The sequence below is a fragment of the Ruditapes philippinarum genome, unplaced genomic scaffold (genome assembly GCF_026571515.1).
Source record: "Ruditapes philippinarum isolate M1 unplaced genomic scaffold, ASM2657151v2 ctg645_1_1_1_1, whole genome shotgun sequence".
NCBI classification, from domain to species: domain Eukaryota; kingdom Metazoa; phylum Mollusca; class Bivalvia; order Venerida; family Veneridae; genus Ruditapes; species Ruditapes philippinarum.
The window spans coordinates 464,284-517,503 of record NW_026861731.1 but is presented as its reverse complement, the minus strand read 5'-3'; the positions used below and the strand labels follow the sequence as shown (position 1 = coordinate 517,503).

Below are 53,220 nucleotides of genomic sequence, written 5' to 3'. Positions count from 1 at the left end.
TGTTTTAATGTTCAATATCTCTACAACCTTATGTACGATACTACATATATACTGAAAGTTACTCAAGCATGATAAATAAAAGCGCAAAATCACGACTCATTTGTAACAAATTTGTTTTGTCGTCATATTTACCGTCCGCCAAAGTCTTTACATCATTTTCAAGTTTTGTAACGGTTGCTACTATGTCTTTTTTATCCAAATGTAACAAATAGTTTCTCTACACTTTTTTATCTGCATCTATTGTAAAATAAAAATAAAAGGTGTATAAATAATTCCTTTTTTAAACTGCGAACTAATAAAGGAAAGATGTAGATGTAGCGCATAGAACTCTTAATACGGAAGTAATTGGTTCAGATACCACCTGTAATGGGATTCTCTTGATCTGTTCACTCTACTTTTTTGCGATTATTGGTTTTGGCTGTAAGGCTTTCAACGTGCATTAGTAAAAGCGCATGTCTTTGTACTCATGATAGGAATTGATATTGTATGAATAAAACTTTTATAAATAATTAGAAAAAAGAAATCTATATGAATATGTTGTATTTATATTTAAAGAAATAAGTCAAATATAAATATATTTGACACCAATATTTGTTTGCATTTGCATGACTTTTATTTGCAAAGATATAAAAATACTTTACAAAAGAAATCAACGAAATATGTGTTACTCTAGTTATTGCAAATAAACAACAAATAAGATGACAAGTTGATAAGATATGTTTATAATTTGTGGAAATTGCTTGTTTTCTGAATTAAAAATAGTTTGTGTCTAACGCGTAGTATTTGGTAATACTTCCAATGATTGTGAAAGAAAATTTAAATAAATGCAAATTGCATGTAACCAAAGTGGACATAGTACATGTAGTATAATAATGTATAACTGGCAGGTCTTAAAAATCTTGACAAAACAACTACATACCCTTTACCATATATTTTTTTAATAAAATCGAGAAATAATTTCATGTAGCTTAGAAAGACACGTATGACACAGTTTAACTTGTTTCCGACTAGCACTTTATGGCAGTGTTTATAAGTGTGTCGCAAATTTAAAGTTATAAAATTTCATATACAGGACCATATGCCTGCCTGACAGTTTTAATACAATAATCGATACCTCCGCAAGATTACAGTAAGCCTACCTGTTATATTTTATAACAAAAAACTGGACCTCAAATATTACCTGATGGTCTAACTGTCATTGTTACCATTATATGCATGAAAGCGTTATAATAGTTTACGACTAGCTGCGTGTTTAATAGTCACTATAATTAAGTGTGTGTGTGACTAGATGCGTGTTTAATAAACACTATAATTCAAGTGACTAGGGCTCGAACCAATTATCTCTGGGTTGAGATGCAGACACCTTAACAACCAGGCCATCGCTCCCATTTCTTACAACACCGGGTGGGGACTCTCAGTTTTCTGATGCCTTAACCATGACCAAAGGCAAACTGTATTGATATTGATGTATATGTAGTATCTAGATTTCAAAATTACATTGCTACGCTGTAAATAAAATGTTGTTGTTATTATTCTATAAGATTATTCATGTGCTCAATAGACTGCCATATGTAATTTGTTTGATTATAGATTATTTATTTGGACGAAGGGGATGGTGGAATTTAAGTTTTAATGAGATAATGACAGTCCAAATTTAAATATTCAAAACAAATAATGAAGATGCTTTGAGCTTTGATCCTACTAAGTAAAGGAGATGTGATTGAAAAGAGTTTCAATAAAAAGTAGTCATCGGACAAATCGAAACAGCACTCATGCTCATTCATACACGTACATGATCTATAATCATTTGAAAATGATGCCCTAAACCGTAACTGAGCTCTTAGAAAAATGAAATCTGCCCAAAAGCGCCGAGCAGATGAATATTTATTCTGCCATCACATGATTGTCTTACAAATATATATATAATGAGCATATTTGAAAGTTTATTTTATATTTGTTTGCAATAGATAGTGAAAAAAGAACCTTTCCGAACAAATATTTCGTCGATTTGTTTTGTTAAGTATTTGAATATCTTTGCAAATAAAAGTTATGTAAATGCAAACAAATGTGAGTGTCAACAAATTAAATATATTTCAAAAGATTTGATATCCATAGTTATAAATCTTTATACAATACTTCATTAAGGACTTGTCTCTGAATATAAGATATCTAAAAGTAAGTATTCTTAATTTCCTAAGAATAATTAAATGGGGAATTACTACGAAATTAGTAAGTTTGCATTTTGACAAAAAGGATATCAGTAACTGATTACATGCATGCATAATTTAAAGCTTTTGCTGCTTATGAATAGTTTTTAAGGACGTTCTAAAATAGTGTGAGACAAACAAACTAGTGTCATTATGTAAAAAACATTTAAGTATGTTATGTTATGTTAGGGTTTGTTGACTTTGTTCTTGACATGTTTTAACCGTAATTTCTTTATCGCATGAAATCTATGTCAAAAACCTAACACGACAACGTTTCAAAAAACGATGTAATTTGGAACATATACATGAATATTTTATCTAATCATCACTATTAGGTCGTCAAAATTGACACAATTCAGCTCTATTTGAAAACATTCTTTAATAAGCAAAATTTTGACTATAATTTAAAACTGTTCTGTTCACAATAAAAAATGAATGCAATAGGAATCTTTTTTATTTTGGTTTCGCTGGATTTCAAGGTTGTTTGCAACGAAAATGAGGAACCTACATGCCAGAATTTGAAAGAAAGTGTTCGTGAGTTACAAAACGAACTTGAATCTCTTAAGAAGGAATTTCGTGTAATGCAGACAGGTATATTTTGTAGTTTTAACTATTACAGACTACTCAATAATAAGATTCATGCAAATTTTGAAATTTGGATTAATTATGCCTGTTAGAAATCACTGTTTGATCATTATTATATTTGGATTGTTTTAATATAAAAACAACATATTCGTGTAGTTTTTTTTGAAGTCATATTTATAAACTGAACGTTTGATTTGGTTCTCTTTTGCTTTGTTTTCCGTCCAATATTAAATCCCATCGAGGGGGGGAGGGTTTAGTCATGCGTTGACTCTGCTTAAGAATAACAATAATGAAAACTTAGAGTTAGGTCAAGAGAATCCCATTACAAGAGGTATCTCCGAGTTAGGAGTTTTATACGCTACACCTATATATTTCCTCAGTTGTTTGACATTTTCTAAAAGAATTATTTATACAGTCATTTTGTTTTTCTTTTTTCTTTTCCATTTCGCCTAAGACGGAGCTACCAGAAGTGTAGAGAAAAGATTTGTTGCAGATGGAGAAAGAGATATTGATGCAACTGTAACAAAGCTTGAAAAAGATGTCAAGAGTCTGGTTGAAGGTAAATATAACGATAAAAACATATTTATGATGAATACGTCGTGATATTGCATTTAACTTATCATATCTGAGTTACTTCGGATATTTGCTTTACCGTGTTATAGTATCGTGCAAATGGTTGTAGAGCTATTAAAATTTGTGGTATCTTAAAACAATAAAACCATTGTGACGTGTTTGCTGAGTTTTTATTTCTAAACTGTTCTTAAATAAAATAAAATTTCTATTTAAAATAAATAACATAGATAGAAATATTCTATTTCCAGGCATAGGGAGTACTTACGTCAGATGGGGTAGAACAACATGCCCTGGTAATACAACGGTAGTTTACAAAGGTAATGAAAATATAACCTAGGAAAAAATAAACTTTTCATTTCAATGAAAAATATCTATAAGTGAGAAAAGTGATATGCAAATGTTTTTTTATAATATAAAAGGAAGCTTTTAATAGGAATTTAAAGATATATATGATTAAAATATAGCTGCAAACTTATTGGTCAAAACGGTTATTACGGAACAATTTATAAAATCATATTAACTGTGTGTAATATCATATTTAATAAATAAATTGGATTTTCCCAATCTAAAATAGATTGAAACTCAAATTCAATGACCATACATTCATTACGCGTTCGCATTAAAATCAATTGTTGCGTGGCATATTTCTTTATTAAAATATCATTACTTTACTATAATAGTTTAAAGTTGCATAGCAAAATAATTAGTAATTTGAATCTTGTTAGTCGTTGAACGTCGCCTTGCCTTGTTTATTCATGTAATAAATTATTATTGACTAGTGAGGTTTGGTATCGCCTCGAAGAATATATCATCTGACGGTGAATTCTACACCATATTCAATTGCTCACTTGTCTTTAATTAAATAATAATAAACGATGCTTTAATTAAAGGATATATGGGAGGTAATGTCTACTCAAATACCGGAGGTCCCGCAAATTTTCTTTGCTTACCTGAAGATCCTACCTGGGGAAAATATCAAGATGGAATTCAAGGTAAGTTAAATCCACATTTCAAATAATAATATTCAAATGCAGATTTTTCATTTTATCGTTTTTATGAGGTACAATTAGTTTTGATAAAATCCAAAATGTCGAGTATATATAAAATAAAGTATTGATTTGGTGCTATGAAAATTAAACGATTGTGAAAGAAACTTAAAAAACTTCAAACATATTCAAACGAGTATTTACAAAACCTTTAACATCTTAAAAAAGTCAAGTAGTTATTGTACGAATAACATTTGTGATATTTTAACATCACGAATTTTGATTTCATCCTTATAAATTCTGAAACTGAAAGCTATAATTCATAAATTAACTATGTTGGAATCTTAAATACGTCAATAAAAAACTAATGTACTGGTCTTTTGTATTTTGTATACGATTTTTTATGGATTATTATCATTTCATTTTTGACCATTCAATATCGATTATAAAAGATACAATAGGTATAAGAAAGTTTTGATGATGTTTTGAAAAAAGAAAATGTCAAACTGCTGCAACTACGGCAACTAATTATTGGTCTTAAAACGTAGCAAATTGAAACAGCTGTTGAAGGTTATGCTCGCTTCAGTCAATTCAGTGATTAATGCAATCTATATTTCATGTACCATGGCACCGGCTGATTTATTCTCCTCCAGTAAAGCTGGAAATATTCAATATTAAAACGTCGATGTGAATTAAAATCCGACAAAAGAAGTAAAAATAAATAATGTATGTCATCATTATCATACAGAAATAAAGTAGACCTTATGTATTTCTTCGTGCTTATGCCTAGCATGAGCAGGAACCTGAAAAGATCCATCGATATTCTGTAATATACATCCGGACGAAACATTATTACAATTTGCTGGTTATTTGTTCACATCATCAAGTCTAACATTAATTCATTTGTTTAAACGAAAACTTTTTTTCTATGCCATTTAGGCGAAGGAAACAAAATATTTGGATCAGAGTACCAAATCATCAAGACAAACTTTAATCCCTTTTCTCAGAATATGAATGATCAAGATATTCCATGTGTTGTTTGTAGTACAAAAAGACCACTGAATATTATGGTTCCTGCAAGGACTAGCTGTTACACTGGTATATTTTAAAAATGTTTATGTCAATCAATTTCTTGTTGCAAATGTAGATGAGAACGTTTTTATTTTTTCTGTTGTCACTGTTGCATTGCTCCACATCTTTAAACTACTACCAATTAAACTATTACCAATAGTTGTCTATTACACAGTTTTTAAAACAAGTTCTATTGCTACTGAAACTTTTGCAACTACTGATTTGATGCTTGTAACTATTACTTTTACTGCTTTAGTTTCATCCGCTAATGCGGTTACTTCTGCTGCTTTAGCTATTTTTGCTCATTTTGTCGTTTCTGTCGCCATTCCTTTCCCTTGTTTTACTATTTTCATTTTTTGTATCACTACCAAAACAGAAACTGCAGCCCGTACTGCTTCTGTTCATTATACATTGCACTATTTTTCTGTACTCGTTCTATTACTACTAATTCTACTTCTAAAAGTATTGTATTGCTTCTTATATTTCTACTATAATTCTTGTTTATTTTATCATTTTTTCTTCTTCTGCTACAACATCTAGTACTACTATTACTATTGCAATTATTGCTACTACTAACCTACCGCCACCATCATTACCCTTTTCTTACTACAATTTCATCTACGACTACTAAAAATTGTCGCCTATTGATTTGCATAACTAGTTTATTATGTCTATGTAATACATAACATAACATGTATAACCTTTAATAACTTCAGGATGGCATTTAGAATATACAGGATACCTCATGACAACCATGTCAATTCACAATGATGCATCAGAGTACGTTTGTATTGACGGAAATCCTGAAGCAATGATACACGGAAGTGCAAACACAGACGGAAACACTTTGCATCTGGTTGAGGCAGTCTGTGGAACTCTACCTTGTCTACCTTATGTTGATGGTCGTGAACTTGCTTGTTCTGTTTGTAGCAAATAAAATTATTAAATTAAGAGACATTGTGATTATTGTGACAAGCCTTTATTACTAAAGAATTATTATCGTAATATATATGTTTTAGGTCAGTTTTGCTTTATTGTTTTATTTATTAATACACTACAAATAAAAACTAAAATATTTTAACATTGTGCTTACACTATTTTGGAAGTAAGTACGGATATAATCATGTGTGAAAAAGTACGTATGAGCCATATTTTTGCAGTAAGTGGATTAGTAAGTTGAGAATTGAGTACCGCTCAAGCCGGTGCTAGGGGGCTAGAGGGATTCTGCACTTTTTTATTATCCTTCATGCACAGACTCAATCAAACCGAGTCTGCAATTCTCTTGTAATTTTGTTGTGATTAATGCTTCCGAGGGATCACTTTGTTTTCAGATTTTTGTAAAAAAATTTGTTTAACTTGTGACGAAAATGTGACTACGGAGTACAGGCACTGAATGACACTTGTCAGTTTATTATTTAAAGCATTTGGAACATGTAATAAATCATCGACACTTTTTTAAAATCAAAAGAATATATTGTTCCAGAATACTTCATTTTCTTATCTTATGCTTTCTTTACAATATGATAAACAAGATCAACAAGGAAAGGCGGCGTTCAATGAACGCAACCCCCATATGACCCAGCAACAAGAACCAATGGCAAGGAGCCCAGGCGGACCCCAAACACAAAAAGGACAGGGCAAAGCCAGGTTAATCATTAAATGATAAATAATTTGTAACTGATTAGGAATTCAAAGAAAATAATAATAGGCCCACAAAGGGGAAAGGGACAGGAGACCGGGGGAAGGGGGGTAATCAAAGAAATAAAAAATAGAGGCAATGGGGAAGATACTTACCATAGACGAGAAAACAACAAGGGACACAAGCAAAAGTGTCACCAATTATTAATAATTGTCACTAATTCCTTATTTACAACTGTTTATTAAACCGCTGAAATCCTGTGCATGCGCAATGATGAAATGAACTGTTGTCCGGTCAACATTTTGAGCTTTTACGCCCCTGTCGTTAACGCCGCCCGCCACTAATCTGTTATCAAATGTCGCTCAGATAAATATATGGTAGTGATTTTTTTAGAAAATCAAACTTAGGATTTACTTGTCAACAATTAAAACACTTAAAAGTGCTATAAGTATATATTACATTAATTACAAATTGTTAGATAATAAATCAGTTATTTCATTGGTGTTTGTGGAATAGGAAACTGTTGTCCCTCGGTATAAGTGATGGCATTTGGAACTGAGGCACTCGGCCTTCGACTTCTGTCAACAGTTCCAAATGTGATAACTCTGGCGACAGTTTTGACTGTTCCACAAACAGCCATGACATACCTGTATACTGTTTACCTACACTATTTATGTTTGTTAAATAGCATAGATATTCTATGTTTCAAACCTTCAAAAATTACCATAAATGAAACAAAAGAATTGTACTGTCTTTTTTAATGTTTGTAAATAAAAACAGTAAGTGTCGATTGACTGTCTGTTGTAAAGCGATATTGCACATGTAATTACATAAACATATACGACACTGTGTACAAAAAATGTGTTGATTAAGATGTATTTGCAGTGTTAAAAACATTATCATATGTAATGCCGGTAGTTTTAATACTTGAAAAGCTTTGTTTGAAAATTGTTTTAAGACAGTCATCGAGCAAACAAAATCAGTCTTGCACAAAATAATAATAATAATAATAATAATAATGATAATAATAATAATAATAATAATAATAATCATGCTAGATTTAAAATCATACTTTCATTTTCAAAACCTTGAATGTTTATCGAATAAAATGCTGCCCGACGCACCTAGCATTATCATTAAATTAAATGATGATGTTATCATGGTAAAGTCTTGTCTACAAAAATGGATAATAGAAATCTGAAGAGTGTCAAAACATTTGATAGTTCATACTAGGTTTGTGAGTTTCTTGTGCGTAAATTGTGTTCAACATTATATTTATAACACTTTTGTCAAAAATAATAACAAGGCACAGAAGCAAAACTAATTATCATTTTTTGACATTTGTATGCATCTTTTAAATTATTACTACATATCTGTGCATTTGTTGTTGTTGTTGTTTTTTTTTTTTGTTGTTTTTTTTTTGGGGGGAGGGGGTATAATTATATATCGCTACAAATAAATCTTGTTTAAAAGCAAACAAATTTTATTTTCAACAATAAATAACGCTACAGGTGATTGAATATTTGTATTTATGTAACTTTATAAAATTATTGTACATTATTTTTTAACAAAGGATACATTTCGCTACAAAATTCGATGATAAATGACAGACTATTATCTGCAAATTTTACTCTCTTTACGTAAAAATATCGTTTATAAAACATTGAACTTTCAATATTTATATTTTATGAATTGAGTTTTAACAAAAGGATGTCCGTAACTAATTGCATAAAATCTCTACTAAAGTGTAATTTAAAGAACGTTTCAGTGTATGCTAAATTATGGCTTTTCAAATATGTTGTCATAGCTTCTCCAGTTCTTTATCGCATACAATCTATATCGAAATACCTATACAAATTATTAACAAAATGTTGTAATTTTGAACATGTACATGAACATCATATCTATCTTATCACCACCAGTAGGTCATCATACGAAATTGGGATATTTCAGCTCTATTTGATAACTTGTCTTTAACCTAAATTTTGACAATTTAATTTTTTTACGTTCGAAATTAAAAATGAATGTAATAAGATTCTACTTACTGGTTCCAATATTGGTTGTGTTGTTATCTTATGCTCACTGCAATGAAAACGAGGAATTGTCTTGTCAGAATTTGAAGGAAGGTTTTCATGCGTTACAAAAAGAATTTGAAATTCTTAAGGAGGAAGTTCGTGAACTTAAGTCAGGTACAATTTTTACTCCTAAACTTAGCAGACTACTCAATCATTAATTATAACGAATGATTTTTAGAAGTTTGAACATGTTTGATATTCCATTTGAATTTTGTCCTTAAACATAAATACAATGTATATCCATATAGTCTTATTTTCGCTGAGTATATAATTAAACTCAATGTTTGTCGTTTGATTTGATGTCTTTAATGACAAATTTCATTGAGGGAACATGCGCTTTAAGTCATAATCACGCAAATTGACCACTCACTAGATGTCATAACCAGGAATAACAGCAATGTTGAGTGAAGATTTCGAAAGAGAATCCATTAGCTCGTTAACAAATAATTTCCGAATTAAGTGTTAGATGCACTTCTCCTAAATCTCTCTCCCACAGTTGTATTGCATCTCATGTATGAAACTATTTAAGCACGTTTATTTTATTTTCCATTTCACCTAAGACGGAGCTTCCAGAAGTGTAGAGAAAAGATTTGTTGCAGATGGAGAAAGAGATATTGAAGCAACTGTAACAAAACTTGAAAAAGATGTTAAGACTTTGGTTGAAGGTAAATACATTTATAAAGACAAAAAATTATTATGATAAATATTTTTGATGGTTTACATTAAAAACGTTATAACTTCATATTAATTATTGGTTCCAATATTACGAAGTTAATTGAATCACCCTTAAGATATGGTGTCTGCTTTTTGAAGTTGTCCTTTGATGTCTTATCTGTGATATGCAGGCTTCAACAGCAGGTGTCAAGTGCTGTGTGGCAGCTGTAAAAAGTTGCCCCGTACTTCACTTCAGTGTTGTTATATTTTTCTGGTCCTTCGGGATCATTGATGCCAGCACTATTAAGTGTTGAGAATTGAGTACCGCTCAAGCCGGTGCTAGGGGGCGTGAGGGATGTTGCACTTATTCATTATCCTTCATGTACAGACTCAATCAAACCGAGTCTGCAATTCTCTTGTAATTTTGTTGTGATTAATGCTTCCGAGGGATCACTTTGTTTCCAGATTTTGATACCCTCCAATCCTCTTTCAATTTCCAATTTGTTTAGCTCCACCCATTGTTTTCTAGTTTATGGCACACGCATCATTTTACTTGGGGACAATACTCCGCTTTTCATGGAATGGCTCGGAAGTGAAAAATGATAGTCGCCGTATGAACACATCTGCGGATGTTTCTAAATTCAAAATGTCACCATATTCATGTTTAAATGTTGCGTCCTGCTTAGAGATGTTGTAATTGAGGTTGTTTCCACACTGAAGTGAAATTTTATATATGTATATAATTATTCTTATAAAACAACTTTCAAACATAGAAGATTATGTAAAATAAGTACTGCAAAATATTTATGCACATGATAATTTTATGTAATCAATTAAATATATGCATTTATATCTTATTGAAAAAAATACTTAGTCTTTATAGAAAATATAGTTCTCATTACTTCACATTATTTGCATGAAATGTTGAATTCGCTAATACGTGTATCTTTATAGATAAGGCTTTTTTGGAACTTACAATAATGATAAATTTAATTTGAGCATCATATTTAATACATAAAACCATAAAATAAATGTGTTACAGGATCTTTAAGCAGGTGAAAATTTGTGATGACATCATAATGCAGTAAATGTTTCAGATTCCTAATCATGAACATAAGCTGATATTTGTTATGCTAAAAAAATCTTAAATAAAATGTACCGTCCATTTATTTTGATAAAACTGATCTTTTCTAGGCATAGGAAGTACTTATGTAAGATGGGGAAGAACAACATGTCCTGGCAATACAACAGAAGTTTACAAAGGTAATGGAATGTTACTTATGCGTCAGTCACAAATTACTGTTTCAAACAAAGTCCGTTTTTCAGACCCGTTGAATCGGGCGGCGCTGTTTTATGTGTGACTTTGGCATTATGCAAACACTTGTTATAATAATAAAAAAGATTTGCAATTGATTTATGAATGAATGAATGTTTAAGATTAAAATTACAATAAAACGCCAATATTATCCTGTGATAATTAAAGGATTTATGGGAGGAAACGTATATACAGATAACGGAGGCCCTGCCAACTATCTCTGCTTACCTGAAGACCCTACCTGGGCAAAATATCAAGATGGATTTCAAGGTTAGTTTAAATAGAGAGAAATAAAAAGTCACTAAAGAATTTAAAAAACGATAAAATTTCAAATTTTGCAGTCACGATTTCATTGAGCCTGTTTATTGACGGTATTGGTATCAACACTTTTTCATTTCAAAAATTCCATTTCGTATTTTGTACAAAAAATCTTTATAAACTAAACTGTTTGATTAAATGCGTTCTTTAAATTCATCTTTAACATTTTTGTTTAACATTTAACACAAACTTAATATTCAAACATAATATGATATTATTTTTAAATAATGGCAAATGAAATTTTTAGCCAAATGTAAATAATTGTCATTTGCAGATTTGATTAAGTTCAGCTAGTTTATTTACGGCAGTTGATAATACAATCTACAGTCCATGATACTGCCTTTGAATCCAAAACGATCATTATGAGAAAGTAAAATATGGTTTCTTATTTTGATACGATGAGAATATTGCTTCGCTTGTAACTTAAAAAATTTATTATATCTGAAACATCATATGATATTACTTCATATGATTTTTGTTTACCTCTTTGTTGATATAAAGGAGAAGGAAACAAAATCTATGGCTCAGAGTACCAAATTATTAGGACGAACTTTAATCCATTTCACCAGGACATGAATGACGAAGATATTCCGTGTGTTGTATGTAGCACTAAAAGACCACTAAATATCATGGTTCCTGCGAGAACTAGCTGTTACACTGGTATGTTACAAAAACGTTTATATTTATTGATGAGCTATTAAGTTGAGATGTACGTCAACCTGCTAGGCGTGAGATGTTCAGTAAATTAGCCTATTAAGGCAAATCCGGTCTAATTCTTACTTTCGTGTTATGCTTCCATCATTTGTTTCGTTATATGATGATTAGCGGTCTCATAGCTTAGATTGTGTCCGTCAATCATCATCGAACTTTGTCAGGATGCTTGTCTAGGTAATTCGTCGGATGAGTTCGAACATAGGTCATCTCGGATGAAAAACTAGGTCACAGGAGCTAAAAATAGATAAATATTGATAACACTCTAGTGGCTACTGTTTTGATCTAAATATTCTTGAAACTGGTCTGAAAAATTATTTGATGATTTCTAAATCAAGTTTGAATTAGGGACACCTGGGGTCCAAATCTAGGTCATACTACCCTAATGTGGAAAAACCTTGTTAACACTCTTGTGATCACAGTTTTGACTCAATTGTCATCAAACTTGGTCAGGATGCTTGTCTATGTATTTGCTTAGATGAATGTGAATATGGGTCATCTCAGATGAAAAACTATATCACATGATCTAAAACTAGAAAGTAAATGTTAACACTCTAGTCATTACTGTTTTGATCCAAATATACTGAGTTTGCTTTGATGATTTCTATGTCAAGTTTGAATATGGGTCACCTAAGTCACACTGCTCAAATATAGAAAAAATTGTTAAAACTCTAGTGCCCACATTTTTGACTCACCTGTCATGATGAAACTTGGTCAGGAGGCTTGTCTAAGTAATCGCTTGGAGGGTTCGATGGGTCAGGTGAGCGATCTAGGGCTATCTTGCCCCTCTTGTTTCATGTTAATTTCGATCGTGGTGTTTTGCTTCTGTTGTCTCTATGGCATGAAACGCAAATACAAGTACGTTGAACTCCTTCAGCTACCTCACATATAACTAAATTTTCATAATAAAACAATTATTTTTTACAATTAAAGTAGTTTTGCTGTTAGCCTGCTACATTAATTTATGATTCTACTAATTTCATTCTTGCTACACATTTTGCTATTTAATCTGCTTTTTTAAGTTGCTTCTACTTTGGTGACATAGTGTTTTTCATTTTTGTTTTCTTCTTCCTGTTACTGCAGCGATTTCTTCTGATTCGACTCGAAAAGCTACAGTCCAATTTTTCACTCTCACTTCTCTTACAGATTTTGCTTTTATTACGTCTACTTCTTGTATCACTTCCAATACTTATACAAGTGGTGTATATATGCAAAAAAAACAGCCCTTACTGCGTTAGTAACGCAGTAAAACGGTAGAAAAATGGTGATTAAATACTGCAAAATCATCTTAAACCGCACATAACATGTAAAATTTAACTTGGATATTGAATGTTTTTTTCCTTTTTGAAAATATTAGTACGTATTCCTCAAGCTCCATACTGATTTTCTTGAATTATTTTTGCCAATCTGGAGGCGTGCAGCTTTAAGTTGTTGATTAAAGCAGATTATCAAAATGTTTTTTGAATGTACAATATCCAACAAATTATTTTCACTAACTTCAGGATGGCATTTAGAGTATACCGGTTATCTCATGACAATCTGGTCTGGTCACCCTGCTGCAGGAGAATACGTGTGTGTAGACAGTCATCCTGAACTAATTCCACACGGAAGTGCAAACACGAACGGAAACGTTCTGTACCTTGTTGAGGCTGCTTGCGGTACTTTACCTTGTCTGCCTTATGTTGATGGTCGTGAACTTGCTTGTTCAGTTTGCAGCAAATAAAACATGGAAAATTTTAATATGAAAAAATATCTACCATAAATGCTACAATAGATTTCTGCAATCTTTATTTGATTATAGTTGTTCATGAGAAATATATTTTCTTAATTTATAGATGTTTAAAATGTTTTGTTTTTGTTTGTTTGTTTTTTGTTGTTGTTTTTTTTGTTGTTGTTGTTTTTTTTGTTTTGTTGTTTTTTTTTGGGGGGCGTCGAACTTATTCTTCACTTCCTTAACTTAGTACATGCAAATGAAATTGACAACTGACAAATATTAATATATTGCTTAAAAATTTACACAAGTTGCTTTATTTGTCATAGCTCTATTAACTTGAAATTCTTACGAACCAAATAAAATGATGTACGAATAATAATTAATTGATGCAATTTTCTGAAAATATCACAATATCCATAAACGAATAATTGTTACTTTAGTTAGGAAATAGGATTTTTTAGTAAAAATGAAGTTAGCAAAACATATTATTAAGATATACCACACAAATCATTCTTGTGTGCGTCATAGGAGATTTATAACAATTTGTGTTAAATAAATATGGAATCGTTTCGGAGCTTGGAACTGCCTTCCCTCAGTCTAAAGTATAAAGAGCCTCACTGATATAGGATAGATCATTATTGTAATATAACAGTTCATCATATCTTCTGTTTATGTTATCGATGATTGATTCCGTACATGTCATCAAAATTTTTGATATGAAACATAAAGCATGCCCAAGTATACTCTCCAGCGCATCGACTGAATGTTTCACTATCTCTCACGTACTTACAAGCAACGTGAGTGTATTCACTAAGCTGCGAAGGGGGTGTGGATCCAACACTATCTAGTCCATATTACAAAAACTGTATAAATATGTCATGTATCTTTTTAACAAAAACAAATTATACCAATTAAACGAATTATGATCACCACATTCAGATCTAAACAAACACAACAATACAAAAACGGCGCAGTCCGTAAGTTGTGACGTCGTTATTGTGAACGTCAAGAACTCTAAGCATGCAGTATGTATTAAAATAGAAGGGTCATAACCTTTTTTCATAAAGCGTATAATGATTTTAGTAAAAACAGCAGAAAAAATACCATGACTCAAGATTTTGTAAAAATTTTCCGTAATTCATGATAGCGATAGACTTGTTTTAGAATCTTGTTAGTAATGAAGGCTTGCTCATTGACATCCTTTACGTTGCTACAAGCTATAGCGAATCTAATTAACTGAGAAACATATACCCCGTAGGATGTTGCATGGTGTAACTTTCCATCCAAAATTGGATAATAAAGTACACAAAATCAAAGTCATCTCTTTTGTAAGAATAGAATTGTAGTTGACAGTAATATGAAGATCCATAAATGATGTACTAAAATTTCAAGAATTTGTTTATTCAGTTGTTGTTCGTGGGGATAAAACTCAAATGCCAGTTGATCAAAATAAGAATTAAACAAGATATGTTTGTAAAACATGTATGCCCCCTATCGGCAGCCAATTTGTCATGTGATCAGGTTATTATGCATGACTTCTGATTCAGTGAACAAGCAATTAATAAGGGTTATCTAGTATCTACTGGTCATGACTAGTCACAAGGTAATAATTATTGTGACCCCATAGGTTGTGTGCAGCAACTAAAGTTATTATAAATCTTACCAAATAATATATACATAAATTTTATGAATCACATAGGCCTCATTAATGACAGCCAAGTTGTTATATTACATAAGACCTTCAAAAGTGTATACCAAAAGCACATAAAAATATCAACCAAGGCAACTTCAGTTGTTGAGTTATTGGTCAGAAACGGTCATTAAGTACAAGGTCACTATGACATTGACCCTTTGACACCAAAATCAATAGGGGTCATCTACTGGTCATGACCAATCATCTTACCAAGTTTGAAGTTCCTAGGCCTAAGGGTTCTTTAGTTATTGATCGGAAACCGTTTTACCTACAAGGTCAATGTGACCTTGACCTTTGACCCCTTGACCCCAAAATCAATAGGGGTCATCTGCTGGTCATGACCAATCATCATACCAAGTTTGAAGTACCTAGGCCTAAGCCTTTTCTAGTTATTGATCGGAAACCGTTTTTACCTAAAAGGTCTAAGTGTCCTTGACCTTTGACCCCAAAATCAATAGGGGTCATATGCTGGTCATGAGCAATCATCATACCAAGTTTGAAATTCCTAGGCCTAAGCGTTCTTTAGTTATTGATCAGAAACCGTTTTTACCTACAAGGTCAATGTGATCTTGACCTTTGACCCCTTGACCGCAATATCAATAAGGGTCATCTGCTGGTCATGACCAATCATCTTACCAAGTCTGAAGTCTCTAGGCCTAAAGGTTCTTTAGTTATTGATCGGAAACCGTTTTTACCTACAAGGTCAATGTGACTTTGAAATTTTGACCCCTTGACCCCAAAATCAATAGGGGTCATCTGCTGGTCATGACCAATCACCATACCAAGTTTGAAGTTCCTAGGCCTGAGGGTTCTTTACTTATTGATCGGAAACCGTTTTTACCTACAAGGTCAATGTAACCTTTACCTTTGACTCCTTGACCCCAATATTAATAGGGGTCATCTGCTGATCATGACCAATCACCATATCAAGTTTGAAGATCCTAGGCCTAAGCGTTCTTTAGTTATTGATCGGAAACCGTTTTAAATACAAGGTCAATGTGACCTTGACCTTTGACCCCTTGACCCCAAAATCAATAGGGGTCATCTGCTGGTCATGACCAATCACCATACCAAGTTTGAAGTTCCTAGGCCTAAGGGTTCTTTAGTTATCACTCGGAAACCATTTGGTCTACGGACCGACTGACCGGACGGACCGACGGACCGTCAAGTGCAAAGCAATATACCCCCTCTTCTTCGAAGTGGGGGCATAATTAAAAAAATCATCAAGGTATCTGGAGGTATTATTAAATGCAACTATAACATCTTGTTGTGTATCTTCAGAGAGACTGAAACATAAAGTCTCTTTCAGAGCAGTATAAAAACAAATCAGCGACCAGGGGTGCACAATTGCCCTAGGAATTCCTTTGATCTGTTTAAAAAAGGTATAACCAAACCTGACATAAATGTTGTCTACAAGAAACAGAGTGCTCTAAAAACTTCGTCACAGGTCCACATAGTATACAAGTAGTAGAAATGCCAGAATTACATGGAAGAAAGGTAACTTTTTACCGTACAAATTTCTTTGAATAAGGGTAATTAGTTTATAATTTATTAATTTATGTGACAATAATGTATAAAGTGTAGAAAAAAATCGTATGTACTGACAGATGAAGGTTGATAGTTCTTTATTTTATATTTATCCAAAATAATTTCACAAGTATTTTTAATAGACCAAAACAGATGTTTGCCTGTTTCGTAGACTCTATCACAATATCTAATTAAATGTATTTTAATGGCAGCCAAACAAGACGTCAATAAAATATAAAGTTGACTTGTACTGCAAGAGGTATACTTAGCAATGAAATTGGCTTTGTAAGGTTTTTTATGTAATTTAGGAATCCAATTCATAATAGGAAGTTTGAAAAATTCATGATTTGATTGTTTACAATTTTAAGAAGACGCATTAGTACTATTAAGTTCATTTTGCAAAACGTTAAATATCAATACGTGAATCAATAATTTTACAGGTGTAACTAGAGTATTACTATCCGCATTTTCAAGGCGACACCATTCGATCCTCAATCCTCAATAAATTTAGCAATCTGCCTACGACAAGCAATATAATCAATAACAGAAGGAATTCTGTATTTAGGTTCTTTCAAGAATAAGTTACGAATTCCTTTGCTTGCAAATATATCAACATTACTAGTGATAATATGGCCAAAATCTGAATTCCAGAATCTAGAAAGCTGTAAAACAATGATGAAATATTTCAAACAATGACTGACCCACTGTCATCAGGAGATATTTCCTTTTTATCAAATGACTGGCCTTCTTCAGATAACATACTGCTTTGTACAGCAGCTGTAGCTTGCTGTTCGTTCTTTAATTATTATTAAGTCACCTTGAACCATACAAACAGTGGGGGCCACAACTCCAGAATTACTTAATTACTTAAAAACCGTGCAGCAAAGCACACAATTTGTATTAAAGACTCAGCTTGATACAGAAAATTTGTTTTGGGCTTGATTAAGTGGTAAATAACAACAGTGTTCGCAATGCAAACAAATTGCTACAGAAATTTATTGCCAGTTTATTTGCGATTTATATTGTACAACAGTGCTAACAGGACATAAGTAACTTTAATATCAAAGACATTTGTACAAAGACAAAAAGACAGAACAGACAAAACATCCAAGGGTTACATAAATAAGAATAATTAGGAACTGAACTAAATAAGGAGATATCGTGTATACGAAAGAGACATCACAAACTTTAATATAAGTCTTGCTCTGTACAAGCAAGTGAACAGATAACGAGTTAATTGAAATCGAAAAATGGCCACGTAGCCGAGAGGATCACACGTTGGATTAGTAATCTAAGGATTTCTTGCCGCATGGGTTCAAACTCCGCCCGGGGCAAGTCGTTGTTTCCGTTTGCAAAAAAACTTAACACTCATTGCTCAGTATTTGTTGGTTCTAGGAACGAATATGAGAATGTTTCAATGTTTAAATAAGCTTATTGCTTTCAACACAACATATTCCTATAAACACTTATTGCTCAGTATTTGTTGGTTCTAGGAACGGATTTGAAAATGTTTCATGTTTCAATAAGCTTATAGCTTTCAACACAATAGATTCCTATAAACATAATTAAATTGTAGCTTATATCAGAATGTATTACATATATTATAATGATATTTGTTTCCATTAGACAATAAGTATACGCTCTATAATTAGAACATATAGTACAATGGTACGAATACCTTATCTCATTATCACAACAAGGTCACTTTATCAACGTTCTAAACTGACAACCTACTGTAAAATTTAATAATATTTTGACCTTTTGAAAAGGAATATTGTGTATTATTAGAATGACGGTTAAGAAAAATTACTTAGTAGTTTTAATTCTGGTCTGTTGTGGCTACTGCAAGGCAAACTCTGAAATTGAATGCAAGAATTTGAAAGAGGAAGTTCAGACGTTACGCGAAGAACTTCGTGTAGTAAACAAAGGTTAGAACTTCTTTGTTTGAAACCTAGTTGGTTGAAAGTAAAAACATATACATAATAATGAATAATTATTAATTAATTCCTGATTAAACATGTTGGTCTGTTTCATATATTAAATTTGTCATAAGATATAAAACTTCTGCGGATGTTTCTAAATTCAAAATTTTACTATTTCATGTTTAAATGTTGAATTCTGCTTAAGCCGGTGCTAGGGGGCGTGGACGGTAACTTGCACTTTCCAGTACCGTCCATGAACAGGCTCAATCAAACCGAGCCTGCAACATTTTCAATTTTGCCGTGTTGGGCTTTCTTTAGGGATTCTGTATTTATCTATCTTGAGAGTAAAATTTCAGTTCAGATTCTTCTCAAAGATTGTCATGTTTTTGCCTTGGTAGGATACACATTAAAACATTATTTTTTAACATTAATCTTGTCCCAGTTGAATAGTTTAATTTGTGTAATGTTTTACATTTTCCTAAATAGCGTTTACAGATACCAGTTCCGAAAATAAGGCATTACGAAAGGAATTTCAAATTCTTCAGACTGAATTCCGAGTATTAAAGCAGAGTAAGTTTTTAATATTTATAACGTAACATTAAACCGCTGGGATCTCTTTAACTGTTACTGTGCGCAAATTTTATAAATTGAGCTGTTCCAAATTGTAAGGCTTGTACATATGATTCAAAGTCGGTATGTTTAAGTCATCTACATTAGGTCCTTTCCTTTTCTTTGAATTAATAAATCTTTGAAAATACAAATCTGAGCTGGTGTTCTCATTACATTGCTTCATCTTCGCCTTTTAATAACAGGTTCCAATCATGAAGAAAAAAGATTTGTGGCTGATGGAAAAATGGATGTTGCGGCAATTGTTGCTAAGCTTGAGAAAGATGTTAAGATGTTGACTGACGGTAAATGAGATTTTCCTTATATTTCTTAAGTTATTCCAGAGGTACTTTAGCCGCGATATATATATATATATATTTATCGTCCGTTGTGGTCCAAACTTAAAGCAGCGCGTCTCCAGATTCATCTTAATTTTCATGAAAATTTTGAAAATGTATTAAAAGGTAAAATATTACGAAATGAACAAAGAAAGTACTTGTTGTGACACATTACAATCGGCACTTAAAATCCACGTAAATTACCAAAAAGAGGTCAAAATATGCATAAATATCCCCTACTGCGTTATTAACGCAGTAGAAATTTGGTGATAAATACTACAAAATACCGTCATTAATTGCACATAAGATATGAATTATCACTCGAATGTTTTATTTGTTTACTTTTCTCAAAGTTTTAACATGATTTTTCCAAGTTTAATTTTCTTGAAATATTTTAGGTCATCTGGAGGCATGCAACTTTAAGTGACATTACGAAGAATTATTTTACAATTAAAAATGTCAAAGTTATATAATGAAAGATGTAAGACTATATAAACATACATTTGCACCATCATATCTTTATACACTATCTTATGTTCAATGCAATAAACATTGGAGATAACATAATTATTGAATAAGAATTATGATCGTTCTGTTTAATGCAAAATAAATGTATCACGGAATCCAAATGAATATTTTGCATGAAAATATATGCGAGTGTATCAAACATTTCTGCATGAGTGTTTGAATAGAAAGAGATGTGTAATTAACTGTAAAAGTAAACGACTGATTAATTGTGCATATGAACAAGAGGTTTATTACGGGTCTATTCACACATCTGCCGGTCAAAAAGGATGCCTCGTTCTCAACATCAAATTAACTATGTTCTATTCAATCTCAAACTTTGTATTAATATATATTATTTGCAAAAGAAAAATATCAATTACTTTAAGATCACCGTAGGGAACGTGTTACAGTATCGCGTTTTCCAGTTACAGTATAGAACATTAAAGATGGAGGATTATTTGTTGGGAGGACAGGTAGGTGATTTTTATTCCGGTCCATACTACAAGTAGTTTAGTTTCTAACAGATGTTTTTGTGCTTTGCTTGTAAGGAACAGAATCCAGTATCTAGTCATATATTTCTTCAGACCCTGCACCGCAGATTTATCGCTATATTGTCTCATAAATATGCAGATTTGACCGTTTGAAAATTTGAATCGAGAGCATTTTTCTGCATTTTCGATATTATTTCTGGATGCCTAGAAAAAGTAAATCTGCAAAACGTTAGTCCTTTATGTTTATAAACGTTTATAAAAGTAAATAAACAGTTGAACCTATTTTCCTGTTCGTTAAATGCGTTTGAAAAAATAAACAATGTTACAGTATAGAGCGAGGTAATTTGTGCAGGGTTACAGTATAGACCAAGCGATTTTTATCCCATTTTGTTACAGTTTATACCCAGATTTCGGTTACAGTTTAGACTTCGATATTTTCTATATAATGATACTAGGTAAAATGTATGAATGTAACATAGACTTTTAAATCTCTGTGAGCTTATTAGCCCGATGGCTATTCGTCCGTCTGTCATACACATGTGTGTGTGTGCAATCTCACCCGCTCAGTAACTACTTGACTAACTGTGATGAAATTTACATGACTTTCTACCAATTAAGTTGTGCAAATGGTTTCGGTTGCAATCGGGGATACAAAAACCCAAAACATAGATTTTGTAAAAAGGCAATGTTTAAAGACCCTTCTCATTTCGAATCAAAAGCATTCAAATTAAATCATGATCATGGCGTCATTTAGAATGCTTCTTTGTTAGAGTTGCGATTATTTTGTCATTATTAAATTAAAAGTCGTTTTATTTTATTTCAGACATCCTGTATAGCAGTTTTCATGTTTCTGAAAAAGAAAATAATGTTGAAAGTTATAGTATAAATTAAGGTCAGACAATTACAATATCTTCTCTAGTGAGCCTGATGGAGGTACATAATAATGGCAGAGTCGGGATAAGGCTGTCGACTTCAAATCATCTTTCATTTACTGCTGTAGTTGAAATACAATCATGACTTTGGATTCTTTGTATGTGAGGAATCTATCAAGCTAATTTACGCAAGGCCGGTGGTTCTAGCCAGGTGCCCGCTCGTGTCTGAAATGTTTTTCTTTACACTAAAGCAGGAATGTTTTCACATGACCTCAGTGTTGTTGAAACTTAAAATCCAAGAAAGCCAAAGGTAACAAAATAGAGTTAAACAGAATCCCTAAAGAAATTCAAACACAACAAAATTGAAAATGTTCATAAACCCATTAAATACTTACAAAATGCATTATGGTAGATGGAAATTCCAACTTTAAATAAAATATAAGGTTGCAGTATTGCTCACTTAAATAATGTTTAATCATTCTTAGGTACTGCCTGCTTGTTAATTGTGTCTTTTGACAGCTTATTTATGGTATGCAGGCTTCATAACCTCCGATCCCTTCTCAAAATTTCATTTCGTTTAGTTTCACTCATTGTATTCTCGTTTAGGTGACACGCAATTTTTTAACCTGCCGCTTTTCATAGAATGGCAATAACGTGTCACATCATTGAAGGTTCCATGATAACCGCCATATGAACACATCCACAGATGTTAAAAAATCAGAAGTGTACCAGTTAATTCATGTTTAATGTGAATTCTGCTGAAGCCTGATCTAGGAGGCGTAGACGGTAGCTTGCAGTTACCACTACCGTCCATGAACACCGTCCATGAACAGGTTTAATCAAACTGAACCTGCAACTTTTTCATGTTTTCCGTGTTGGACTTCTGTTAAGGATTCTTTTTTCTCTATTTTATTAGGCATTATTATAATGTGTAATGAAATCAAGCTCTCAATACAATTCGATAAAAGTTACTGTTGTTGTCGCGAAAACAGTCACGTAGGACATTACTTACTCTGCAAAAAGTCTCAATCTGAAATTTAAAGTAAGAAAAATAGCAAACTATGACTTTTCTGCTGAAGAAAAAAAGTAATACAACCTTTCAAGAATGTATTAAATAGAAAGTTGTGAGTTATTTCATAAAAATAATGGATACACGAACTTTGTTTGAAATTTGGCAAGTATCTAAACTGTAACAGAAAACTGGGTATAAACTGTAACAAAATTGGAATAAAATCGCTTGGTCTATGCTGTAACCCTTCAAAATTAACCTCGCTCTATACTGTAACATTGTTTATTTTTTCAAACGCATTTTACCAACAGGAAACTAGGTTCAACTGGTCATTTACTTTTATAAACGTTTCTAAACATAAAGGACAAACGTTTTGTAGATTTACTTTATCTAGGCATGCATAAATAATGTCGGAATGGGAGAAAAATGCGTTGGTCTCTCGATTCAAATTTTTGAACTGTCAAATCTGCACATTTATGAGACAATATAGAGATAAATCTGCGGTGCAGGGTCTGGAGAAATATATGACTAGATACCGGATTCTGTTCCTTACAAGCAAAGCACAAAAAAACTTTTAGAAACTAAACTACTTGTAGTATGGACCTGAATAAAAATCACCTACCTGTCTTCCCATAAATAATCCTCCATCTTGAAAATTTCTATACTGTAACCGAAAAACGCGATATTGTAACACGTTTCCTACGGAGAAGATAGAGGATATGTGTTGCTTTGCATGAAAGGTCGAAACATATTTTACTGTGAGAACATCAGATGTCATATTTTCACGAATGGCTTAGCCATAAAATAATAGAGGTTGAAATAAAAAATAAATAATCTTACGTATTAAACAAACAAAATGTTTGCATTTATTTTATTTCAAGCTTTTTTTATCTTAATGTGATATTTTTTTATCCGAATTCATATCTTGTACATCTAGAGTGAAACTTATATTTCATGATTTCAGAGTGAAATTATCACAACATATTTTGTCCCCTTAAAACAGTTAGATATGTAAGATAATTGTTTTGGTGATTAAATATGTATTAATTATCATAAAATTACTAAACTAAAGAGAAGTAACTGCATCAATCACGTTAATGTTTTCTTTTCCAAAGGTATTGGAAGTACTTACGTAAGATGGGGCAGAACAACATGCCCTGGCAATACAACGGTAGTTTACAAAGGTAATGTGTAAAAAAAAGTGTATTTATTATCATTTTAAGACAAAAATGCAATAAAATCTATTATTATTATTCAGAATGTCTGATTAAATCGCTTTATAATACATTACAAGCACTGGTCATTTGTAATATTAGCAACAATTATATCGGGAAAAGCCGGGTTGGGTGGGATAAATCAACCATTTTTACGTTTCTTCTGTCCCTGCTGAATGGTGGTTTGTTTGGAATACTGAATATTCGGCAGAAATGTCAAGACCGTCAATAGAGGGCTGTTAAAGAGGGTTAAAAATCAAACCTGGTTGAACCATAGTTATAATGTACAGACCACCTACAATGATCATTTTCAGATTAACCTTGATCCATGAACATGACATATCCATCTCCTCGTATATTGAACAAAGGGTTAAAATGTTATGACATATTCAGTAATATATCCATTGACCTCGTACAGGGTTAGTCTTGCAGGTGTAATACTCAAAATGTTCGTCGCATGTCAATCAATTTCTCCATTACGATAGGGGTTTTATTTTTATACTGCAAATAAAACTTGTTGATAGTGTTACAAAAATAGAGAATGAACTATATAAATATAAAAAAATGTGCTTAAAATACTCAATTATATTTCACAATTTGTTCTTTGCTCGACAATTCGTGATTTGCAAGTATAAGATCGATCTTTTACCCATAAATTGTTAACATAAACAAATTTGAATAAATACTTATTTTTGAACACCGTTCCTATAACAGGATTTATGGGTGGAAATATCTACAATGATAATGGAGGCCCTGCAAACTACTTGTGCTTACCGGAAGACCCTTCATGGGCAAAATATCAAGATGGTATACAGAGTAGGTTTTCACAGGAAATTTACGACACGCTTTTTTGTCATCACAGTGAATAGGTCTACAATGGGCACATTTTCCATAAGTATTTCAAATATTGATATAAGGTTTTTGAAGAAAAATTATTCATAAGTGATTAAGATTGAACATTTATATGATGAAAGAATTTGTTCTGGAACAATCTATTATTCTGCTTGATAAATATATCTATAAAATATCTGGTTATGTACCTCGCACTTACCAAAAACCTCCATGTATACTTTTTTCATGGTTTGTCACGTGTCTCACTTAAAACTGTCAACATAATTATTTCATTGTATTACATACCATCAATTATAGACCAATTTACTTTAATACGCACAAATATAATTTTAATTTAATGACAGGGACTCAAAGCCTGAACGTTTGATATTAAAATTTTAAGCTGAGAAAAAGCAAATTACAAGAACATTACAAACCTTAACTGTCCTTTCAAAAATGTTAGTAAACTGGTTTTCCTAGATGCCACAGAACATAAGTTTTGATCTTGGTCTTTAGAAAATGCGTGTCTGTGACGAAATAAACAAAATAAGTGAGAAATATTTCATTTAAAAAACATCTTGTACAATTATTACTTAAAATGCTGTTAAGATAGTTAAATTACAAATGAAACAGTTCTTTCCATAACGGTTATCCTGTCAGGTTTTGATACTATAAGGCACATTATGTCTCAGAAATGAATAATTTCTCCATGTAATCACAGTTCCCTCAAATCATCACCGACGAATACATAAGAACCACAACCATTATCTTTAAAAAATGTATAGAATGAACAACAGAACAATTTTGTTATGAAATAATGTTTAATGTGTTGCAAGCGACTTGGTCATAGTTGACTGCACATGAAATGAACCAACTTATATATGTACAAATAAACCCTCATTAACTTATATCGTTTCATAAATTACATGTAAATAACATATTAAGTCAAAGTGCAAGAAAATTTACTAGAAAAAGATGAAACACGTACGTCTATTATCTAATTCCTTAACAAAACTTATTTTAAAAATCTTAATTTTCTTCTTCGGACATGTTGCCAGTCGATTAAACAAGCACTGAACGCATTTGAAACGCTTTGTGTCGAAAAGCAAGTGCTGATTTAGGCGCAATTAGCGCCCTCATGTGATCCGACGGGATCAAAACCAGGGGAAATAATTTTCTTCAAATGCACTTTGTTTAAACGAAAACAAATTATTATATGTTTGACTTCCATACAAATTACTCTAGCAATCTTATTGCAAATTAAAATAATTTTAGAAATGAAATTGACTTGTAATTGATTATTAGAAACTTTATCACGACACTTAAAATTGATAAAAAAAACTTTCAAGAAATTAGAATAAAGGCAGATATCAGGCTTTTAAGATGATTCATTTAGCTTAATCACGTACATTTAATTCTTAGAAAAATATAGAACTTAAGTATTTTTATCATTATAAAGATGAAGGAAACACGATATACGGCTCAGAGTACGAATATTACGGGAACTTTCATCCATTTCCTCAAAATATGGTGGACGAGGATATTCCATGTGCTGTGTGTAGCACTAAAAGACCAATGAATATAATGGTTCCTGCTAGGACTAGATGTCATTCCGGTATGTCAACAACATCAATTTATTTTCACAATTTTCTCACATAAATGTTGGGTTTCTCTTATCCGGTACTTGGGGTAATTCATATTCGCTTGTTTTAACCAATGCCGTATAGAAGCAGACACAATCAATTCTTAACTTCATTGTCGTTTTCTTTTTAACCCTTTACCTCATATATACGCGAAACAACGCACTTTCGACCCCCACTCTTTTTTTAGGCCTGAAATAGTGAAAAATTTCCTATTTGGGCCCCCAACACATGTTTTCGTTTAAGAAATGTTGCTTTTTCGGCGCCTCTGAAACTTCCCATCTGAAACATACATCACGGGGTTGCCAGATAGGAGATGTGCCCCCTTCTGTTTGTGGGTTTGAAGAGGACGGAGTCCCCCTCATCGCCAAGAAAATTTTGGAATTTTGAGAGGCTTAAAATGACCCCAGGTCGATCATAAGGTAACGTGTAACCAACGCTGAAATGCCTTCGACTCTATCTCGGAAAAAATCGAGGCAAAATAGTGATTTTTGGAAATTTTGAGATGCCCCTGGTTGCCATGGTAACAGGAAATTTAAGACAGAGCATGTCGTTACAAAGGCAATGGTCCAGTCAATATTTGTGCCAAGTTTGATTAGTATTTATGCATTTTTCATAGTTATATAGCATTTAGAACTTGTAAAATATGATAAACAAGATCAACAAGGAAAGGCGGCGTTCAATGAACGTTGTAAGTTGAGGCTTTTCAGTGAAAATGGCCATTTTTCACAATATCCTCATGGGGGAAAGAGTTAACTTAAAAAATAATAAATATTACAAAACAACAATTTTTCACCAAAATTAGGTATTAGACCATATGTTAACATTGAAAAACTAGATTTTGGTTGATTCCAAAGTTTTTTCATCATTTTTTGTTAACCCTTTACCTCATATATACGCGAAACAACGCACTTTCGACCACCACACCTTTTTTAGGCCTGAAATATCTTATTTGGGCCCCAACACATGTTTTCGTTTGAGAAATGTTGCTAAAAAAGTGAGCACTTTTTCGGCGCCGCCGCCCCCCCCCCCACATCCAATAGATACATCATGGGGTTGCCAGAAGGTTGATTTGCTCCCTTGTTTGGGGGTTTGAAGGGGGCGGAGTCCCCCTCATCGCCAAGATAATTTTGGACTTGTGAGAGGTTTTAAATGACCCCAGGTCGATCATAAGGTAACGTGTAACCAACGCTGAAAAGCCTTTGACTCTATCTCAATCCCTTGAGAAGTTGCAGCACTTTAAAAAAAATTATGGAAAAATCGAGGCAAGATAGTGATTTTTGGCAATTTGAGATGTCCCCTGGTTGCCATGGTAACAGAAAATTTAAGACTGAGCATGTTGTTACATAGGCAATGGTCTAGTCAACATTTGTGCCAAGTTTGATAAGCATTGAAGCATTTTTCATAGTTTCATAGCAGTTTGAACTTGTAACAGTATATTTCAGTGAAAACGGCCATTTTTCATAGTTTCATAGCAGTTTGAACTTGTAAGAGGAGGCTTTTCAGTGAAAATGACCATTTTTCACAATATGCTCATTGGGGAAAGGGTTAATTAAAAAAATTATAAGTACCACAAAACAACAATTTTTCACCAAAATTAGGTAAAAGACCTCATGTTAACATGGAAAAACTAGATGTTGATCATTTTAGTGTTTTACTTATTTAACCTTTTGTAACCATGACAACTGTTAGAATTTCACTTGGCCGGGATTCATTTTATTTACACTGTCTCGTTTATAGGAACATGGTGGGGCTAAGAGCGAGGTTTAGTGCACCATTAACCGGTTTAAAATCCCCAGCAGTCATTATTATGCTGCTGACTGTTCCAAGGCGGCGCCCCACTGTGTTCCTCAGATGTATGTCTATGTTGTTTCATACTGTTTTGGTGACACTTTTGCTTGTGTCCCTTGTTGTTTTCTCGTCTACGGTAAGTATCTTCCCCATTGCCTCTAGTTTTTATTTCATATTCCCCATTGCTATTGCCTCTAGTTTTTATTTCTTTGATTAACCCCCCCCCCCCCTTCCTTCCCCCGGTCTCCTGTCCCCTTCCCCTTTGTGGGCCTATTATTATTTTCTTTGAATTCCTAATCAGTTACAAAATATTTATCATTTAATGATTAACGTGTCTTTGCCCTGTCCTTTTTATGTTTGGGGTCCGCCTGGGCTCCTTGCCATTGGGTTTTTGTTGCTTGGTCATATGGGGGTTGCGTTCATTGAACGCCGCCTTTCCTTGTTGATCTTGTTTGTCATGTTTGGGTGATTGCAAAGTTTTTCATCATTTTTTGTTAACCCTTTACTTCATATATACGCGAAACAACGCACTTTCGACCCCCCGCCCCACTTTTTTAGGCCTGAAATAGTGGAAAAAATGTCCTATTTGAGCCCAAACACATGTTTTCGTTTGAGAAATGTTGCTTAAAAAAGTGAGCACTTTTCGGCGCCGCCCCTATCTGAAAGATACACCAGGGGGATGTACCCCTTCTGTTTGGGGGGTTTGAAGGGGAGCGGAGTCCTCCTCATTGCCAAGACAATTTTGGACTTGTGAGAGGCATAAAATGACCCCAGGTCAATTATAATGTAACGTTTAACCAACGCTGAAATGCCTTCGACTCTATCTCAATCCCTTGAGAAGTTGCAGCACTTTGAAATAAATTTTGATGGAAAAAATCGAGTCAAAATAGTGATTTTTGGCAATTTTGAGATGCCCCTGGTTGCCATGGTAACAGGAAATTTAGGACTGAGCATGTCGTTACAAAGGCGATGGTCCAATCAACATTTGTGCCAAGTTTGATAAGTATTTAAGCATTTTTCATAGTTTCATAGCAGTTTGAACTTGTTAGAGGAGGCTTTTCAGTAAAAATGGAATTTTCTTTTACAATATGCTCATAGGGGAAGGGTTAATGCCCCCTTTGAAGAAGATGGGTATAAAGTTTTGCTAATATCAGTCTGTCTGTCTGTCTGTCTGTCTGTCTGTCTGTCTGTTCGTCGGTGACTCCATGGTTCAGCTGATTATCTTTATTTATCACAAAGGCTTCCTATTTCACAAACTGATTACTCATATGTAGCTATTGACACATGTTGGATTTGGGTCACAAGGTCAAATGTCAAGTTCAGGGGGGGGGGCTTGAATGTTAGAATGGTTTTCGCCCATTAAAATGAAAATATTGTACAAAAAATCTTTGCATTTCACATATCGATTTGTCATATGAAGTAGATGACCCCTATTTATTGTGGGTCACTAGTTCAAAGGGCAAGGTCTTATTGGCCTTCAATGACAGAATATTTTCCGCTCATTATCTTTAAAGCTTTCAATTGATCTTCACTAGTAGATGATCCTTATTGATCTGTTGTCACTACGTCTAAGTTCAAGGTCACAGTAACCTTGAATGTAAAAATGTTTTCCGCTTATTCTCTTGACACGAGTTAGCTACCAAGTCTTCGTACTTCACATAATACACTTTAATGTCGGAATGGTTGCCACTAATAATTATAAATGATATCTGTCACAAAATGTGATAAACAAAGAATTCATATTTCACATATTGATTGGTCAAAACTACAAGCTAACCTTTATAAATTTAAGGATAATGCATCAAATTAATGTCACGATACATTTCTGGAAAAAAAATCGCCCAGTCATTTGAGAGTGACGAGTGTCGTTTGATGGTTGTAAAATGTTTGCCTGTACTTCTTCAGTGTTGCTTAATTTGTCTGGTCCTTCGAGATCTTTAATTCCAGCACATACGTATAGATGATGTATTTCGGCTTAGGCATGTGCAGTGGGTCCTGAGGGATGTTGCAGTTGTACAACATCTCTCGCGAACAGGCTATATAAAAGCAAACTTCGTATATAGTGATAAAATACTATTTTGGCAATTGTTTCCAAGGGATCACCCCTCTCCCAGATTATTTCGTTAATACAGATATTGGGGTTATGCTCAATATGGACCAAAATATCTGTCTATGCATCTTCATGATTTTAATAGTGCAGTATTTTCTTTTCATTTTCCTGTTTATAACTTCAGGTTGGCATTTAGAATACACAGGCTATCTCATGACAATATCCGAATATCATCCCGCAGCAGGAGAATACATTTGTATGGACGGTAATCCTGAACCGATTCCACACGGAAGTGCAAACACGAATGGAAATGTCATGTACTTCGTTGAGGCTATCTGCGGAACACTACCCTGTCTTCCCTATGTTGATGGCCGTGAACTTGCTTGCTCCGTTTGCAGCAAATAATATCCGGAGTTGTTTAAAGTTGAAAATATCCAATAAATTTACGAAATATTTGCTTTTGTAATATTATTAAAAGTTGTTCTTTTTAAAGCCTTTATGTTGGAATATTCTGCCAACAGTTAACCATGAATTTATCGCGTTAACTTACTGACTAACTGATTTGTTTTTGTGTTAACACAATGAATCATACATGTATCAGACTAGATATTTTTTCTGTTAGATAGATAAATCACGACTAAGTTGTTGACTTTCAAAAACACATTTAAAATGCCAAGAACTGAAAACACTTACCATCTAAATAATAGACTATCATATATTTATCTAATATAAAACTTTTGTGTTTCTTAGATTAGATATCAGATTATTTTTTGTATAACTAGATAATTTTCAGTTATTAGTATGTAGTTGAACAGATAATTATCTGTCATAAAGCACGTTTCATTAATAATGGCCTATTATTTAACTTATAAGTGTTGGCAGTTCTGGGTACCTGTTAAGTGTTTTTGAAAGTTATAACCTGACTACTAAAATTAATACTAGTGCAATAAAATCCAAACTTATGACCAGAACCAAGTCTTGTTGTGCATATCGTCGGCATTGTTCGCTAAAATGAGTTTTGTCAGTGTAATGTCTCCTAATTTTTCTTCTTTTTTTATATTCGTCCGTTTATCCGGACTTTGCCTCTTACACCGCTTATGTAATTTCAATGGAACTTAACAGAATCGATTCGTAGCTTATTTATAACTACGCATAATCTACGGGTCATTGGTTATTTATTTTAACCGAGTTATGGCCCTTAAATAAAAAGGTATTTTTGTGTGTTGCAAGCTACACAGAAGTTTGTACGGACTACTTCTCAGAAACTATTGATGCTATTTCATCCAAACTTAGTTTTTATTTCTTTGATTAAACCCCCCCCCCCTTCCCCCGGTCTTCTGTCCCCTTCCCCTTTTAGGGCCTATTATTATTTTCTTTGAATTCCTAATCAGTTACAAATTATTTATCATTTAATGATTAACGGGTCGTTGCCCTGTCCTTTTTATGTTTGGGGTCCGCCTGGGCTCCTTGCCGTTGGTTCTTGTTGCTGGGTCATATGGGGGTTGCGTTCATTGAACGCCGCCTTTCCTTGTTGATCTTGTTTATCATATTTTACAGGAATGACCAGTACTCAGTGAAGTTGTGAATATCTTCGGCTTTTCATGATTCAGTGATTTTTGTCGAAGTTATGGCCCTTTAATCTATTTTTTTTAGTTTGTCCGGAATACTTCTCTTATACCACTTAAGTTATTCTATTGAAACTTTACAGAATTGAATGGTAGGCCAAATACGCATGTTTCACCGGTTTTTTCCTCTGACTTATTTTTGGACGAGTTATTGCCCTTGAATAGGTAGATGTTAAAACAAATTTGTCCGGACTACGCTTATACCATTTATACAATTTCAATTACAATGAAACTTTACAGGATTGATGTGTGACACGAGTTTTCCGCTCATATGATTTTTGGACAAGTTATAGTCTTTCAATAAAAAAGTTTTTGTGTTACCAGCTACACTTAAGCTTAATTGGACTAAATACTAAAATACTACTGGTGAATTGCATCCAACTTTAAAGTAATGATCAGTACCAAGTCTAGTTGTGCATATCGTCGGAAAGAGTTATGACCCTTTAATACATTTTTATTATTTAAAGCTTGTCTGGACTTCTCTTCTAATATCACTTACTTCCTCAAATTCTACGGGTTTTCGAGTGAATCATTTTTAGCCGAGTTATAACCTTTGAATTAAAATCGCGTTTTGCCCTGTTTAATATGATTTGTGTGTCTCCTGCAGTAGCTGCAACATGCAATCATGAGGTGAGACATTCTGATTACATTTTCAACTTTGTCCCTGTCATAGCGCTGAAACAACAAGAGGTATCAACAGTAAACCAAAGATATCAAAAAGAAATTCAATTGGTAGGTATATCTTAATTAGTAGTACAGTGCATAAGAACCGTAAATCTACCTCACCTTATTTTGGAGTTATTGTCCTTTAATTCATTTTTACACTTTGAACTTTGTTCAGGACAAAACTCTGAATCTACGAAATTTCTCACCAAGTAAAAGTGCAGTGCACAAGAATAGTTACTTTACATTGCCTAATTTATGAGTGATTGCCCTTCTTCATTTTTACAAAATGAACTTTATCTGGAACATAACTCTGAAACCACGAGTGGTATCAACAAGAAACTTTGAACGTAGATAGATCTCATCAAAGAAAAGGTACTGTATGCAAGAACATTAACTCTGCCTTGCATTATTTGGGAGTAATTGTCTTTTTTCCATTTTGACACTTTGAGCTTTGAAATAGATCTAATTAATTAAAAGACAATGCATAATAACCGTAACACTGCTTTGCCATAATTTTGGGTTTATTGACCATTTCACGGAATTGTAAAACCGGAAAGGTATGTGATAAAGGACATTAAAAAATGCATGTATAACAAATGTTGCAAAACTTTGTTTGCCATGTAACAAACTGTATTGGATCTTGTCACGAACTGGTTTCACAAGTAAGACAAATAAGACAAATGTAACTATCACAGAAAGATTGATTGCAAATGATGAATTAAAAAAGTATATCTGTTTAAATGACCCTTTCAGGGACAGCCTATACGGCCAACAGCTTATGTCGACCTTTATCTGTGTTGTTGCATTATATGAATTTGATATGTTTCCAAAAAATGAAAAATATTAATCAATAAAACGGACTGTATAATTTTTACATTTTTACAATTGTAAGCATTTATTTAAATGGGTTTCAACATTGCAGTTTTACAGAAAACGTTCAGGCGATGCCTTTATGTTGACTTATGCATGTAACAAAACTTGTTCTATACAAAATCAAATATCTGTATTTTTATTTCTCCGATTGGCAACTCAAATATTTTATAAAGATTCAAGACGAAGTAATTAAACGGCAACTAACTATTTTTATTACGAAATTTGCATCTTTGTGTATTCAATTATTTATTGTCAAATATCATTTTTTCCTTAATCGTTTGTACAAAAATGTGTATAATTGATTGCTAAACGGATTCCGTTTTAATAAAAGGATTTATGAGTGGAAATGTCTACTTGGATAACGGAGGCCCTCCGAACTATCTGTGCTTACCGGATGATTCTATATGGGCAAAAGTTCAAGATGGAATACAGAATAAGACTTTAAAATCGACGAGTCAGATTCTAGTATAACAAATATCTACTTAAAAACATGTGGGCTTTTTTTAAGTATTTTACTTAAAACTGCGACTTTAAATTTTGATATTGTCATTATTTACTTAGTAGATTACAAAACCGAACACTCTCCTATAGTTGTTTATGGAAATTGCTACTTCTTTGCTTAATTCCTGTACATTTAATTAAAGATGTTTATTTTCTCTCGATCTTTCAAGATCTTATTGTGTGAATTTGTTTGAGGTATATTAAGTTTCTTGTATCAGATCTTATTCTAGTTGAGTTGGTTCTAGTAGTTCTTGTTGAATACCCTAAGGTTATTTTTTTCATTTCTTGTTTTTTTTCTAATTCGTCTTTTGATGTATTGTCTGTGACATACAGGCTTTATAACCTCTAATCCCCTTTCCAAAGTCCATCATATTTAGTTCCACCCATTGTTTCTCGTTTAGGGCATATGCAAGTTTTTACTTTGGAACTTTTCACCGATTTTCATAGTATGACACGAACGTGTCAGGTTGAAGATTCCATGATTACAACCTTAAGAACACATCTGCAGATATTTCTAAATTCACAATTTCACCATTTTCATGGTAAAATGTTGAATTCTGCTTAAACCGGTGCCAGTGGATATTGAGTGGGTTTAATGGTATTCAATTTTTAAAGTTTTGGAACTAATGATCCTGAAGGGCAAGAACAATAGAACTACACTAATGTGAAGTAGGGGGCAACATATTTCAGTTGATTCCAACACTTAACAAATTGATATTTGAATAACGTTCAACCGGTGCGAGGAGGTGCGGGGGATGGTGCTCTTTTTCATAGTCTCTGTTGTACAGACACAATCAAACCGAGTCTGCAATTTTCATGTAATTCTGTTGTGATTAATGCTTCCAGGGGATCAGTCTATTTCGAAATTTTATACTCGATGTCCGTTTAAGCGAACTTACAAATTAAGTCTTAAAATTTAAATCTTTTATCTAAATCCTTGTGACAGTTATCTTGTCACATAAAAATTCGCTTATCAATGTACAGCATACAGGAAAATTAAACCTTTTTATCTAACTGTTATCTTAATATAAAGATTAAGGACACAAAATATAATTATGGCTCAGAGTATGAACATCATGGGACGAACTTTAACCCATTTCATCAGAATATGAGGGACGTTGATATTCGTTGTGCTGTGTGTAGCACTAGAATATCATTGAATATCATGGTGCCTGCCAGGATAAGCTGTTATACTGGTATGTCAACGAAATCATGAAAACAAATAATTTTCACCATTAAAAACAAAAGAAGAAAACCATGTCTTTTGATTTTTGATGATTAATTGAACCAGGTTTATTTCAGATTTGACAAAAACAGAAAGAGAAAGGTTGAATGGTAAAGGCCGTCTATATTTTTAATATGTCAATGGTGCAAGAATTAAGGGCGGTTTTATCGTCTAGTTTTTGAAATATAAACATAATTATAATTATAAAGTTGTCAAATTATTTTTACTCATTCAACACTAAAAAGTGCATATTAATTTGCAAATATATTTCAATTCAAGTATTTTCGATAACATGAAAAGATAGACATCTGACCAGACAAAATAATAACAAGATGCCATGGTGCAACATGTACAGCCCGTTGTCACATCTGGCCTTGAAATTTGATCTTGAGCTTTGATCTTGTTAAACAGTTCTTGCGTGCGACATGCCATCGCATGATGTTGAACATTTGTGCCATTTAATTTAAATTCCCCCTACAAGTGATATAGTTATGGTGTTGTCTGAAACTTTTTTTTGTATTAAACCTTAAAGTATGTCCTTGACATTTGACTTTGCCACAGGATACTTGCACGCGACATGCCGTCTCATGATGTTGAACATTTGTGCTAGGCTATGTGAAATTCCATCAGCTGGTGATGAAGTAATTGCTTGGGCAAGATTTTTGAGACCATTTTTTGCATTTGAAGTATAACATTGACCTTTGACCAAGCCACCAGTTCTTACACATGACACGCCCTCTCAAAATTGTGATCATTTGTGCTAGTTTATTTGAAATTCTGCCTTCATATGATATAGTTACGCCCACGTCAAGCAAAATCCGGTCGTACGGACAGACAGGTCTACGCATGTACGTACAAACACAGAAAAGCCATTATGACATACCTTTAGAGGACAGATTCTGCATAAGACATCTACCATCTTATGCAGATATATTTACAATAAATACTACTCGAAATAAAATAATTTTCATATAACTGATACTCGTACTGATTCTTGTAAATCTACTATTCCAACAAGTACTGCTACAGTTTCTTATTTATTTATTCATACCCATAATTTTACGGTACCCACTTTTACTCCTCATATTCCTACTTTTACACGTTCTTCTTCTATGACTGTCATCATAATCACTACTTTCTTCATGATACATTTCATCTACTTCTACCAGTGCCTTCTACCATTCCCATCTCGATAGTTGATATAGTTGTATTTAAAATTAATCAGATATATTATACCATTTCTGACGATAAAATACCTAACCAAAAACCTTTACTAACTACAGGATGGCATTTAGAGTATACCGGTTATCTCATGACAGTCTGGTCTGGTCACCCTACTGCAGGAGAATACGTATGTGTAGATAGTCTTGAATTTTCTTACAAACCAAATCAAATGGTGTATTTTGTATAATAATAAATACAATTTATTTAAATATCCATAAACAAATAAGTTGTGCTTAAAGTAATAGGAAAATTTATATATTTTAGTAAAACTGAAATATTTATGTAATTATAAATAAAATAAAATAATATACAAATAACACATACCAAACTTAGTCGCTTTGTGTGCGTCATAGGTGATTTATGACATTTTGTGTTAAATAGATATGGAATCGTTTATGAGCTTGGAACTGCATTTCCTCAGTCGCAAAAATCATAAAAATAACAAGGCTTATTAGATTGGTTGGATCATTATTGTTACATATTAGTTCACCTTATATTCTGTTAAAATTATCGATTATTCCGTATATGCAAGCAAAAACTTAGATATGAAACATAAAGCATGTCCAAGTAGTCCTCTAGGGTGATCAAGATACCCGGAATTTAGCTGTAGATTAAACAAAATTTATTTGAAGTTCGTAATACACAAACTGCATTAATGTGTCATGTATCCTTTTTTTAAAACAAAGAGGTATATCAATTAACCGTATTACGATCACCAAACGCAGATCCAAGCAAACGCAGCAATGCGCATACGGTACAGTCCGAATATTGTGATAATGTTAATAAATCTAAACACACTCAAAGCTGTTTAAAGTTTATGCCGATGCACGCAATTAAAACTCGATGCCTGTAAACTCGTTTTGTGACTAATTATGTTCTCAAACCATGAATAGTTATTTTCTTGAAAGATTATTCCAGATTGAATATCATAAAGTGTGCTTCCAGCTCAAATTTATCACTGTTATCGCGCTCAATTTTCCCAGTGTTTGGTAGTAGAATAAAAGCAAGGTATGAAATCTCTGCAAACCTGCTTATGAGAGTTACCTTCCGTTGATAAGTCAATTTAAATATTTCATGTTTGAAGTGAAAGACTTGTATGGATGTTCTATGTGAGACAGGGAAATTAGTTAAGAAAAAAGACTTTCATGATTATCTCCCCCTACAAATACATTTTAAATCTTATAGTTAACATGTTTGAAATAAATATCTTTTTGAGAAAACAACCCTTACAAAAAAGTGAGCCAAGAAATTCAAACTCAAAAGAGTGTGTATTATTCAGAAAAAAACTTTATAATTACCTGCCCAATAGAAATGCATTACAATTTAAAATTTAGAAGATTTACATGTAAAGTGAATAATTATGACAAATATTTAATCCACGCCCTTAAAAGATTAGTTAAGTAAAAACAGGCATGACTTAACAAAATAAAAATTGTAGGATTGCCTGTCCTAAAATGATGTCATATATCGTATCTGATTCTGTGAATTATCCTGCCAATATAGTCAAACGTACAACAATTATTAGGGACACCTAAATTAATACTGTTAAATATAATTTGCCTTATTTTTAAGAGACATCAGTATAAATTTGCTTACATTTTAATTCCCCTTGACAAAATGTTGTTGTTGATTTTTTCTTAGCTGCAAGAAATTATTTTGTCATTCTAATGCTTACATATGGGAAAACAATAACATAAGATTTACATTTATACTTCGGCCGCGTATCGGTTTAAAGATACTTCTTGCTATGACTCTTAGTGAGTTAATTGCTTTTGCCGTTATATTTTTATGGCTAATTATTACAAATGTCAAACAGTGAACGTGTTTAATGGAATCAACCAATAGAAATATCGGAAGGACTCTTTAAAAATAGTGAGAATGTTACATTTGTAGATTGTACATTGTTATTAGCAGCTATCGAATTTGTCCTCCTACGTTGGAATAATTCCAACAATCTAAATAATGTTAGAGAGATAAGAAATAATGAGATTGAAAAACACGTAAGCTGCATATCACAAAATGGGTAAAGAGACATAATTCTTATGGTGTTAAACATTGATTGAAGTAATTAAATAATCATTGAATTTTCTTGGGATTTTTAAAGCCTTAAAGGACACAAACAACTTTCATATCAATTACATTTGTAGAAATCAAATAGAAAGAATAGACAAAATAGTAAGGGGTTACGTAAATTAAAATAATTCGGAATTGGACAACATGATGATGTAATCGAAAAAGGCATCACAAACTGTAATACTAATCTGACTCTGTACTTCTGACAAAGGCACTTTTCAGCATGGGGCAAGTCATCGATTACTTGAGGAAGAAACCTTTCACTCATTGCTCAGTACTTGTTGCTTCCAGGAACGGATTTGAGAGTGTAATTAAACCTTATAGTTTCTTACAAAATAAATTCATGTTAACTTAACTGAATGAAATTGTATAAGATAATTAAATAAATGAAACAAGTACCTCATTTGTTATGTTTTGACTTTTCTTTTCGACACTGGCTTCTTTCTTTGCCATCAAATTGTAGTTTTCAGACTGCTATAAAGATATGATAACGATCTATTTATTGTTTCCTTAAGAAAATAATTTAACGCTGTATTATACCTATGTAGAACATAGTACAAATGTCAAACTTTATCTTATTTTCGAAATAAGGTCACTTTGTAAACGGTCTAACCTTTCATAACCTGCTGTGAAATAAAATTTCATTTTGATATTTTGAAAAGGAACATTGTTTTATATTAGAATGTCAGAAAAGATAAATTTCTTAATTATTTTAACTCTACTTTGTTGTGGTTACTGCAAGGAAAACTCAGAAAATGAATGCAAGAATTTGAACGAGAAAGTTCAGACGTTACAAGAAGAACTTCGTGTAATAAACAAAGGTTAGAAATTCTTTTTTCGAAGCCCAGTTGGTTAAGAGTGAAAAACATAAAAAATATGAAAACTTATTAATATAATTGCTTATAAAACGTATAAGTCTTTTTAACATAAATGTGTTATTCTATATAAAACTTAAATTAAATTCAATTCAAATTCTGCTTAAAACTCTCTGGTAAGATAACATTCAAACCATTACTCTTTAACATTAGTCCTAGTTGAATAGTTCAATAAGTTTAATGCTTTACCTTTCCATTAATAGCGTTAACAGATACGTCTTCCGAAAATAAGGCATTACGAAATGAATTTGAAGCTCTTCTGACTGAGTTCCGAGTAATAAAGCAGAGTAAGTTTTTAATATTTACAACATAACATAAACCGCTGGTTTCTCTTTATCTGATATTGTACGTATTTTTTTATAAATATAGCTGTAACAAATTGTAAACTTTTAAAATATAACTTAGTTTGTAGTTAGTCATTTAACTTTGAATTATCCCTTCATTTTCTCTGAATTAAATACAAAACTGAGCACTGGTATTCTTTGTTTTTATTTACGTCAACTCTTGTTCAAAACTTTACATTGCTTCATCTTCGCCTTTTAGTAACAGGTTCCAATCATGGAGATAAAAGATTTGTAGCAGATGGAGAAATGGATGTTGAGGCAGCTGTTGCTAAGCTTGCGAAAGATGTTAAGATGTTGACTGACGGTAAATGAGATTCTACTAAGTGTCACGAATTTTGATACATTTTGAACATGCAATGTGAAAATTTTCATGTGTCTCTCGTAAGAAAGCACATTTTATGTCACAGTGTTATTCCGTCGCTAAATCCACTTAATGTGATACTTTCCTTTCATCCGAATTCAAATATTGTAGTGCTACTGTTAAACTTATATTTCATATTTTCATAATGAAATTATGAAAATATATTTTAAATGTGTACTGAAAAACAGGTCATTATTAAGTAATCTACAAAAATACTACAGAAATAATTGCATCAATTACGATAATAGTTATAATGCTTTCTTTTCAAACGGTATTGGAAGTACCTACGTTAGATGGGGAAGAACAACATGCCCTGGCAATACGACAGTAATTTACAAAGGTAATATGTGAAAAAAGTAACTCTGTATTTGATCAAAAGACAACAAAATGAAGATACATGTATATCTAAATTTTACATATTTTACTTATCTCTTGAAAGTTGTAGTGTGTAGTTGTAGATTAAGTTAAACATTATTTCACTTTAATAATTGTGAAAGCGTTTGACTTGAATAAACCACTGTTGTTGTATGTGTAGTTGTTGTTTCTTTTCAGAATTTCTGGTGAATTTGATTTATAATACAATATATACACTTGTCATTAGTAACAGAATCTAAAAACATCTTGGGAAAGACTAAAAAAACTTTATTCCTCCGCTACTATATTTTTTATTTTATTATACTGCAAATAAAATTTGCAAGAAAGAGACAGAAGAATTGTGCTAATAGTTAATTAAATTCACAACTTTTTCCTGTGTGAGACAGGTAAAATTTGTGAATTTAATTATTTCACTATTTCATTATTTGCAAGAATAGAATCGATTTATATATGTACCCATAAATTGTTATCATAACATATTGGAATACATACTTATCTTTGAACACTGTTCTTATCACAGGATTTATGGGTGGAAATGTCTATACGGATAACGGAGGCCCTGCAAACTATCTGTGCTTACCGGATGACCCTACATGGGCAAAATATCAAGACGGGATACAGAGTAGGTTTTCCAATTGAATTTACAAAATCCTAATCTAATATAATCATCACAGTGAATAAGTCTACAACGGGCAAATTGTGATTAAGAATGAACATTTATATGATGAAAGATTTTTTTCTTGAACAATTTATTGAACAACATATTATCTGCTATATGAATATATGTATATAATATCGGGTCATGTACCTCCATGATTTCATTTTTGTACCCTACTTGTGTGACCGGATTGTCGGGGGACTGCGTGCTGGGAATGTGTTTTGTCTTTTTGATATTTTTTCTCATTCTTGGTATACTTTTAATATATTATTGACTCAGAACAATATTTTTGAACATGGTCTTTTGAGAAGATGAAACAAAGTACTGTGAGAAGTTTTATTTTAAAGCATCTTGTACAATTACTATTATTAGTCCTGTTATGTTAGTTATCTTACCAATGAAACAATACTTTCATTTGAATCAAAATAACTGTTTTCTTTCAGATTTTGATGTTATAAGATATGCGGCAAATCATGCATCATAAATCACTCTTTTCTTATTGTTAAGAAAATTAAAATCTGAGTTTGTAATAACGATTTCAGAGAATGTAATATGTCAATTACCTGAAGAAATCGGCACTTAATGTGAAAGTTTTTCTCATAAAACTAGCAAACTATAACCAAAGTAATTTTATGACTTCTATACAAAATACTTAAGCAATCAAATTGCAATTAAGCATCAGTTCAGGTAATTGGCCATTAAGTTACTTTTTGAAAATGACAGATTACAAAAAATATATAAAAAACTTTATATAAATAAAAATAAAAGCATTACATGAGGCATTTTGGACTTTTTACATGATGCATTTAGTTTATTAAGGTAAATTTGATATTAAAATATATAGAACTTGTAACTTACTGTTATCTTTATCATGATAAAGATGAAGGAAACAAGATATATGGCTCCGAGTATGAACATCATGGAACGAACATTAATCCATTTCCACAAAATATGATGGACGAGGATATTCCATGTGCTGTGTGTAGCACTAGAAGACCATTGAATATCATGGTTCCTGCAAGGACTAGCTGTTATACTGGTAAGTTAACGAAAGTATAGGAAACAAAAATGGTTTTCGCCATTTTCATTATGAATGCAGGGTTCAGCTTACTCCAGTAATAAGGGTCATTGATCTAAACTTGCATTAACCAGTGCCGTATATGAACAGACTCAATCAACAGTTGACTTCTTCGCCGTTCTGTTTTTTTTTCTTCCTAATTCAATATTTGCTGTTGAAAATGTATGCTGTAGTGGTTGTAACCTTCTACTTCGAAGATAATGCATCCAATTAATGTGACAGTCCAATTTTAAAAACTTTGTTCCAAATTTCGAAAGTCATTTCAAGATTTTAGTGTAAAGTGTTGTATGGCAAATGTAAATTGTTGCCTTGTTCTTTATTATAGTGTGAGGAGTTCGGCTTAGGCCTCTGCTGAGGGCATGAAAAACGGTGCACTTGTACATTATCTCTCGTGAACAGACTTAATAAAAATACTACAATTTTCATATAATACTGTTCATTTTCACTGTTTCTAAATGATCACCCATTTTCATGATATTTATGTATAAAGAGGTGGGAGTAATGTTCAATAAGGACTTAATGTACAACATAACTCCATTTTCTTCTTCATTACTTCAGGATGGCATCTAGAATATACAGGTTATCTTATGACAATCGGTGCGTTACATCCCGCAGCCGGAGAATACATTTGTATGGACGGTAATCCTGAACCGATTTTACACGGAAGTGCAAACACGAACGGAAATGTTATGTACCTTGTTGAGGCAGTCTGTGGAACTCTACCTTGTCTTCCTTACGTAAATGGCCGTGAACTTGCTTGCTCTGTTTGTAGCAAATAAAACCTGGATATTTTGTTATAATAAGAATATCCAATAAATATACGATATTTGCTTGTATTATGTTATTAATAGTTTTTTCTTTAAAAGCTTTGGGATACGCAAGGGATATGTTCGAAGCATTCCGCATTATCTATTAACTGATCATTTAAACAGATAATTGTCCGATACAAAAACACAAAAGTTTTAAAGATTAACAGATAATTATTTAATTCTGTATAAGAGGATATTAAGGCGTCATAAAAATTGTAATTTCAAAAATTGGACATTTGGCGTACGGAAATATATGCGAAAATAGGATTTCTTGAATTGAATAGTGTTTTGTGAACTCATTAATAAGGCAGGTACATGTAGAGAATATGCGGTTATTGTAACCGATGTATTCAACTGTCAATACCTTAGTTTATTATATATATTATTGTTGAAATATACATTGTTAGTTTAATTAAGGACCTAATCGCATATTTCTTTGCCATACGTTGAAAGTTAACATTTTTGTTTTATATTACCTATTGTGTTATTAACACATATATTGTTTCATTTAAACATTTGTGATGTTAAGACCAAACTATAATGAACAAGCAACAAGAACCCGAACAGTCGATCTTTTTCATGTAAGATGCTGTATAAAAATGTGTTTTCAGACGTTAAAAGAAAGTTTGCCTGAAAAGAAATATTTTGCGCAATCGGATATTTGTGAATAATTTCAATTCGCAAAAATTGCAAATATTGTCACGTCGCAAAATTATCCACTTATACAGCATTTAAGTGGTATGTGTTGGGAGGCAGTTTTGGGCATTGTTTGGCTTTTTAGTGTTTTTGGGAGTTCGATACTTAAATATCTATCTATTTATCTATCTGACAGGAAATATCTAGATAGTCTGATAGATATCCGTAAAGCATCGTGTTAACACGAAAACTGACTAGTTAGATTGTCAACGCAATGATTATACGGTTGACTGTTAGCAGGAAAATGCCACAATTAGCTTTTACTTAGTTGTATACTGTCTGTCTTGCATCCTGTTATAGTTTCGGAAAACGATACTTATTGGCAATGATTTTTTTTTCAATCTTACACGTTTTATCTTTTAGTTAGAATTTCCTTTCTACAGATTGTAAACATTTGTCATTTCTTGGGCATAGCGTACATTTAATTAAATAAGAATGTAAAAACTGCCGCTTGTCCCTTTAAGATATATTATGAAAATATTATGTTAAAGTGAATAAACTTTAATCATTCTTCAATTCGACTTTGAAATAGTCCATTTAATGTCTTAAGAATTTCATTATAAGCATTAAAAAATTATCAGCAGGGGTCAGAATACCTTACCCAATTCTTATTCCTGAAGCTTATTTACACCCATTCAAGAAGGTTAATGGCTTTTAGAAAACTGAAAGAATCATTGTACCTTTCTATAATATTCTGAATTCCTACTCAACTGGCTTTGCCTTTGAAATCAGAATGAAATTCAGATTTTTAAAATTGATAGTATAGTTAAAGTATCTTCGTTTCCCTCTGACAATGCTTTCACATTTAATAACATGATCGTGTATATGTAGTACATATATACGAATAGACTATCTCCTTATCTCGCAAATGTCATGTTGTCAACGTGTCAAACTTCACTTCCGAAAGTAGTTTGTTAGCCTTGTTGATTGAAGAAAGGATATGATGACAATAAAAATAAAAAATTTAGTGCTTTTATTTATCGTTTGTGATGCATATTGTCAGGAAAATGCAGAAATAACGTGCACTAGTATGAAAGAAGAAATTCAGATATTACGAGAAGAACTTCGTGTTCTAAAGAAAGGTACTTGAAAAACTTTCTTTAAGCTATATATCCAGTTGAAACTGCTCTTTAGGCTTGAGATATTTTTCATTTGGTCACAGACAAAATATTTATACTTATGTTAAAGAAACATTCAATTTGCGTTATTTGTTTTGAATTATTATCTCTTTTCATGTTATCAGAAACAGATTCTGAAAATATGGCATTACGACAAGAACTTGGAGCTGTTAAAAAGGAACTGCAATTAATAAAAGATGGTAAGTTTTGTTAACAATAAAAAGCTGAAGATTGTATTAGATTTTTCAAGCAGTAACAACTCTAAATACTGATAAAAAACAATTGAAATGTTTCATTTGTATATACTTATAAAATATTTCTTAAAAGAAAACATTATTTAAGTTATCGTTGCTAATAGTGTATGCAAATTTATGTGGTGCGTAATATTTTGATCTATTACTTTTTATCATCTGCTATATAAATATACGTAATATATGATCATGTATAACACAATTTGGTACTTTGTTGTCATGTCTCATACTTAAAAGTATCAACATATTTATTTATTGTATAATAAACCTTTCGTCATTAAAGACCAATGCACTTATACGCACCAGGTAAAATTTAATTAAAGATGTTCTTTTTATTTTATAAACTTAAATAATTTTGTTACATAAAATTGATATTACTGTAAGAAACTCAAATTCTTTTACATAAACAGGTTCCAAAAACGAAGAGAAAAGATTTCTTGCAGATGGAGAGATTGATTTTGAAACAACTGTTATGAAACTTGAACAAGATGTTAAGATGTTGACAGACGGTAAGTTTGATTCCCTTGTTATTCCATAAAATTCGTTGAAATTATTTCATAAATTGAAAAATCCTATATCAAATTTAAATGCAAAGATGAACGAGGTACAGTACATTCAAAGTTTTAGAGATTGAGATTTAAACATCAAATATATATGAGCCATGTCACGACAAAACCAACATATTACGTTTGCGACCAGCATGAATTCAGACCAGCCTGCGCATCTGCGCAGTCTGATCAGGATCCATGCTGTTCGCTTACCAACTCTATTACAAGTAGAGAAACTGATAGCGAACAGCGGATGCGCAGGCTGGTCTGGATCCAAGCTGGTCGCAAACCCATTATGTTGGTTTTGTCGTGACGCGGCTCATATAATCATAATGACTGTGGTGTTTATTTCCACGAAATACAGAAATTTCTAACTAGAACTTTGTGTAATAAAAAAAGATACAGATTATTATAATTATTATTTAGATTGTATCGAAGTTAAGATGGTATTCAGAACGTCAGGAAATGCATGTTGTAAATAATGATTAAAACATTTGTTCCAAGGTATTGGAAGTACATACGTAAGATGGGGGAGAACAACTTGTCCTGGTAATACAACGGTAATTTACAAAGGTAATGAAAAGAGTATTTTATAATGGGACAATTGACTGTATTATCTAAACGAACAAATATGTGGCATAGCAGATATTGAATGAGTGTAGGGTTCAATACTTAATTCATTCGACTAGTTCAAACAATTTAGTGATGAAGCTTAAAGAATATAATATTCAACCACATGCCTAAATTAAGAACTGTTTACAGTCGAAACAATCATTTTCGTCGCTTTTGTCCGTCCGTCTGTCCGTCCGTCCGCAGTTTCTTGCCTTGAACATAAATCTGAAACTACAGGTATAAACACGAAACTTTGTAGATTGATAAACCTCATAAAGTATAATTTCCGTACACAAGAACAGTAACTCTGCCTTGCCTTATTTTTGAGAAATTGTCCTTTTCATTTTTGTGTCGGCTCTACAGACGAGTGGCGACATATAGGGATCACTTCTCTGTCGTTTGTCTATCCGCATGTCCGCCTGTCTATCTGTCCGTCCGTCATAAAACTTGTCCTGACTACTCCTGAAATAATACTGGTGCAATTACATCCAAACTTATGACCAGTACCATGTCTAGTTGTACATTTCGTCGACATTGTCCGGTTCAATGATTTTTAACAGTGTTAAGTCCCTAATTTTTTCTTCTTTTTTTAAGTTTGTCCGTTTGTCCGGACTTTTCCTATTACACCGCTTTTGTTATTTCAATGGAATTTAACAGAATATATTTGTTACTTATTGATCACTATGCATAATCTACGGGTTTTCGGTTATTGATTTTTGGCCAAGTTATGGCCCTTAAATAAAAAGGTATTTTTGTGTGTTGCCAGCTACACAGAAGTTTGTCCGGACTACTATACTCAGAAACAAATGGTGCTATTTCATCCAAATTTAACAGGAATAACCAGTACTAAGTGTAGTTGTTCATATCATCGGCTATTTTATGATTCAATGATTTTTGTCGGAGTTATGGCCCTTTAATCTATTTTTAGTTTTATTATTGTTATTTTTACCACTTAAAGTATTTCATTGAAACTTTAAAGGATTGAATGGTACGTCAAGTACGCATATTACACGGGCTTTTTCCTCTGAATAATTTTTGGCCGAGTTATTGCCCTTGAATAAGTAGGATGTTAAAACAAATTTGTCCGGACTGCGCTTATATCACTAATGCAATATCAATTTCAATGAAATTTACAGGATTGATTTGTGACACAAGTTTTCCACTCGGATGATTTTTGGACAAGTTATGATATTTGAATATAAAAAGGTTTTTGTGTTGCCAGCTACACATAAGCTTAATTGGACTAAATACTAAAATACTACTAGTGGTTCCATCCAAACTTTACAATTATTTTAATTTAATGATCAGTCCCAAGTCTAGTTGTGCATTTCATCGGCATTTTGGCAGAGTTATGGCCCTTTTATATTTTTAAATATTTAAAGTTTGTCTGGACTTCTCCTCTTATAACACTTACTTGCGCATATTCTACGGGTTTTCCAGTGAATTATTTTAAGCCGAGTTATGTCCTTTGAATAAAAAAGGCGTTGCCCTGTTAATGATTTTTGTGTTTCCTGCAGTAGCTGCAACATGCAATTTGTTATCATGAGGTGACACATTCTGGTTACATTTTCAACTTTGTCCCTGACATAACTCTGAAACAACAAGAGGTATCAACAGTAAATCAAAAAATAATCAGTAGGTAGGTATATCTTATTTAGTAAATGTACAGTGCATAAGAACCGTAAATATGCCTCGCCTAATTTAGAGTTAATGTTCTTAAATTCATTTTTACACTTTAAACATTGTTCGGGACAAAACTCTGAATCTACGAAATTTCTCACCAAGTAAAAGTGCAGTGCACAAGAACAGTTACTTGACCTTGCCTAATTTATGAATTTATTGCCCTTTTTCATTTTTACATTATGAACTTTATCTGGAACATAACTCTGAAACCACGAGAGGTATATACAAGAAACTTTGTAGGTAGATAGATCTCACCAAATGTACAGTGCACAAGAACAGTTTATCTTGCATAATTTTGGAGTAATTGCCTTTTTCCATTTTGACACTTTGAGCTTTGAAATAGATCTCATTAAAAAAAAGGACAATGCATACTAACCGTAACACTGCTTTGCCTAATTTCGGATTAATTGACCATTTTACGGAATTGCAAAAACCGGCATGAGTATGAAATAAAGGGCATTGAAAATACATTTATAACAAATATTGCAAAACTTTGTTTGCCATGTCACAAACTGAATTGGATCTTGTCACAAACTGGTTTCACAAGTAGGACAAATGTAACTATTAACAGAAAGATTGATTGCAAATGATGAATTAAAAAGTATATCTGTTTAAATGACCCATTCAGGGACAGCCAATACGGCATACAGCTTATGTCGACCTTTCTCAGTGTTGACAGCATTATATGAATTTGATATGTTTCCAAAAAATGAAAACGATTAACGGCGATATGATTATGACCAAAGGCATGTGAATTGTCACTTTAAGTAGCGATATTATATTTTTAGACATAAATAATGAACTAAACTTTGAAAATAGGGTATGAGATGTTGCACCTTTTATAATTTCTCATGTACAGAATCAATAAAACGGACTGTACATTTTTTACATTTTTACAATTGTTAGCATTTATCTAAATGGATTTCAACCCTGCAGTTTTACATGGAATGGGGAAAAAACGATTTCAGAATAAGGCATGAAAACTTTCAGGCTATCCCAATATTTGTGTTATGCATGCAAAATTTCTTCTAAACAAAATCAAATATCTGTAATTTTATTTCTCCGATTGGCAACTCAAATTGTTTATAAAGATTCAAGACGCAGTAATAAAGAGGCAAATAACTATTTTTATTACGAAATTTGCACCTTTGTGTATTCACTTATTAATTATCAAATATAATTTTTCCTTTATCGTTTGTACACAAATGTGTATAATTGATTGCTTAACGGATTCCGTTTTAATAACAGGATTTATGGGTGGAAATGCCTACACGGATAACGGAGGCCCTGCGAACTATCTGTGCTTACCGGATGATCCTACATGGGCAAAATATCAAGATGGAATACAAAGTAGGACCTAAACAGTTTTCTTTTTTGTAACGACGAGTCATATTCTATTATCATAAACATGTACTTAAAAAAACATGTGGGATTTTTTAAAAGTATTTGACTTAAAACTGCGACTGAAAACTTTATAGTTTGATACTGTCTTTATTGACTTAGTACATTACATAACCAAACACACTCCTAAAGTTGTTTATGGAAATTGCTTCTTCTTTGCTTAATGTACATTTAATCAAAGATGTTTATTTTCTTTCGATCTTTGGAGATCTTTTTGTATATCATTATTATTGTTTGAGATATTTTAAGTTCCTTGTATCAGATCTTATTCTAGTGAAGGTCGTTCTAGTATTTCTTCTTGAATACTCTAAGGTTAATTTTTTCATTTCTTTTTTTTTTAATTTGTCTTTTGATGTATTATCTGTGACAGGCTTTATTACCTCTAATTCCCTTTCCAAAGTCCATCTTATTTAGTTCCAACCATTGTTTCTCGTTTAGGGCACATGCATGTTTTTACTTTGGAACTTTTCACCGCTTTTCATGGTATTGCACGAACGTGTCAAGTAGAGGGTTTCATGATTACAACCTTATGAACACATCTGCAGATATTTTTATGTTAAAATGTTGATGAATTCAACTTAAACCGTTGTTTGGGGATATGGACCGGGTTGACCGGTATTCAATTTTGATTAAGTGTTGGAATCAATTATCATGAATAGAACTACACGAATATGAAGTAGGGGGCAACATATTTCAGTTGATTCCAACACTTTATATATTGAAAATTGAATACCGTTCAATCCGGTGCGAGGAGACTCAGTCAAACCGATTTTCATGTATTTCTGTTGTGATTAATGCTTCCGGAGGATCACTCTATTTCGAAATTTTATACTCGGTGTCCGTTTAAGCGAACTTACAAATCAAGCTTCTTTTATCTAAATCCATGTGACACATAAAATTCGCTTATCAATGAACAGCAAACAGGAAAATTACACCTTTTTATCTAACTTTTATCTTTATCATTATATAAAGATGAAGGAAACAAAATATATGGCTCAGAGTATGAACATCATGGGACGAACTTCAACCCATTTCCTCAGAATATGAAGGACGAGGATATTCCATGTGCTGTTTGTAGCACCAAAAGACCACTAAATATCATGGTTCCTGCTAGGACTAGCTGTTATACTGGTATGTCAACGATAGAAAATCTTTCGTTTGTTATTATTGTTGACTGCCATATTCTACTTGTACAATTGGTCGATTTGGAAAAAATGCAAAATTTGATATGCTATGCTAATCTTTGGGTAAAATAATTATTTGCAAAAAAATTATTTAAATCTTATGAAAATTCTTACTGAATTTGTCTAATTTTGAAATTAAACAATGTAAAAACTATGTGTGGGATGATGCATTACCTATTGCAGGTCAAGCAAAGTTGTTCCTTTCTTTAAATAACTGCCAGTTTTTTAATGACACTTTACATCCGTATTGTGGCCTACAATAGTCGGTAGACTTTAATACATAACATATCATATCTACTCTGTGTGAAGTCGTAACATGTAGATTTTATGTTTACAAAGAGACAGTGTAGCAAGTTTTAATATATTCAAATATCAAACATGAGCATGATATATCTTTAATGTGACTTTATTTATGCCCATCAAAGTGCAAGCGATAACTTATAATACATTCTGTCACATGTGTTTACATTTGATAATATACATCACCTGAATAAGCAATACCCCCGTGAGCCACATAAATTGGTATAGATATCATTCGGAAAATTCCAGTAATGTTTTTTTTTGTTTTTTTTTAATTGGACTTTCTCAATCTTCTTATCCTTAACATTTGTCATTAATTCGACATTTTATAGTGATGTTTTAAAGATCCTGTAACTCATTTTTTATGGTTTTATATCATAAATATAATGCTCAAGTGAAGATTTATCAATATTGTAAGTTTCAAAAAGCAGAGTATTTGTAAAGATATCACCGAATTAACGTTTTCGTGTTAATAAAAGGAAGTGATTGAAAATTTATCTTCTTTAAAGTCTGAGTCAAATTTTTCAATAAGAAATGAATGCATGTATTTTAATGATGCATATAATGTAGACATATATTTGCAGTACATATTTAACATATTCTTCGATGTTTGAATAGTGTTTTAGAAGCATAATTATATACATAAAAATTATATAAATTTTCACTTAAGGGTGGTAACACAATCTTAATTACAACATACAGGATCTTTACAAAACAGAATTAACAAGTAATAAGGCTCAGTTCAACCCTGAAAACAATAAGCATAATGTAACCTTAAATCATGTTTATTACATTTCCCGACAATTCTTTATAAGGCAAAATTTATGTACAAACAAAAAGGTAATGATCAATAAGTAACATATACATTTCGTTTCTATAGATTTAACAGTGCTAATTTATCATTTTCTTTTTCATTTACTTCAGGATGGCATTTAGAGTACACCGGTTATCTCATGACAATCAAGTCTGATAAGCCCGCAGCAGGAGAATATGTCTGTATAGACGATCACCCTGAGGCGATACCACACGGGACAGCAAATACGAACGGAAATGTTATGTACCTTGTTGAGGCAGTTTGTGGAACTCTTCCTTGTCTTCCCTACGTAAATGGTCGTGAACTTGCTTGCTCTGTTTGCAGCAAATAACTTCTAAAGACATTCATTTCCATCACAAAATAAGAAATAACTTATATCTGACTGCAATAGAGAGTTTTAAGAGAATTTGCATAATAGTGGTTATTTTTAAAGAAAGGGTTACACCAATTTATAACAATATAGTTAAGTTTCATCGTTGTAGGTACTGTCAGGGACTCTTGATTCTTCATATAATGACTCTTTCCAGCTTGCTTACGGAAGGCAAATTGTTCTGCTCAGGTCCCGACTCGCGTCTAAGAATAATGCATAAAGGGGAGGGAACTCGAGGTTTTCCATCTAAAGTTAGACTAGAAAGTCAGATAATGTCAGTGTGACTTACAATATAAGTAAACAAGCAATACTCCGCCAAAGAAGCGTATTTTAGTGGCAATTGTGCATACTTATGAAATTAACATTTTTGATGGAGGTTACGTCGCTCCAAAACAGTAGATATTATATAATGACTTTCCAGCTTTACTGGTAAAGGAAAACCTCAAAGTAAACCAACGACATTCCATAAGTTAGCTGGGTTGTTAACTCAAAAGTATCTTAACAACATCGAAGGTGCAAGTGGTTTAAAGTCAACGTCCCTAACCGTTCGGCCACGGGGGCGCCTTAGCTACGTTATATTTCGCTGTTTACAAGTACGACTGGTTTGAATATTGTAAGCTTAATAACCTAGAAAAAGTCTACAGCGTCAAGCGTTTATAATAGATTTTTTTTTTAATTTTGCCTTGATATAAAGGCACAGGAAACACTGGGTTCCGTTCATTGAACGCCGTCTTTCCTAATTGATCATGTTTACCATATTCAATCCATTTCCTCAGACTATGCCAAACGAGGATATTCCATGTGTTCTTTGTAGCACTAAACCATCGCTGAATAGCATGGTACCTGCTAGGACAAGTTGTCACACTGGTATGTTATAAAGTCAAATCATAGAATTTAATATTGCCCTTATTAAAAGTGTGCGTATGTTTTTACTGAAGCGAAAAGATTGGTAATGCAAATGTTTTCAAACGTTACTTCTTTGATACTACTAAGTCTTATGTTTGTGATACTTTATTCAATACTGCCAATTAATCTTTGATTGACAACTCTTCTTTCTGGAATAAAGTACAAATTTGCATCACAAATGACGATCCTCGCTTGTGAAATTGCCACTTATTACTTTAGTGAGTTAAGTGGTTTTGCTAGGGGCGTGGACGGTAACTTTCACTTTCCAATACCGTCCATGAACAGGCTCAATCAAACCGAGCCTGCAACAT

The 53,220-nt window shown here is 32.4% G+C and overlaps 4 protein-coding genes across 7 annotated transcripts in view; all 4 read left to right on the top strand.

The window, feature by feature from the left end:
• Window positions 1-2,544: 2,544 nt before the first annotated feature.
• On the top strand, window positions 2,545-6,373 carry LOC132716646 (uncharacterized). Its single transcript, XM_060699967.1, has 6 exons — window positions 2,545-2,798; window positions 3,247-3,351; window positions 3,614-3,682; window positions 4,256-4,357; window positions 5,291-5,449; window positions 6,139-6,373. Exons 1-6 carry the CDS (start codon window positions 2,639-2,641, stop codon window positions 6,357-6,359), a joined length of 816 nt encoding a protein of 271 aa, XP_060555950.1. The 5' UTR covers window positions 2,545-2,638; the 3' UTR covers window positions 6,360-6,373.
• Window positions 6,374-8,971: 2,598 nt separating this feature from the next.
• LOC132716644 (short-chain collagen C4-like) lies at window positions 8,972-13,984 on the top strand. The gene is made up of 6 exons (XM_060699966.1): window positions 8,972-9,250; window positions 9,697-9,801; window positions 10,985-11,053; window positions 11,274-11,375; window positions 11,925-12,083; window positions 13,637-13,984. The coding sequence occupies exons 1-6, from the start codon at window positions 9,082-9,084 to the stop codon at window positions 13,855-13,857; spliced, it is 825 nt and encodes a 274-aa protein (XP_060555949.1). The 5' UTR covers window positions 8,972-9,081; the 3' UTR covers window positions 13,858-13,984.
• A 4,750-nt stretch (window positions 13,985-18,734) lies between these two features.
• On the top strand, window positions 18,735-30,801 carry LOC132716640 (uncharacterized). 2 transcript variants are annotated; one of them, XM_060699961.1, is made up of 7 exons: window positions 18,747-18,996; window positions 19,477-19,560; window positions 19,803-19,901; window positions 23,929-23,997; window positions 24,742-24,843; window positions 26,318-26,473; window positions 30,524-30,801. In XM_060699961.1, the coding sequence occupies exons 1-7, from the start codon at window positions 18,858-18,860 to the stop codon at window positions 30,742-30,744; spliced, it is 870 nt and encodes a 289-aa protein (XP_060555944.1). In that variant the 5' UTR covers window positions 18,747-18,857; the 3' UTR covers window positions 30,745-30,801. The 2 variants fall into 2 exon arrangements, with proteins under 2 accessions (XP_060555945.1, XP_060555944.1); XM_060699962.1 differs by lacking the exon at window positions 24,742-24,843 and having other exon boundaries at window positions 18,735-18,996.
• An 8,313-nt stretch (window positions 30,802-39,114) lies between these two features.
• LOC132716639 (short-chain collagen C4-like) overlaps window positions 39,115-53,220 on the top strand; it is a 14,801-nt gene continuing 695 nt past the window's right edge. Inside the window, exons 1-7 of one of the 3 annotated variants that reach the window (XM_060699959.1) lie at window positions 39,115-39,347; window positions 39,605-39,688; window positions 39,945-40,052; window positions 40,381-40,446; window positions 41,002-41,103; window positions 42,020-42,178; window positions 51,744-53,220. The exon at window positions 51,744-53,220 is cut by the window's right edge and continues 695 nt beyond it. In XM_060699959.1, the coding sequence (XP_060555942.1) occupies window positions 39,209-39,347; window positions 39,605-39,688; window positions 39,945-40,052; window positions 40,381-40,446; window positions 41,002-41,103; window positions 42,020-42,178; window positions 51,744-51,964 (879 nt within the window). In that variant the 5' untranslated portion in view covers window positions 39,115-39,208 and the 3' untranslated portion in view covers window positions 51,965-53,220. Of the gene's footprint in view, window positions 39,348-39,604; window positions 39,689-39,944; window positions 40,053-40,380; window positions 40,447-41,001; window positions 41,104-42,019; window positions 42,179-42,775; window positions 43,054-44,613; window positions 44,805-44,965; window positions 45,041-45,501; window positions 45,601-46,143; window positions 46,213-49,182; window positions 49,285-50,307; window positions 50,467-51,743 lie in introns of those variants that run through there. The other 2 variants (XM_060699957.1, XM_060699960.1) reach the window with 2 other exon arrangements.

Bases quoted from the DNA above. Each gene is read 5' to 3' on its own strand.
- LOC132716646 (XM_060699967.1), top strand. From the start codon at position 2,639: ATGAATGCAATAGGAATCTTTTTTATTTTGGTTTCGCTGGATTTCAAG. The intron at 3,352-3,613 runs GTAAATATAACG...TTCTATTTCCAG, and splicing joins TGTCAAGAGTCTGGTTGAAG to GCATAGGGAGTACTTACGTC. The intron at 3,683-4,255 runs GTAATGAAAATA...CTTTAATTAAAG, and splicing joins TACAACGGTAGTTTACAAAG to GATATATGGGAGGTAATGTC.
- LOC132716644 (XM_060699966.1), top strand. From the start codon at position 9,082: ATGAATGTAATAAGATTCTACTTACTGGTTCCAATATTGGTTGTGTTG. The intron at 9,251-9,696 runs GTACAATTTTTA...ATTTCACCTAAG, and splicing joins AGTTCGTGAACTTAAGTCAG to ACGGAGCTTCCAGAAGTGTA. The intron at 11,054-11,273 runs GTAATGGAATGT...TGATAATTAAAG, and splicing joins TACAACAGAAGTTTACAAAG to GATTTATGGGAGGAAACGTA.
- LOC132716640 (XM_060699961.1), top strand. From the start codon at position 18,858: ATGACGGTTAAGAAAAATTACTTAGTAGTTTTAATTCTGGTCTGTTGT. The intron at 24,844-26,317 runs GTAGGTTTTCAC...ATCATTATAAAG, and splicing joins ATATCAAGATGGTATACAGA to ATGAAGGAAACACGATATAC. The intron at 26,474-30,523 runs GTATGTCAACAA...TTATAACTTCAG, and splicing joins TAGGACTAGATGTCATTCCG to GTTGGCATTTAGAATACACA.